Below are 68,248 nucleotides of genomic sequence, written 5' to 3' on the forward strand. Positions count from 1 at the left end.
AATCCTTGGAGGGGGGACAGCAAAGGTGAGAGCCAAAGCTGCGGTCGGTGCAGAGCTCCCCAGCCTCGGTGAGCAGGCCGTCCCCCTCGCCAGGCCCCGAAGCACTTCTCAAAGGTGTTTTGTTGTTGTTGTTATTGTTGTTCAAGACACTTGCATTTAACTGTTTGCTTTGCAAGGACTGTGGATCCAGGAGGTTGCAAATATGCCTCAGAGAATTCCTTGTACCCTCCACGCAGTTCCCCCAGGGGCTGCTTTCTCCATAACCCAGGTTGACGCAGGACTGGTGCTGCGTGCGTAGCTCCCCGTGAGGTGTGTGGGGCCCCACACTGCAGCTGGGGTGCGGCACTGCCATGAGCGCAGGGCCCCCGCCTTCCCAAACCCCCCACCAACGAGCCGTCTTCCAAAGAATGGGAATCATGAGAGAGGGACAAGGGACCAGAAATGGGTTCTCAGGCCAGAGGATGGAGGGGAGAGTTCAACCCAGGGCGGGGGGGTTGGTGTGCAAAGAAGAGCAGGGTCTGTTCCAGGCTGCTCTGGGACACACATACTTGGTTTCAGATCGGCTGTCCTGGGTCACCCAGACCGGGCCGGGGCGACCGAGCTTCCTCCCTTCCCTCTGTGCGGGCATAAGGTTTGGGCAGGTGCTTCGACGTCCCCGGACACCCTGAGTCTGGAACGAAACGGGGGTGCCTGGGGCAGGCCTTGGGCTCAGTGGGCCGAGCTACCACCTAGTGTCCACCTTGCCTGTCCAGCCGCCCGTGCCACGGACTGCGTCAGCCACTTGACACCAGGAGGGCTCCTCTGTTTGTCCTTTCTGCTCTGAGCTGAGGAGTGTCAGGGCAGCCCTCCTGCATGAGCCCCGGGCGGGAGGGGGGGGGGGGGCGCTATGGAAAGGTGAGGCAGGGTCCTGTGATAAGGTGGAGGGACACCTTCCCTGTTCCTGCGAAGTTCTCAATACTATGAGACAGAAAGGCTTAAAGAGACCCAAGTCTGACGGAGGAGACATAAGCTCAGCTCTTTGGGGGCCCAGAGTCTAGGGCAGCGACAAGAGAGAATTGTCCAAAGGGCATGACCAAGGAAAGACACCAGCCGTGTGCTGGGCCCAGAGTGCTGGAGGAGGCAGAGAGGGCTTCCTGCGGAAGGCGGCCCTGGAGCTGGCATAAGAATGATCCTCTAGATGTTCCAAAAAAGATGCCAGTGGAATTGTGCGGGGGGAGAAGTGCCCAGGCACTTCTGTACCCGGTAAGTGCAGGGGGTGCAGGGTGAGGACTGGCGGAGACGCTGAGGCAGACACCAGGGAGGGCAGCCTGCCAGGAAGGGCCGTGGTGGGAAGCCGGGGAGGGGCCCTCAGGTCCCACAGGGAGGAGAGCCGCCAGCCCTGCCCCTCCCCACCACCTGCTGAGGTGGTTAGGGCACCGCCCCACCTGGAGGAGCTCAGCAGGGGGCAGGTTACCTGCTCCCAGCGGCGGGCAGCAGGCAGGGGCGGGGGCAGGGGAGGGGCGGCTGGTCACGTCTCCAGCTCCAGCCGGGTGCAGGCTCCGGTACTCCGCTCCTGCCTGCTGCCTTGCCATGGCCTTGAAGGTAGACAGTAGGCCCGGGGGGCTCCCTGGCAGTGGCTGTGGCCTGGGCCCCGCCCGAGAACACATGCAGGCCGTCACCCGGAACTACATCACCCACCCCCGAGTCAGTGAGTACAGCCCCCGCGGTGGGTGGGGTTGGGTGGGCTGCTGGTGGCTCTGCTTCTCAGGCTCAGGGCACGAGATGATCTGAGACAGAGGAAGATCTGGGGGGGGGTGGTGACTCGATGGACCGCCTGGACAAGGGGCCCCCCTCTGTAGATGGAGGGATGGGGTCCCCACCCAGGCTAGCCCGCGTTCTCAGGATGGGGAAGCCACTGCGAGTGCTGTCAACGGGTCCGTGTCACCTGGGCCTTCTCCGGGCAGGTGTCTGTGTATAAGCCACGTGCCTGGGTCTGCTCACGCTCCCACCCTCACCTGGGTGAGGATATGTGTAAATCTGTGTGGCAGCTTGCATGTGTGTATGATCAGAGTGAGGAAACATGTGACAGTACCTGTGCACGCTTTTACACTCAGGGTGAGTGTGTGTGTCCACGCATGAGCGTGTGGCTCACGGGGAGAACGTGGGTACGCGGCCAGGGGATGTCGTGTGTCTGTGTCCATACAGCTGGGTGACGGAGAGTGTGTGCTGTGGCCTTGGGTGCCGAGGGCTCGGAGGGGGCGATCCCGAGGTGCGCCGGTATCGAGGGCCCAGACACCAGTAGGGCTCTGAGGGCCAGAGGGAGCACCCCCTCATCTCTCCTTGCCAAGGTCACTCTCCAGTTCTCAGGCAGCCCAGCTCACTGGAGTAAACCGGCCTGTCCAGCCCCAGCCAGGCAGGGCCTGAGGCTCCTGACAGGGTGTGTTTGGGGAGAAGCTGGCCTAGCACCCCCGCCCCCCCAGTTACCCAGGCCATAGGGGGAGGGGCCACCTGTCAGGGCAGCCCGAGAGCTGGGTCTGCATTGAATGGGGCTGGCATCCACCCAGAAGGGACCAAGTGCCCAGTGGGCAGGCCCAGGGTGCAGGGAACAGCCTGGGGTGTGGAGGCACCTCCAGAGGCTGGAGGCAGGCACCGGGTGGGGCACATTCCAGCAGAGGAGAAACTGAATGGGACCAGGTCTACCCTGGAGGCCCTGCAGGCCCTGCCCTGTGTAGGAATGGGGGAAGAGGGAAGCCCAGATCCTCCCCCTGGGGCCAAGCAGAGGTCAAGGCGGCCCAGAAATACCCAGCGACTGGCCCCCCCTTGGGTCCGAGCCCAGGCCCGGTGGGGACCTGAGCCCAGTTGTCCAGCCCAGCCCTGCAGGCTCCCCCCATCACTCCTGCAGCGTGCTGTCTGGGGGCCCTGCGGGGTACAACCTCCTCCAAGCCAGTTCTCTCCAGCTGGCACCTTGTTTAGAGTCAACAAGCCCAGGTACAGGGAAACATCCAGGAGTCCTGACCCAGGCTGGATCCCAGGGGTGGCAGCGTCCCCGTGTTTGCTTGTGTGTCACTTCACGTGGCCCTGACCCAGGCAAATGCGTCACAGCCCACGGCTGACCCACAGACAAGCTGCGTGTGGGGGAGCCCCTGCACCCCGACTCTGCTCCCCACCTGTATTAAAGATGTTTCTGCACTGACGAAGGCTCCCGCCTCTGCTTGGGCTGCATACCAGGGTCCCCGCAGGGAACCGGCGCCCCAGCCCCACCAAGAGCCTCCCCCCACCCAGGAGCTGACCAGATTCCTCAGGGTGCTTGGGCCCCTACAGCTTTCTCTGCTTCCCGCCCCCTTCCTCCTCTGGGGCCTGAGGGGTTTTGTCTGTGAGGGGTGAGGATGGGGGTGCAAACCCTAGACTGCTGCCCTGTTTGCTAGAGGCAGGACCCCTGTAGCTCTCCCAGCCGGCCTTCTACCCCAGGACTCTGGGGACCTACCTGCTTGTGAGCAGGAGAACTTTATGTAGAGACAGAAAGAGCCTAGGGCGAGAGCTGGGGGTCCAGAGGGACAGGGATGGGGCAGCTGGCTCCCAGCCCCAGAGCGATTCCAGCAGAAGGCCTCCTGGAGGAGGTGCCCTCAACAGGCCTGAGACCTTAAGGGTGATTTCACTGCAGAGGCAGAGGGAATGGGCCAGAAAGGAGGGAGCAGGGTACAGGGGAGGGAGGGGACGGGGGACTGAATCCCAGCAACATCCTCCCGGAAAGGAGGGACCCGTCTGCCACCCTCAGAGCTAGAGCTCTTTCCCCAGGGGAGGAGGTGGCATGGAGCTTTACCTGTTGTGTGGGGCAGAAGGTGCCAGGCTGGGGCAGGGGCAGCGGGGAGGGGACAGGGCCCAGCACGAGCAAAGGTCGGGCCCACAGGCTGTCAGGCCAGCTAGAGAGGTAGAGCCGGGTCAGGTCACCCAGAGGCTGGGGTGCCAAACCTCGGTTTCCCCCGCTGAGAGGCCGAGGAGGTCACACCTGGCAGGTCTTCTCAGAAGCCTGGGCTTCCAGCCCCTGCCCTCCCTCCCCTAATCCCTCAGAGGGGATCAGGGAGGAGGTGCGGGACCTGCTGCCCCGGGCTTGCCCCCACCGGGCCTCCTCACGCCTGGGCGCCCGGCTGAGCCCTCTCCGGACGTTGCAGGTGTGGCCGGGCAGGCCCTAATTAGTGGGCTGCTGGAGCCCCCGCTGGGCCTTTGACGGGGAAGCCGAGGGGAGTGGGGGCAGGGGGGGTCCGCCTGCGGCCCCAAGTGCAACCCGAAATGTCAGCGAGGACAAAGGAGCAGGGGAGGGGCGGAGCAGAGGGAGGGAGGGTCTGGGAGTCTCCGGAAGGCCTACCGACTGCTGACCGAGAGCCCCTCCAGGTCTTGGGGCCAGCCCCCGCCACCGCTGCCCCGCCTTGCACCTCACCAGGGTGGAAGGGCCGGGCTGAGGCTGCTGGGTGAGCTGGGGGCTTGCAGACCACACTGGGCACCCAGCCCAAGGGCCCTGGCGCCCTCCCACCCCCCTCACCCCTGCTCCCCCCACCTCAGGAGTCCTCCCCAAGGTAGTGCTATGACGGTGAATGGGCACCCAGCTGTGAAGGAAGGGAGGAAGTTGAAAGATTGGACTCTGAAGCAGAATTAGAAAGAGTCCCCCAGGGCTTTGTGGACCTTGGGCCCTACCCACCCCCAGCTCCCCCTCCCCCGCGCCCTAGCCCACCGGCTTGTGTCTTGCTTCTGCCTTCACAGCCCACGACTGGCCTGGTATTTTCTCTATAGGGCCACCCAGAGGCCAGCTCTTCCCAGGGCTGGATCAGCTGTGCCTGGTCCCTTGGGGTGGCCTAGAGAGACGCCCACTTGGAGAGCTCAAGGAGAAGGTGGAAGGTGGGCAAAGGAAGTGAGCAATCAGCCCTACTTGCCAGAAGTTGGGCTGCAAAGGGCAGCAGCCGTGCAAGGACTGGGGCCCAGGGAGTGGTTTTTAAGTTGGGAGATACCAGGATCATCTGGGGGGCTCAGGAATGAGCACCTCCCCTTGGCTCTGGTCCCTATCCCTGATTCCCGGGTCCTGGGATGGAGCCACTGAGTTGTGGTAGCTCAGCAGGGGAGCCTGTTTCTCCCTCTCCTCCACCCCTGCTCCTGTGCTCTCTCTCTCAAATAAATAAAATCTTTTTTTTTTTTTAAAGAAACATAATGGAAAATACCAGAGCTTGCTTAGTGGGAGGGCCACCAGAGATGGGGGCACTGGGCCATTGCCCTCGGGAGCAGCCATCTCTGGGGCCCAGGCCTCGGGGCCAGGGAAGGTTGGCTGAGGAGGGAAGGTTGGCTGCGTCCCCCATGGAACCCGAGGAAGCTGAAGGAGTTCCCCTGCTCCGGGTGCAAGCCCCATAGAGCGGGTCTTCTGTGCCCTCGTTCTTGAGTTTTCCCAGCAGTCCTAAGCTCAGAAGAGCCTTGCAAACATCCCCACGAGGATCACCTTGCCAGTTGGTCTTTCTAGCCCAAGTCCCAGTGAAAGGAGCGTAGATCAGACAAAAATGAGGAGTTTGAGCACGAAGGCCCAGACTGGGGAAGACGTGAGCAGGTGGCGTTTAGTTTCTCTCGGAGAGGGGTGACTGGGCACCAGGCTTGCAGGAGGGCAAGTGGCTGGGAGCCACTGTGTCTGATGGGAAGGAAGCACAGGGCGGGAACCCAGCCCCAGCTCTGCCTCAAGCGCGCTGGGGGACCCTGCGCTAGGTTTTTCACCTCCATTCTCCTCTCCTTTTGAAAAGAGGGTTAGACCACTCTCCCCTCTGATGACCTTCAATCTGTGAGTGACCCAGTGATCCTCCAGGCGCTCTGTCCTCCTGCCTCGTCAGGGTCCCTCATCCCAGCTGTCCCACTGGTGCTTCACAGGGACCCCAGGGAAGAGCTATGTATTCCGGGGTCGTGAGTGGGGGAGAGTCCCAGGGTCTCCCAGCTAGGCCCTAGCAGAACCAAGATAGGCTTCCTGTCGGCCAGTCAGTCCATGGCTTTCCTATTGGGGTCCCTAACTGGAGTTCAGGGCTCCTCAACACTGGGCTCAGAGGCTCCCTGTAAGCTGAGCTCATTTCCTCATTTGTGGATCTCTCCAGCCACAGGGACTGGCACATTCTTCTTCCCCCTTCCTTGTCATTCTTTCCTTCCAGGACCCTCCCTGGCAAGGCCTCACGGCAAAGCAGGGACCCTGGCTGGTTTTCCTCACAGGTGTCTGCACCACCCACCACCTGGTGTGCACTCACATGCGCACAGGTACATAGGCACCCGTGCACACAGGCCCACAGGTGCATGCATGCACCCAGGTGCACAACACACAGGCACACATGCACACAGTTGTACACACACAGGTGCACACAGGCACACAGGCGCACACACAGGCACACAGGTGTACACACACACACAGGTGCACGCACGCACACACACAGGCGGTGCCCAGTCAGTGCCGGATGCTCCCAGACAGACACAGAGGGTAGTTCTCTTCTCATCTCTAGCTGGGGGCCAGAAGCTTTTGGAAAATGTTGTGGGTCAGAGAGGAAGGAGTGGGTAAGATGGGGGCTGAGGCCAGAGGGGAAGCCGGCTCAAGATAAGAAAGACCTCTGCTGGCTGAGGGGGAGGAGAGGACTCTGAGGGGCCTCTGCCCTTGCCCTGGCCCTCCCCCCAGCCTCCTGCAGGTGTCCAAGCCAGCGGGGGGCCCTGCGGGCAGGGGCATGACCCTTACAGCAATGGTGGCTGGCCCTGTCACAGCTAATGACCCTGACAGCCCAGATTGGGAAGAGGGTGGGGGTGGTGCATCCAGGGACGGAAAGCAGAGGATGCCTGTGTGTGTGTGTGTGTGTGTGTGTGTGTGTGTGTGTGTGTGTGTTTCTGGGTGTCTGGGTGTGACACCCTCACCGGCCTGCACTCCTCTCCAGCCTACAGGACTGTGTGCAGCGTCAATGGGCCCCTGGTGGTGCTGGACCAGGTCAAGGTAAGACTCTTCCACCTCTTGCCAGGCCCCAAGGCCAAATCCCAGGACTCTCTAGCCCGCCCTGTAGGATTTCTTCTAAATTGCCCTGTCCCTGGCTGTCCCCCTTGGGCCCGCCTGTCCCTTCTAATTCCCTGTCACCCCTCTCCACCCGCTTCCCCCCTAGCTGTCTCCTCAGCCACCCCCTTCCCCTTCCCGCCTTTTCAGTGCCCACCCCACCCCCTCTGGGCCTTCAGGGACCCACACCTACTGCCCAGGACTGGGGGATTCGGGTGATTGTGCCTCTTTCCTCATCAGTAGAATGGTTGTATTGAGCTTGTTCACAAGCTGGACTCTTCCATCTGCTTCTTTTAAGAGGAAGAGAAGGCCGAAGAACAATGCCACCTAGCTCTTCTCCCCAGCTCAAGGTTCTCAGAGGCTTTCGGAGTACCTCAGCCTGGGAGCCAGCAGCGTGGGTGGTTCACAGAAAGAAGTGGGAAGTGGGCTCCCATGTGTCCCCCGGGGAACTGCAGGACCCCGGCACAGACTGGTAGCATTTTCAATTTGGGGTTGGGGATTCTTAAGGCATAAGGGGCCCTGCAAAGGTACTAGATCACTCTGCTGTCCCTCTTCCACCAAACAGTTCCACCCATCAGGCTCCCACCCCACACAGGAAAACTGGTGCTACCTTTGAGTCATCCCTTCCTGGCCCCAGTCTATCAGTGCCAACGATCCATCTGTCAGCAGTCGCCCACTCCACTGCTCCCTGATTATGGCCATGGCCTCTAGGCCCCCCGCCGGGCGCCCCCTGCAACCTGACCCGTTCACTTCCCTGCTTCAGACTCACCCAGCGTCTTCACTCAGGCTCTACATCCCACAGGTTCCTGCCTACCTTCCCACTCTCCCCTCCCTCCTTGGAAGTCCACCCTGCCCCTGCATGGAGCTGCCATTTGCTGTCTTTGCTCCTATTTTCCCTCCGCCTCTCCTACTACCTTTCCCCCATGCCTTCCTCTGACTCATCCCCAGGGCTAGCTGAGAGGTCACTTCTAGAAGTTTCACCCAGGCCCCTGGGCCATGAGCCTGCCCCTCCTCTCCCTCTTCTGTGCTGCCCCGTTGGCAGCTCCTTTAAGCCATTTGGCCACATGTCCCCTCGCTGTAATATCCCTCCTATTACTCACTGCTCCTGAGTACTCATACCGCACAGCCCCACACCGCACTTTAACTGAACACCCGGTCCATTGTGGGTACTCAGTTAGTCAAAGGAAGGGTGAGTAAATGAATGAGATGTATGAATGAATAAATGTCAGAATGACTAAATCTGACCCTCTCATTCCTGGAAACCAGATCCTGAGTTCATCCCATTTGACCCACTAGCGTTGGGGGGACCCTGGGAGGAAGTGTGATGGAGTGTCTAGGCGGGTATGCACGGGTGTCACGCAGCCTGACTCCGACTCCTCCACCCCATACTTCCTACCAGCTACCCGTCGGTTGGAGATGGGCTGCGTCAGTGCTGCCTGAGAACTTGTTACAGATACGGATCCAGGGGCTCCCACCCAAGACCAACAGAATCAGAAACTTCGGGGGGGGGGGGATGCAGAGAAGTCAGTCTTTATTTTTTTTCTTCTATTTTATTTTTTTGTAAATTTATTTTTTATTGGTGTTCAATTTGCCAACATACAGAATAACACCCAGTGCTCATCCCATCAAGTGCCCCCCTCAGTGCCCATCACCCAGTCACCCCCACCCCCTGCCCTCCTCCCCTTCCACCACCCCTAGTTCATTTCCCAGTTAGGAGTCTCTCATGTTCTGTCTCCCTTTCTGATATTTCCCACTCATGTTTTCTCCTTTCCCCTTTATTCCCTTTCACTATTTTTTATATTCCCCAAATGAATGAGGCCATATAATGTCTGTCCTTCTCCGATTGAGAAGTCAGTCTTTACAAGCCCTCCGGGGGACGTGATGTTCCCTGAAGTTTGAGAAGCATCGATCCAGGCGTGCAAATCCGAGTTTCCTCATCTAGTAAATGACAGGAGCGTTGTGGTGCGGATCAAATCAGAAAAATGTATTTTTATTTTTCTTCCTTGAGAACAGCTAGCACTAGCTCTGCCTGGAATGCAGAAGTGCTAACGTGCCTGAGGGAACAGTCGCTGCCACCTGCTGCCCCGGCTGGGGTTTGGAGGCTCAGTACCTTTCCAGACATCCACTCTCCCAACTATTAAATGGGGCTAGACGACGAGGAAACAAGCCAGACCCCTAGACCTACGGTACCGCGGTGCTTAGTGCTTAGTAGATGCGTCTGTAACTTTCTAAGAGCAGGAAGAATGACAGGGTGTTGGAGAGCCCCAGAGAACCCTGGACTTGCAGAAGGAAGGAAAAGCAGCAGTGGTGTGTAGTCTCCTAAGTTCAGGAGATGGAGAGGACAGCTTATGTACCCGTCGGGGCCCACACCCCCTGCCCTCCTCCTGGGTTACTTGGGCAAGATGCCACAGTTCCCCTTCTCCAGCGCCACCTCCTGCCCAAATCGAATCACACCCGCAATTATGCTTCCGGCTGCCTTCCTCAAATGGAAAAATTGGGGGGGGGGGGGAGAATTTTATGTTGATTGAAAGTCCTGGGATCCCTGGGTGGCGCAGCGGTTTGGTGCCTGCCTTTGGCCCAGGGCGCGATCCTGGAGACAGATATCCCTGGAGACGATCCTGGTATCGAATCCCACGTCGGGCTCCCGGTGCATGGAGCCTGCTTCTCTCTCTGCCTGTGTCTCTGCCTCTCTATCTGTCTCTGTGACTATCATGAGTAAAAAAAAAAAAAAAAAAAAAAAGATTTAGAAAGTCCCTAGCCCAGGGAATAAGGGCCTCGAAATTGTAGCAAACCTCTGATACTGTGTATCCATGTTCCTGCTCTTTTTTCTAGAGGTAATTTCCATGGTTTCCTCTGATTTTTGGAGATCTGGGTGTAGAGTGTAAAAGGCTAAACCCCTGAGTGTAGACTGTAAAACTGACCCCTGTAGACTATTAAACTTCCACACTCTCAGCCCTGATCTCACAAACAGTCACACAGTTTGTGCAAGCATTACAGAGGAGTCCCGTTAGCTGGCAGCCACCTGCCTGGGGTGCTTCGGGGCTCACTAGGGCAGTGGTGTTTAAACTTGAGCACGCGGGAGGATCCCCCGAAGGATTCTTGGGGTCCCCACCCAAAGTTCTGATTCAGGACAAGTTCCCAGGTGCTGCGCTGCGGCTGCGTTGGGGACACATCTGCCAACTGCTGTAGTCTGATGTAGGCCGGTCCTTGCTGAGACTTGGAGAAAGCGCTTGGTTCCCAACGTCTGTGGCTGCTTCCAAACTTTTAAAGGAAAAAGCTTCAGCCCTGAAGACGATTTCCAAAGGGGGGTTCCCAAACCGCCCTGGGCATCGTCAGGAGGGGAGGACTGGGAGGCCGGCGCTTCCTCCAACCAGCCCTGCGGGGCTTGCAGAGAAGTCCCAGCCCTCGGAGCGCGGTGCGGGCTGCAGCTCCCGTCTGCCTGACCCCAGGCTGGCTGCGGACTCGGCTGGCCCCCAGCAGAGGCGGTGGGTGGCACTGACCCCCCCCCCGCAGTCCTCCTAGAGCCCAAGGGTGGGCGTTGGGAGAACCCCGCTCCGAACGGGCTCCTGGGGTCAAGCGCACGGCCGCGGCCTGGGATTCGAGCCTCCGTCCCTCCGCACTGCGCGTTCCGGCGTGAGCGCCCCCGCCCCGTAACCCGGGTACCCCGGGTGCACACGCGCAGGGCCGGACACTGTCCTCCGAGGGGCCCCACTACCGCTCCACGGGGGGGGCGGGCCTCACAGTCCCCCGGCACCTGGCTGGAAGCTGCGCCGCGCACTCGCCTTCCTCCCGCCGCGGCCGCCCCCGCTCCCTCCGCTCCTCCGCCCTCCGTCCTGCGCGGCTGTCGCGGCCTTCTGCCACCCGGTCGTCGCCGGCCCCGCCGCCCGCCTTCTGCAGGGCCCCCCCCGCCGCCCGCCTTCTGCGGGGCCCCTCCGCCGCCCGCCTTCTGTGGGGCCCCTCCGCCGCCCGCCTTCTGCGGGGCCCCCCCGCCGCCCGCCTTCTGCAGGGCCCGCCGCCCGCCTTCTGTGGGGCCCCTCCGCCGCCCGCCTTCTGCAGGGCCGCAGCCCGCCTTCTGTGGGGCCCCTCCGCCGCCCGCCTTCTGCAGGGCCGCAGCCCGCCTTCTGTGGGGCCCCTCCGCCGCCCGCCTTCTGCAGGGCCGCAGCCCGCCTTCTGTGGGGCCCCTCCGCCGCCCGCCTTCTGCGGGGCCCCCCCGCCGCCCGCCTTCTGCAGGGGCCGCCGCCCGCCTTCTGTGGGGCCCCTCCGCCGCCCGCCTTCTGCGGGGCCCCCCCGCCGCCCGCCTTCTGCAGGGCCCGCCGCCCGCCTTCTGTGGGGCCCCTCCGCCGCCTTCTGCGGGCCCCGCCCCGGCCTGCGCTCCGCCGCGCAGCTTCCGGGTTCCCGGCGCCCAGGCCCCCAGGCCAGGCTCCTGAGGCCGCGCAGCCCTCGCTCCCGGGCGCCCTCTCGTGGTCGGCGAGCCCCGCCGCGCGGTCCGCACCCCTGGCCGAGCCCTGCGCCCCCGGCGACCCCGCTGCGGGTGGGGGGGCGAGGAGGTGCGCTCCCGGCGTCCTCGGCGCGGCGCGGGGCGTCCAGGTGGGCCCTGCAGGTGCCCGGGGTGCCGGGGTGCGCCCCGCCCCGCCCCGCCCCGCCGGGAGCTCGAGCCGCGCCTCCGCCGCCCAGGCCCCTAAGGTCACTGTCTTAGGCAGAGGCGGGATTTGATGGAGAAACGACGGTGACAGCCAGTCGCACCCTTGGACATCCCACGTTTTTATTACGTTTTAATCACCAAAAAATTAAAAGCTTGCTCCTTGGAACGAGTGAAACAAGAAAAGGCGCGCGCGTGAGCGTCCGGACGTCCTTGTCCCCGGCCTCGCGCCCAGCCAGGGCTGCGGCCTCCTGGAGCCTGGGGCCTGCGTGTCCCTGCACCGACGCTCCGCGGGCTTCCAGGCTTTGCTAAAATACCCCTTTGCTGCTGGGCCCCTCGCTGCGGGAAGGTGGGTCCCCGAAATGAAGTTGCAGGTTCAAAACCTGCAGACTGGCAGAGGCACTGAGGTGGGCCCAGCCCGGCCAGCCCGCGGCAGCCTGCGTGGGGACCACGACCCAGCACCCCCGCGGGCCTGAGCATCTCTCCCGATGATGAAAACTGTCCTGCCCCGCCTCTCCTTATGCTTCCGTACCCTCTTATGGGTTTGGATTTCACTTTCTGCAGCGTGACATCCTCCTACACCTGGAGGTGCACACTTTGAGCTGTGGGAGCTCTTTGTCCGTTGTTCACATTTGCTTACGGCCTCTGCCATACAGAAATGTCCAACGTTTATACGATCAAACCTCTCTGGTTTTTCCTTGATGGCTTCTGGATTTCTTTTTCTTTTTTTCTTTTTGGCTTCTGGATTTCTCATCTTACTTAAGACATCTCTCTTCTCCAGCTTTTCTAGAAAAGCGGAGGAAACGAAACAAGAAAAGCTCTTCTAGTATTTTTATAAAACCTTTATATTTAAAGGTCATAAATGCCTGGAATGTGTTTGTGTTTACGATGGGGTATCTTCTACGTAGATAGCTGGATAGGTTAGCACCATTTATTCAATAAGTTCTATTTTTCCCCTGTGAAGTAATTTGCCACATTTGTTCTACAACAGTCTCCTAAAATCTGATCTGTCTCTGGACTCCGACCTGCCCCACCGATCCATTTGTCTGCTACGCACCATCACTTAACCATTTGACTTCAGCAGCTTTAGAGCACATTTCAATGTCTGACAAGGCAAGTCCTCCACTCCGATTTTTTCCATAACTATTTCTGGATATTGTCAGACACTTAATATGAATTTTAAGATGATTTTGTTAAGTTCCAGAAGAAACAATAATCCAGTGGGAAGGCATTTAATTTATATGCTTTCGAAAAGGATTTACATTTTTATGACAGTAGGTTGTTCTGGCTTGGAAAATAGTATTGTTCTGCATCTGCTCAGGGCTTGTTTTATGTCCTTCAGTAAGGTTTTATTATTTTCTTGCACCTCTCTTGTCAAAATTATTTCCAGATATTGTATGAGTTTGGGCCTTATTATAAATAGAACATTTTTCTCCATTTCCTTGTCTATTTATGGCTGGAATAGAAAAAAAGAGATTCTTTTTTAGTTTTTTTTTTCATTTTATTTTTACTAAACTATGGTTGACACACAGTAATGCAAGGGATTGATTTTTACATATTTATCTTGTATACAGTTGCCAATCTCTTTTACTAATTGTTTTTTTTTTTTAACTAGAGCCTCTTGAGTTTTTCTATATATACATTATCATCTGCAAACAAAGGGACTTCTGTCTCTTTTTACATCAGCACACTTTAATTTTACTTGTTATTTTGAAACAATTTCAAATTTATGAAAAATTGTAAAAATAAAAATAGTACTAGGAACATCCGTACACCTAGTTGTTAACATTTTACCCCATTTGTTTTATCTTTTGCTTTGCATGTGTAGGCGTATGTGTGCATAACTTTTTCCTAGATCTTTCAAGGGTAAGTTATCCCCCAAAACTTGTATTAATTTTCAAAGAATAAGGATATTCCCTTACATAACAACAATAGTTACCAACTTCTGAAATCTACACTTATATGCTCATCTGGGACCATCCATATTCCAGTTTACCAGCTGCCCTAATAAAGTCTTTTTTTTTATTTTAAATTTAAATTTAAATTTTTTTATATTTTTTATTGCAGTTCAATTTGCCAACATATAGCATAATACCCAGTGCTCACCCCGTCAAGTGCCCCCCTCAGTGCCCATCACCCATCACCCCGACCCCCCTTCCACTACCCCTTGTTTGTTTCCCAGAGTTAGGAGTCTCTCATGTCCTACTAAAGTCTTTTATAGCATTTTCTCCCTCCAGCAGAGGGTCCAGCCTGGAGTCAGGTTCAGCCTCTAGTCGTCGTCATGTCCCTGTAGCCTCCTGTAATCTGGAACATTTCCACATCCTTTCTCTGACATTTCTGAAGAATACAGTCTCCTCTCACTATGTTATATATATATTTTTTATAAAATAAAAAAGATTCTCCATTTACATTTATTAGTATACTTTTAAATTTCTTTTTTTGGTCTTATTGTATAAACTATAATTTCCAAAACAATATTAAGTAACAATACCAATATGGGCATCTCTGTGTTACTGATTTTATTAGAAATAAAAATGGATTTGGCATTTCACCATTTAGAAGCTTGTTGATGTTGGTTTGGTAAATGGTCTAGTTAGTGTTCAAGGAGTTGCCTTCCTTTCCCGTTTTACATAGGATTTTATTAGAAACACTGCTGAGTTTTAGCAAAAGCCTTTTGGGTTTCTATTTACATAATCCTGTGGGGTTTCTCTTTTAATCCGTGTTTACAAAAATAATTCCCTATTATTACAAATTATATTGTCAAATGTTCACAAATTTCTAGAGGTTGATTGATCTAGGCTTATGTTCTTTTAATAAACCCTGTTTAGTCATGCCTGTTTATTTGGTACACTGTTTGATCTGACTGTCTAACAGTCAATATTTATATTGCATCTATATTTATATTTATATTATATATATTTATATTTATATTTATATTGCATCTATATTTATAAGAGAAATTGATCTACTTTTTTTGAGAGAGTTCCATCTTTACTATATTTGGGGTTTAGGAGGTTTTCTTTTTTATAATTTCATTTCCTTCTAGTGTTTCTTTTCTGTTCATCATATTACATTGGCTGGTTCTTCCAATGTAATGCTGAATAGAATGATGGATAGCAGGCCTTGTTTTGTTCCTAATTTTAAAGGGACTGTTTTATACGTTATATCAGTATGATGTTTTCTGTAGTTTGTGAGACTGCTTTTTGGAGTTAAGGAATTTCCCTTTTATTCTCTGTTTTCAAAGGGTAGTTTTGTTTTTTATAATTATGGATATCATGATTCTTTAATCTCAAAGTTTTTGTTTTTAATCGGGGATAGTTTTGGGGTTTTTTTCTTACTTTTTCTGGAATGTTTTCAGATGATCACAGGTTTTTTAATCCTATAATCCATTAATAAGGTAAAGTACATTATCAGATTTCTAATATTAGATTAACCTTGAATTCCTGGAATAATTCCAACTTGGTCTTTTTAATTTGTATTTGTGTGTATTTGTTTTGTTTTTATTTTTTCTTTTTTAAAAAGATTTTATTTATTTATTCATGAAAGACATAGAGAGGCAGAGATACAGACAGAGGGAGAAGCAAGCTCCCTCCCCACTGGGATCCCGCACAACCTGAGCAGACACTCAACCACTGAGCCACCCAGGTGCCCCCTCATGTTTTCTTTTATCATTTGGTTTGTAATTTGATCTTTTTTATACTTTGCTGGTTTTGGTTTGTTAGTATTTCGTGTAGAACTTTTTTTTTTCGTGTAGAACTTTTGCATCTATATTCATAAGTGGGATTGCCTATAATTTTCCCTTAATTATCTTATTTTGTATCAAGGTATTCCTTGCCTCATAAAATCAGTTCAAGACCATTCCTTTTCCATTAGTCTTTTGAAGAGCTCAAGAAAGTTTCAAATAATTTGCTCTTTGTCAGAACTTGTAAAACTATCTGGGACTGATGTTTTCTTTGTGGAAAGATTTTGCACTATATGTACCATCTTAAAGATTGTAGGACTAGGGATCCCTGGGTGGCGCGGTGGTTTGGCGCCTGCCTTTGGCCCAGGGCGCGATCCTGGAGACCCTGGATCGAATCCCACATCGGGCTCCCGGTGCTTGGAGCCTGCTTCTCCCTCTGCCTATGTCTCTGCGCCTCTCTCTCTCTCTCTCTCTCTTTCTCATGAATAAATAAATAAAATCTTAAAAAAAAATTTAAAAGAATTGTAGGACTATTCCAGCTTTCTTTTTTTTTTTAATATTTATTTATTTATTTATTTATTTATTTATTCATGATAGTCACACAGAAAGAGAGAGAGAGAGGCAGAGACACAGGCAGAGGGAGAAGCAGGCTCCATGCAGGGAGCCCGACGTGGGGTTCAATCCTGGGTCTCCAGGATCGTGCCCTGGGCCAAAGGCAGGCACCAAACCGCTGCGCCACCCAGGGATCCCCTATTCCAGCTTTCTATTTGGTTTTTAATCAGTTTTGTTTTGAGTTGTTTTCTTCTAGAACTTTAGTCATTTCACCTAAGGTCTGAACTATATTGCATACAGTTGCTCATAATTCCCTTCTATTACTTTTGAATATTGTTAGTATAGCTTTTGTATAGTTATTAGTACTATTAGTATATTAGTATAGTATCACAGTACTATTAGTATAGTTTTGACTATTTTACCCTAATAATTATTTATGTCTTTGTTCTTTTCTTAATGTTTATCAGTCTATTTTATTAGGCTTTTCAAAGAACCTATTTGGCTTTTAATCTTCTTTGTTATATTTTCTCTGTGTTCATGATTTCTGCCCTTTATTATTTCTTCTACTATATTTTTTTTATGTTTTTCTTTTAAATCCAGTTAACATACAGTGTAACATTACTTCAGATGTACAATATAGTGATTCAACACTTCCATGTGTCACCTGGGGCTCATCATGACAGGTTCACTCCTTAATCTTCATCACATATTTCATCCATCCCCCTCCCCTACTTTACTGGGGGTTTTAATGCTATCATTTTCTTTAACTTTTCATGTTGCATACTCTTAAACTTCCTTAATTTTTTTCTAGCATAAGCATTTAAAGCTTAAATGTGGGGCACCTGGATGGTGCAGTTGGTTAAGGATCTGATCTTGGTTTCAGCTCAAGTCATGATCTCAGGGTTCAGAGATCCAGCCCTGTGTTGGGCTCTGTGCTCCGCATGGAGTCTGCTTGAGATTTTCTCCCTCTCCCTCTTCCCATCCCCCTTGTTTGCTCTCCCTCCCAAATAAATAATCTTTAAAAATTAAGATAAAGTGTAAATGCATATAAGTTGATATGTAGTTTTCATTATTATTTAGTGCTAAATATTTTCTAACTCTACATTCTTCTACATTGGTTTTTAAATTGCCAAATATATGAATGTTTTTATTTCCTTTTTTTTTTAAAAAAAAAGATTTTACTTATTTGAGAGAGAGATCAACAGAGCACAAGCAGGGAAACAGGGGGGATCAGCAGAGGGAGAAGGAGAAATGGGCTCCCCACTGAGCAGGGTGTTTGATGCGGGGCTCCATCCCAGGACCCTGGGAATTATGACCCTAGCCCAAGGCAGATGCTTAACCAAATGAAGCGCTCAGGCACCCCTTGTTTTTTATTTCTAACTTGTTTTGATTATGGTCAAAAAGCACGGTAGAGCCGATTTATTCTATATAGGTCATGGTGCAAGGAGAGGTCCTTTCTTATTCTTTTCCGTTTCATTTATCATTTCAGTTCTGATTTCTTCTAACATCCAAGGAGTAACTTAGAGGAGCACTTTAACTTCTTAGGATTTGAGGAACACTGTGAGGAGGGATGTCATCTTTTTACCATTTATTTTTATTAGATTCTGATTATGACTTATTCCCTGAAGTAACAATTCCCCGGGAAGCAAGGTGAGGGACCCTGAAGGTAGCTACCCACCGTCTCCAGTACCTCCCCTGGAAGAAGGCACAGGTGCAGGGCTTAGGTCTCTTGGGGGTGACAAGAGCTGAAGCCACTGTCAGTGGGGAGGGTCGGCTCTCCCAGCCCAGCTTCCCCGGTCCAGCTTGTAGCCTCTTCTGATTCCGGAGCGTGTGTAGAGCGTAGAGCTGGGGGATTCCCTTGGGGCAGACCTCCTCCTGCCCAACCTACCTGTGGTCCTAGTGGGACACCTAGTTGTTTTTTTATAATTCACATATCATAAACTTCATTCTGTTAAAGCATAGTTCAGTGGTTTTTAGTATTTGCACATAGCTGTGCAACTACACTATCCGATTCCAGAACGCTTTCATCGCCTCCAAAAGAACCCTGTACCTATTAGTTGTCACCCTCAAGCCTCCCTCCTTCCAGACCCCAGCAACCTCTAAACCTTCCTGTCTTATGGATCTCTTTCAGATACTTCGTATCAATAGAATCGTAGAAAGCGTAACCTGTTCTGTCTGGCTTCTTTCGCTACTTAGCATGTTTCTAAGGTTCATCCTTGTAGCATGGATCAGTATTTCATTCCTTTTTAAGGCTGATGATATTCCATGGTGTAGATACATCATCTTTATCCATTCATCATCTGTGCACATTTGGGTTGTTTCCACTTTAGGGCTGTTATGAACACCGATGCTACTTGCATATGAACATTTATATACATTCATACACAAGTTTTTGTGTGGTCACATGTTTTCATTTCTCTTGGGCTTATACCTGGCAGTGGAATTGCTGGGTCATGTGGTATTTCTATGTTTAACCCTTTGAGGAAGGGCCAGAGTTTTCCAAAGTCGCCACACCGTTTTACATTCCCACCAGTAGTGTGTGACAGTTCTGAGTTCTCCACCACCCTCAACCACACTTGTCATTATCTGTCCTCTCACTACAGCCTTATTCATGAGTGTGACATTGTGTCCCCTTGTGGTTTTGATCTGCATTTCTTTGCTGGCGAATGATGCTGAGTATCTTACATGCTTATTGGTCATTTGTATTCTTCTTTGGAGAATATCTTTTTTCAGAATATTCCTGAAACCTATGAGGATGACATGTGAATCAGCCCTAGCCCTATGGCTAGGGAAAGACTGCACTGGTACAGGGGGACACCTGACAGCCCAGGAGGGCACTGTGGTCTGCGGAGGCAGAAACAATGGTGCTGTTCATGGGACCTAAACAGCCATCGTAATTACTACGTCTTATTGAGCTGTTACAGGTCGTGGGCACCAGCTAATGACTTCACATATGTCACTTTCTCACCACAGAAGCCCTATGCAATATGTATTATTATTTATTATCCTCATTTGAAAGACAGGGAAAGTAACACTCAGAAACATTAAGTAATTTCCATAACATCACATAATTTCTAAGCATCAGAGCTTCAGTTCTCACCCTAAAGTCTTCCAACCCTAAGGTCAGTGCTCCTACCGGTCCAGGTGCACTGCGTCCCAAACAGAATTCAAACGCCCCACTTCCAGCCCCTCGAGTTCACTTCTAATAGTGCCTGGTCACAAAAGGGGACATAGAAGCTTGAGACTGGGTCCAGGAGGGATGGTGGGGGAATAGGGACTTCACCTTTGGTCTCATGGTTGCTCTGGCTGCTCTCCCCTCCTGCCAGTTTGCACAGTATGCTGAGATCGTCAACTTCACCCTCCCTGACGGGACTCAGAGAAGTGGACAGGTGCTTGAGGTGTCTGGGACCAAGGCAATTGTTCAGGTAAGCGGTGTCAACGTGATGTTGGCTGGTTGGATGAATGAACAAACCCACAAAGTTCCTGTCTTATAAACCCTCATGGCAGGAAACATCCTATTTTCCCCAAGACATCTTGCCCAGAGCTGGGTACAAAGGGAGCCTAGAATGGAGGGCCACATTCTCCCCAGCAAGACCCTTATTAGAGTACCTAACCTCTTGTCCCACAGGTGTTTGAAGGAACCTCTGGGATCGATGCCCAGAAGACCACCTGTGAATTCACAGGGGACATCCTACGGACTCCAGTGTCAGAAGACATGCTGGGTGAGCGGGTAGTGCTCCTCTGTCCTACCAGCCCAGCTTCCCCGACCACACACTTGGCACACTGCCTTGTCCTTGCCTCTTTGCCTGTCTGCCTCTGCTGTGAGTTCTTGGAGGTCAGAAGTTGTGTCTTCTCTCTTTGACCCCTGGGTCCAGCTCAGAGCCAGACGTACAGCTGATGTTCTGTAAACAAGGAAGACTGGTTCGATGAGCTAGGGGCACAGTAGGTGGTCATCTATTTGGGGTTAGGCTGAAACAGAATGCACGTCCCCTAATTTTCTCCCAAGATCTGCCATACCTGGCCCTCTTTTCAGCCTTAAAACCCTTCATTAGAGTCATTTCATGGGCCAAGGCCTCACCTGTAAAGATTTCCAGGAGAGGAAGTAAGCTCCTCAGGGAGACAGTCACTGTAGCCAGCTCTCTGGGGGTAACTGAGGGCCGAGGGGAGAGGGACATGTGAGGGGCGGTGAGAGCCGGTGGTGGTGTGGAGGGTGGACAGGAGCGAGGGAGACCTAGGGCTGGCCCTGAGCATCCCCCAACAGCCGCCTTCACCCTCAGGTCGGGTCTTCAATGGTTCCGGCAAGCCCATTGACAAGGGGCCAGTGGTCATGGCAGAGGACTTCCTGGATATCAATGGTGAGTGGCCAGCAAGAGGCTCTGGACAGCTTTCGGGACCCACTCACCCTCCCCACCCCCAGCCGGCCTCTGCCGCCTTGCCCTTGCCCTTGGAACTTCTGCCCCAGGGGCAATCAGCCAGGGCTCAGCCACAGGTCAGTCAGACCGCCAGGCAGACTGGGTACATGAGGAGAATTGCAGAGCCTCTCTCTGCCCCCCAATCTGCTGCAGAGCCTGAAATGCTGGCATCAGACTTCCTTCCTGCTCCTCAATGCCACCATCAGGTGCAAAGTTCCAAGGGTGCCCCAAGACCATCACTCTCCTGCCTTCCAATTCCCTGTCCCTGCCTCTCAGAGCCACCTGGGTGGCTTGCGGAGCAGATACAGCCAGTCCCTGTGGGATGCCATCCTGAGTCCTCCAGCCCTGTTAGTTCTGAGGACCAGAGGGGCCCACAGAAGTCGTGGGTGGCCTCAAACCACTTGGGAAGTCAGAGGCAGAGCACAGAATACACATCCAGGGCACCCTCAGTTCCTCTGAGCCCCGGACAACACCTGCTCAGCCTCGGGGGCCTCAGCCGGAGCTGCCCCCTGCCTGCTGCTTCTAACGTGCCAGGCAGCACTGTCCAAGGGAGCCCTGGACCGTGGCTGTTTGAGTACAAATTAATTCAAACGGAATGTACTTTCATTTCAAAACCACATTTCACATGCTCAGCAGCCACACGTGGCTCGGGCTACTGTACTGGGTTGTGTAGTGAGAGCACATTTTCATCATCACTGAAAATTCTGTTAAATAGCGCTGCTTTGGAGTCTGGGGCAGGGCTGGGGGAGGACAGGGATGGACCTGAACTCTTGATCATGGATCCACGCTCGCCACCTGCCAGGCCAGCCCATCAATCCCCATGACCGCATCTACCCCGAGGAGATGATTCAGACGGGCATCTCTCCCATCGACGTCATGAACAGCATTGCCCGTGGTCAGAAGATCCCCATCTTCTCAGCAGCTGGGCTCCCCCACAACGAGGTGAGGCCTGCAGGTCCTGCACACAGGACCAAGAGGGAGGGATGGGGCAGAGGCCAGGGCTGGTGAGCCAGTGAGGAGGGTCTCCTGAGTCCAACAGGCAAGGACCGGCCACGCAGGGGTCATTGCCGTCCAGACTGGCAGCTGTCCTTTGGCAGCTCATGGACTCAGGGCTGCATAAGAGCTCCTTGTGTCCCCAAGTGTCCTCCACCGCGAGGAAAGCAGTAGGATCTGGGGCAGCCCTTTCATCTTTCTGGCCTTGGATCCTTCCCACAAAGGCCTTGGCAGGAGGATGGACTGGAAATTACTCCACCCATCATCCTCAGTGGTGCTCAGTGGTCTGGGCCCGGGGCTCTGGTTCTCATGCCCTTCCCTCCAATCCACTCCACCGCAGATTGCTGCCCAGATCTGCCGCCAGGCTGGGCTGGTGAAGAAGTCCAAGGCTGTGCTGGACTATCATGATGACAACTTTGCCATTGTCTTTGCGGCCATGGGGGTAAGAGGAGCTGGGCAGATTGGCAAGTTCTGAAAGCTGTGGGCAGGCAGCCTTGTCTCTCTTGGATCCTGCTCTGTCTGATATGATGAGGGAGGCATCATCCTTCTCCTTGAGCAGCTGTCAGAGTCCAGGCCTATCTGGTGGGAGAGGCAAGAAGAGCATGACTGAAGTGGAGGGCGGGGGCTGGGGTGGCACTCAGTATAGGACAGTGTGTCCCTCAACGTACTCCAAAGGACACGGTAGCTATAGGATGAGCCCAGGGTGGCCTGGAGGACGGGAAAGCCAAGGGAGCAGGTACTGTGGGGCCCTCAGAGGGCCCAAGAAAGGGTTAGCAGAGAAGCAGCTGCCTAGGTGAGGGGTCGGGATGGCACTGAGCAGAGCTCAACCTGAAGAAATGTGAACTTCTCTTTGGGGGCCTGATGGGCTCCCACCCAGGACTGGGCAGCAAACCCAGCCCCTGCCTTCTCAGGTGCTGGGTCATCCCAGGGACTGTTAGCCAGTCAATAGGCTTTACTGAGAAGAGATGGGATGGGCCAGGGCCCCAGCCCTCAGGCTCCAGCCCTCCCTGCTGTGTGTCCAGGTGAACATGGAGACTGCCAGGTTCTTCAAGTCTGACTTCGAGCAGAACGGTACCATGGGGAATGTCTGCCTCTTCCTGAACTTGGCCAACGACCCCACGTGAGCCAGCCCCTGGTACCCAGACTGTCTTCAGGCAGCCGACCCCATCCCCCCTCAAAACCCAGAGTGCCAGAGCTCACGAGTCTCCCAGAACCACAGCCATGGGCCAGGGTTGGGAAAACAACCCCTTTCTGTGCAGACGGGGAATCTGAGGCTTGGTAAGGGCTAGGGTTAGCCCTCGGAGAGACAGAGGGAACTGGACCTCAACCCCACCTGCCACCTGCAGCCCCTCTGTTCTTCCCAGTATCTGCGTCCAGCCACTGTCCCCAGTCAGGGCTCCTTATCCTTGAGTCACTTCCACAAAGTCACCACTAAAGAGATATTTCCTTAATCCATTTGTTTACAGAAACTGCTGGTTTTCATTTTAATTTTCTTATATGGCTACAGTTGACACAATGTCACATTAGTTTCAGGCCTACTACATAGTGATTCAATTTCTCTATAATTTATGCTGTGCTCACGACAAGTGTACCTGCCACCTGTCACCAAGTAGCATTATGATAATACCATGGACCGTATTCTCTATGTAACTAGAAGCCTGTAACTCCTGCTCCTTCACCCATTTTGCCCAGCTCCCAGCTCCTCCCTCTGCCAACCATCAGTTTATTCTCTGTGTGTATAGGTCGGATTCTGCCTTTTGTTCGTTTATTCATTTGGAAAGACTATTTGTAAAGTTCAGAAAATATGAGTTTACATCCGTGGGTCAGGTGGATGAAAAAAAATGCTAATAAACTGTGCCAGGTACTGAAGTTGCTCCAAACACTAAAGTAACAGAATTCTGGAGGCCCAGGCGACATGACCAGGGAAAAGACCCACTGGCACAGAGCTTGAGGACTGAGAGAGCCTGCAGCCAGAGGAAGGGACTCGGGAGAGCTCAGAGTGGAAAGGGGCTGCCAAGCGGGCAGAGCAAGCAGAGGGACTCTCACACTAAGTGGCTCTGGAGTATGGGAGGAGCCTCACAGAGAGAATCCAGACAGTGCTCCAGCTGAGCCAGGCCGGGAGGGAGCCTGGGGAAGAGACAGCTACAGCCGGAGCCCTGCCCCTGCCTGGCGCTGAAGGCCAGAGCCCCTCACCTTCAGGGCCCCCTGGGACAGGGTGCTGTCATCCTCTCCACACTCTGGGCCCTGCTTGTCCTACTCTCACCCAACTCCCTGCCTGTCCCAGGCTCCCTACCCTTTCCTCCCGTGGACGGTGGAAGGGAGGAATGCCAGATTTGGTGAACTGCCCACCCCCAGGAAGCAGAGCCCTGACTAGGTGCCTGGGAGATGGGGCTCATCCTTCCTACCCACTCCTCTGCTCCTGTGCACTGTGAGATTTCCACTCAGCACTTGCAGCTCGATGGCACACAGGCCTAGGCCTCTGGGCTCTCTAAACACTGGCTGTACCTCCAGGATCGAGCGGATCATCACCCCACGCCTGGCACTGACCACTGCTGAATTCCTCGCCTACCAGTGTGAGAAGCACGTGCTGGTCATACTGACCGACATGAGCTCCTATGCAGAGGCTTTGCGGGAGGTGAGGCAGCTGGTGAAGGGTGTCAGGGCCGTGCCTGCCTCTCCCTGGTCCCTACACCCCGAAACTTGCCCATCCAAGCGTGCCCCCACTGCATTTCTCACAGTTGCTGAACCTCCCACTCAGCCTCTTGCCCCCCTTCTTACCCAGCAACACTGATATTGCAGGTCTCAGCTGCAAGGGAGGAAGTGCCTGGGCGCCGAGGCTTCCCGGGATACATGTACACAGACCTGGCCACCATCTATGAGCGGGCAGGCCGCGTGGAGGGCCGCGGAGGGTCCATCACCCAGATCCCCATCCTCACCATGCCCAATGATGGTGAGTCTCTACTGCAGCCCCTGCCTTCCCTTCCCACTGGGATGCTTCAAAGGCCCGTGGTTTTTTGCATAGGTGCGCAGTGGCTCTGTTCCTTCCTCAAGATGTGCACTGTCTTTTCATTGCCTCCACATACCCCATCACTCCCATGAGAGGAAGAGAACCCACTCGACCTGGGTGGCTGGAGACGTGGGCCCCATCTACAGGGACCGGTGCGTTTCCTTGCAGATATCACCCACCCAATCCCAGACCTGACGGGCTTCATCACAGAGGGACAGATCTACGTGGACAGGCAGCTTCATAACAGACAAGTACGGTCCCCTCCCGACCCACTCAGTGCTCTCCTCACCACCTCCGGGGACACTAACAGGTGTCGCACCACCAGCTGCGCTTCGTTTCTCTGTGAATTAGGAGGGGCCAGGCAAGGCTGACTCCAAAGAGGAGTTGACCCAGGGAGACTGTGGTTCACAGACACTTGTGGTACACATCCAGCCTACCAGACGGGGGCATCTCATCCCTCTGATGCTGGGTTTCCTCCTCTATAAAATGGAAATAATGGCATTTATCACTCGGTGGAGTGCACCGTGGAGGATCAAGTCAGTCGGCATATGGAAAGGATCCCGCACATAGTAGATACTCAGTAAATACCACTTGTTGTTCCTTCCCAGTGATTTGCTTTGGTGAACAAAACAAGGAGTAAGTGACACAAGCAGATGGTGAATAACGTGCCAGCTGCTTAGACAATGTGTCCCCGGCCGAGGTCGAAGGCAACCCGTGTCTTTTCCCTCTTTGCTTAGTAGTTTCCTTCTTTGCAGCTATTAAGCTTCAACCTGGTTTTTGTCCAAATTATCAAAGGTCTTGAAATGCTGACTTTCATTACCTAAGTCAGGTCATGTCTGCCGTCCACCTCCTGTCCAGGAGCACACGAGCCGACAGTGAACACCTAAGCCCTAGAATCTGTGGGGACAGGGGCGCAGGGCATGACCTGCCCAGCTGTGCGGGAGGAGCGAGGGGCAGGCCCTCGAGAAGCCCAGGGGCCCAGGGACAGGAGGCACAAGCAGGGGTAGGGAGGGAAGGGAAGTCTGGACCGCCTTCTGCTCCCCCAGATCTACCCTCCGGTCAACGTGCTCCCTTCCCTGTCTCGGCTAATGAAGTCGGCCATCGGGGAGGGCATGACCAGGAAGGACCACGGAGATGTCTCCAACCAGCTGGTAAGGGGGACACAGCATGGGATACGCTGGCTTCAGAGGAGGCCGGAGCTTTCCGGGGTGGCCTCAGCCCACCTGGGCCCGCCGGGCTCGCGCCCCTGGCCCAGGGGCTTCCATGAGAATCTTCGAAGTTCCTTGGGGGCCTTGCCCAGGGACCTAGGACTGCCCAGGCTTCAAGCTGTTCCCTTACAGGCCTGGACTCCACCTTGCTGTCTTGGTCAGGGCCCCCAAACCTGAGCTGCCTGCCCTTTTCCTGTCAGGGGTCTGCATGGTCCAGTCCTGGGTGGAGAAGGCTGACGCTGTGGGGGCCTGGCTCAGGGCAGGCGTAGGAGCCGGGGCACTCCAGTGCCACCCCCACCCAGGTGGTACCAACCTGGTTGGGGAGGGGCAGCCTTGAGTCCTGTGCTTGGTCCGCGATCCTGAGGTCTAGGCAGGACTTGCAGGGCCGCCATTCCCCCCTGCTCCTCACCCCCCGCCCCCTGCCTGTGCCTGCTTTGCAACCCCTTTGCTTGGGCCACAGTGTCTCTGCATTGCCTGCCTCTTTGCCTTTACCTCTTTTTTCCCTCCACCCCAGCACATGTGGGGTCTTGGCCCCCAGGCTGTGAGCTCCTTGGGGGCAGGCCCTCAATAAATGTGAAGTGCTGCTGCCCCCCCACCCCCAAAAAATTCCACCACATTCCCTCAAGTCACTCAATAAGGAGAGGAAAGACTCGGCTCTGACAACCAAACCAGGCGGCAGTTCTGGGAGAAAGTGGTAGATTCCAACATGGTACCAAAGCAGGACACAAAACCAAGGTGGTCTCGTCTCACCACTAGGGAGGAAGGGGAAGAAAGGAGATTGCAAAAATCACATTTGTGGGATCCCTGGGTGGCGCAGCGGTTTGGCGCCTGCCTTTGGCCCAGGGCGCAATCCTGGAGACCCGGGATCGAATCCCACATCAGGCTCCCGGTGCATGGAGCCTGCTTCTCCCTCCGCCTGTGTCTCTGCCTCTCTCTCTCTCTCTCTCTCTCTCTGTGACTATCATAAATAAATAAAAATTTAAAAAAAAAATCACATTTGTTGGAAAGTATAAACCATACTCGCCCCCGCCCCCCGCCAGTACGCCTGCTACGCCATCGGGAAGGACGTGCAGGCCATGAAGGCCGTGGTGGGGGAGGAGGCGCTCACCTCCGAGGACCTGCTCTACCTGGAGTTCCTGCACAAGTTCGAGAGGAGCTTCATCAACCAGGGTGAGGCGGCTGGGGGCGCCCTGGGCCGGGGGTGGGGGGCGCACGGCCCTGACCCTGCTCCTCCCTAGGCCCCTACGAGAACCGCTCGGTGTTCGAGTCCTTGGACCTGGGCTGGAAGCTGCTGCGCATCTTCCCCAAGGAGATGCTGAAGCGCATCCCGCAGAGCGTGCTCGAGGACTTCTACTCCCGCGAGGCGCCGCCGCAGGCCCCCTCGTCCGACACCGCGCTCTAGCTTGCCCCAGCCCTGGGCCCACGCCTGGGGACCCCCCCTGCCCGGGCCCAGGCCTCTCCCTGCACTCCCCGCCCCAGAGGGAGATGACAAGCCCCTGATTGCACGCAGGGAACCACCTAGAGAGCTTCACGAGGCCCAGGCCCCAAACCAGAGCAGTTAACCTGAATCTGTCTGCGCTTTGGTGTTTTTTCCTCCAGGTGCAGCCAGAGTTGGAACCACTAGTATAGAGACTGCAGGGTAACCCAGGTAAAGATAGTGAGGGAGAACTTGAAGAGGTCCCGGGACACACTCTCCAACCCCACATATACGTAGGGTTTGTTGCCATTCTTAGGATCCTAATAACCTCAGAAGCAACAGCCCACAGAATCTCCCAACTTCCAGGAAATCCTCAAGCTTTGTGTCTGCAAAGCATTGTCACTTTTTTCTTAATTTGGAGCCAGGTGTTAAGGCTTCACCTCGAGCAGATGCCCAGTAGAATTTGCTAGGAATGCTCAGGAGGGGTGCAGACTCCTCAGACCCCTGGGGTTGGGAGGCAACTGGGCTACCAGAGGAAGTTTCCCTGGAATGAGGGAGAGCTGCTTCAGGTGAGCAATCTGCATTTTTGTCCCTCCCTGTAGGTCACTATGGTCTTGGGAGATCCTCCCCTCTCCTTCTTGGATTTCTCTGGGGGAAATACCAGGAATGATGGGACATAGAGGGGAGAAGGTAGTTAGAAGTGGGGGGTGTAGTCTGGTATAGCTAGAGTTGACCCCTGGGGCCTCAGTAAACCTCTCATGAGCTTCGGATCCCTAAGAAGGGATGGAACGTGGATAGTCCAGTGACACTCAACATTGATTGCTTGACTACTATATCCTGTAAAAACTTAAAAGGCGAACTGAGGAAAACACCAACAACAAATATATAAAGGGTTACTGTGTTAATAAGTCTTACAAATCCAATAAGAAATACTTTTTAAATCCTCAGAGAACAATGTGAAGAAACAGATGATTTCCAGAAGAGAAAAACACCAATAATTGTTTGACTTTTGGTAGTCCTCAAATTAGAACATTTCCACTACCAAATTAGCAAATGTTTTTAAAAAATCAGGTTTTAGGGCTGGTGGTAATGGTCTAACTAGTTCCTTTTTTAATAACAGCAAATTCATAGATGGCTGACTCTGTCTCACTGCTTGAATCCCCTCCCTCCTTGTGAAGTAGGTAGTATTACTCCCATTTTGCTGATGCAGAAACTAAGACATAGAGGTCCAATAAGTCACCCAAAGTTACGTGGCTGATGTGCAGGGTACCTGCTGCTTCAGTGCAGGTAGAAGTGTAAAGGAACATAAAACCTTGTTGATGGGCAGCTTGCAAACACTAACAATTTTAAAAATGTTCATTTCCTTTCACCTAGTAATTCTACTTCCAGGAAATCCATCTCAAGAAAATGGCCAAGATGAATCATTTTGTTTTCTGCCGCACATGTGAAATGATGGCACATCCATTATGATGTTGACCCATGGTGGCGTCATAATGTAGTCTCGGATGCGCCATGACAACGGCTGCTAGTTCACAATAAAACGCTAGACGGAAACGAAGTACAGGAAAAGTCTGCATGATATGCGCGAATCGTCATAGACCATGACGTCTGTGGGTGGTGGGACTGTGATTTTAAAAATTTCCTCACCGTCCTTTTCTCTGTTTTTACAATCAGCACTTACTAATTTTATAATCAGAAACAAAACCTAAGTGTCTTCTGGTGTGTGTGCGCGGTGGATGCTGTGCAGGAGGCCCCTGCTGCTGGAGCCGCACCCGTCCCTCCCCCTGTCCCTCTCTCCCCCTCCTCCCCCCTGCCCCTCCCCCCTGCCCCTCCTCCCCCTCCTCCCTCCCTCTCCCTCCCTCCTCCCCCTCCCCCTCCTCCCCCTCCTCTCCCCTGCCCCTCCCCCCTGCTCCTCCTCCCACTCCCCCCTCCCCCCTCCCCCTCCCCCCCTCCACAAGGGGCAGTCGTGGTTACTCCCCCAGGTAGCAGCGCAGGCAGGGGCCCAGAGGAGCCGCCTGCCCACTGAGTTCCCCTGGGTGTGGGTGGGGCGTGGGCGGGGCGTGGGGAGGGTGGGGAGCAGCCCCCCCACACACACACACACAAGCATGGCCATGCAGCCAGCAGAGAAGGTCTCCTCCAGAGTCCCCCTGAGTGACTCAGCGTCCAAGCAGCCCAGGTGGGCTGGGATGAGGTGGCTGGGCTGCAGGGCCTCCCTGGAGCGGGTGGGGGCCCTTGGGTGCGCGAGGAGCCCGGAGAACTGGGCTGGGTGCCCAGGTGCCTGGCTCCCTCGTTGCCCTGTGGACCAGGGAGCCCTGACCTGGCCCCCAGAGCCGCCCTGGGGCTCCATGCCAGCCCTCACCCTCACGCAAGCCCCTTTGCAGGGCGGGCCGCCCAGACCCCGACGCTGCTTGCCGGCCTGCCTCCCCACTCCCCACCCTCCACTCCTGCACCCTCACTCGCCCCGACGACGCGTGGGACCAGAGTGCCATTGGGGGCTACTATGAGTTGTTTGCCGCCGCACTGGGCAACCTGGAATGGTTGCGCTTCTGTCTGAGTCGGGACCATGAGGAAATTCCAGCCGATGACAAGGCAAGGCCCAGGTGCTTGGGGGCAAGCACTGAAGTCCCCTGCATCCACAGAAAGTTCCTCACATAGTGGTTCCCTGGCCAAGGTGTGCCTGTGCGGCATCCATAGATAGCCTTTCTCCGTTAGATAGTCCTAATTTGCCTTGCTCCTGTAGGAGGGCCACTGAGGGGCAGCCAGCAAGGGTGAGCACATGTGAGAGTGGGAAAGGAGTGTGAGCGATTCTTGGGGTACAGGAAAGAGGGACAGGAACCCTAAGAAATTGCTCTGTAGGTTTGGTTGTGGACCCCGGGGGCCCCAATCCTGCTCAGTCTCCTCCTCCCCTCCTCTGGCCCCCACAGGGCTTCACTGCCATCCACTTTGCAGCCCAGAGTGGCAAGCTTGCGTGCCTGCAGGTCTTGGTAGAGGAGTACAATTTTCCTGTGGACCTGCCCACCAACAATGGACAGACACCCCTGCACCTGGTCATCCACGGGGACAACAAGACCATGACCCTCCCCTGCATTCACTATCTGCTTAAGCAAGGGGCGGCCCTCAACACGTGAGTCCAGCCTGTGTCCACAAAGTGTTTTGGAGCCTAGGCAGATAGGGACAAGGACTGGGCCCCACATAACACAGCCAGCGAGCCCACGTGGTGTAGTAAGGAGATGAGGAGAGGGGATCCCTGGGTGGCGCAGCGGTTTGGCGCCTGCCTTTGGCCCAGGGCGCGATCCTGGAGACCCGGGATCGAATCCCATGTCGGGCTCCCGGTGCATGGAGCCTGCTTCTCCCTCTGCCTGTGTCTCTGCCTCTCTCTCTCTCTCTGTGTGACTATCATAAATAAATAAACAAAAAAAATTAAAAAAAAAAAAAAAAAAGGAGATGAGGAGAGGACGACATCGTTCACATCCCAGCTTTGCATCTGCTAGCAAATAGCAAGACCTTGGGCAAGGCACTTAACCCTTAGCCTCAGTACACTGGAGTCCCCGTAGAGCTTCAGAAATACCGAAGTCCCAGTGCCTGTGATCCAATCAAAGGTCGAAATTGGTACGGGGGTGCGGTCTGGGCTTTGGAAGGCCTAGAAGATCCCTAAGGTGTTTCTAATTTGCAGCAAAGTTTGGGTACTCTTTCCTGAGGGTCTTCAACTGAAATGTGGGAAGATGACATGAGACTATTGTGATAACTGAGGAAACGCATGGAAAGTGCACGGATGGCATAGGGGAGACTGCACTTGCCCTGTGTGCTCAGCGCCACGCCTGAGTTGAGGACCCTGCCCTCATGAAGCTGATATCCTGGTGCAGGAGCAGACAGTGAAGTAGCAAACTAATAAGTGAACAAAATGACACTGTAGTAAGCAGTGACACAGGAAATAACAGGGTAACGAGGTGATGAGTAAAAGTGATAGGGTAGAGGATCTATTTTGGAAGGGGAAGTCTCCTCTAAGGAAGGGACATTTAAATTACAGCCTGAAAACTGAGCAAACCAGCCATGCAAGAAACCAGGGAAAAGAGTCCCAGGCAGAGGGAACAACACATGCTAAGATCATACAAAGAGTGGGCAAGGTCAGAAGATGAGGGTGAGGAGGATGCAGCAGGGCCCAGGTCACACAGGCTTTGTGAGCCATGGCTCACACATGGCCAGGCAGGGCAGCGGGGGCAGGAGAGCAAGAGTAAGGGTTAGTGCCCTCTGAGCTCTAGCCAGAGGCAGATCTGAACTGTTGCGTATCCATATAACCAGGCTTCCACCATTCATTTAGTCCAGACCGTCCTACAGTTGAGGAGATTGAAGCTCAGAGAGAAGGGACATGCGTCACCCAGTGGGCCGGTGGCAGAGCAGGCCTGGAAGCCGGTTTGCCCACCTCTTTGATAGGCACATGGCCTTTGTCCTTCCTTTCCTCTTCCCGGCTGGTGTGGCCCTCTACAGTCAGACACGCGATGGCTCTACTCCCCTCCACATGGCAGCCTTCCAAGGCCTGCTGAGCTGTGTGAAGGTGCTGGTGCAAAATGGTGCCGATGTCCATGCCCGAGATGCCACGGGCTGCAAGCCCATCGACTACTGCAAAATATGGAACCACCGCGACTGTGCCCGGTGAGGGTGTGAGAACCACCCACAGCCTGCCACCCCTTCCCTCTTCTTAGCCCTTCCCCTGGGTCCCTCACCTAAGGCTGAGCCTCTACCAGGAGGGGCTGGGCTGGGCTGGGCGATAAGTGTGCGGAGGAGACCCCTGCCCAGGATATTATTCCCAAGGCTTTCCACAGGGCCTCACTCCTCTGGGTTTAGCCCTGCCGTTCCTTGCCCCGAGGCCTTGGATCCCCAGCAGGGTGGTGGTGATCCCACTGTCAGTCTCACCTCACAGGATAGTAGTTAGAGGGGCCTTGGACAGTGGGAAATGGTGTCTCTGGTGGCTCCTCCCACCCTCATCCAGGCTCTCAGCAGCAGCCAGTCTTCCTAGCCCAGGTTGTCACTGGGGGATGACATACCCCCACCCTGGCACCAGGTTCTTGAAGGATGCGATGTGGAGACGGGACAAGAAGGACTTTGCTTGTGAGATGAAGAAACTGAAGAGGCTCAAGGACCAGCTGATCTTCATGGAACAGGACTACCTGACTGAATATCAGGTAAGGGGGGGGGCTGGGAAGGGGCACTGGGCAGCCACTGCTATCCAAGCAGCTGAGCACCAGAGGCCATGACTCATGTGCAGATAGAAGAGTGGCTGGTAGCAGTCCCATCCAGAAAAAGCCTCCTTCTCTCCATCTTCTGAAACTCCACCCTTAAAAGCCATCCTTTAGGTCAAAAACCTTGTTTTGTATTAGAAAGCAAAAGCAGCTTAAGTAAGCAAGAACTATGGCACCCCTCCTAGTGCGTTGCCTCCTGGATTAGGAGGAAAATCGCTGGTGAGACCCATGCCCTCCCTACATTGGGACTCACACTGGTTAAACAGATCCAACCTTTGGGGCATTTGCTGGCTCAATCGGTGGAGCAGGTGACTCTTGATCAAGGTTGGGAGTTCAAGCCCCATGTTGGATGTAGAGATTACTTAAAAATAAAGTCTTTGGGATCCCTGGGTGGCGCAGCGGTTTGGCGCCTGCCTTTGGCCCAGGGCGCGATCCTGGAGACCCAGGATCGAATCCCACGTCAGGCTCCCGGTGCATGGAGCCTGCTTCTCCCTCTGCCTGTGTCTCTGCCTCTCTCTCGCTCTCTGTGTGACTATCATAAATAAATAAATAAAATTAAAAAAAAATAAAGTCTTTTTAAAAAATCCATCCTTTCCAACAGAAACAGAGCACTTACTGTCTGCTAGGCACCTGCTGGACCCTGAGGCTCCAGAGACAAATGAGATGTAGTCCCCTCACTCAAGGAGTTTAGGGTCTAGAATGGGAGATTGGTTATATTCCCACGGAGGAGGAAGGGCCATATGAAGAAGGGAACAGCTGACCAGGCAGCAGGACCAGACAGCCCTGTGGAGGCATCAAGGTGCACGAGGGCGTGGTATCTGCAGAGGAGAAAGTCCGTACAGCTAGGGGAATAGACGTGAGTTGGAGATTGGAGATGGACAGATTTGGCAGGGGCTCACACCTCTGATGGACCTGTGCTGGGGATGTATGGGGGCGTGCCTAAAGGATTTTAAGCAGGTATAATTATATAGGATGCAAGAGCCAGAAACCCCAGAGAAAAGATGCTGGGAATCCTGCGTGGATCCAGAAGTGGGGAGGGCTTCAGGGCTGGCAAAATCCAGTACTCCAGCTTGGTTCCAGCTGTGTTTCTCTCCAGTTTTCTCAGCCCCACCCTCCTGTATTATGTCACCCAGTCCTCAGAGTCCCTTGCATCCAGAGGAGGCAAAGCTCATCCATTCCCATGGCTCAACTTTCCCAGAAGCCCCTTGCACATCTCCCCTGATCTCTTATTGGCCTCAATTGGATCGTATGTCCATTCTCATTCCAATCCCTAGAGCTAAAAAAGCCACGTACTGACTGACCTGGGTCTGGGGCAAGGCTGATGGAAGTATTATGATGGGCTTAGCCTAATCAGAGCCTACCTCCCGAGCTGGGTCAATCTCCATACCACCTGATGGCTTAGCGACAGTCTGGGGAGCGAGGCACTGAAACAAGGGGGTGGAAAAGGGGCAGTTCTGTGACAAGCTGAAGGTTCAATTCTAGTGGAGGCAAAACAGATAGATGGAGTCACGACCACCCAGCCGAGAGTCGGCCAGCTGTATCCCTGAACATACATGGTGCCCCACTTCCAGAAGCCTACCCAGACTGGCCTCCTCCGGTTCCAGGCCTTTCAAACCTTTCTGCTTGCTTCTTCCAGAGTCAAGGATTTGTCTCTCCTCCCCCATCAAACCAGAGATTCTCTCAGGGAAGGGCAGATCTCCACTATCCGAACGGGCACTTCTTTGGGGTGGAGGCTTGTCTTCCCCATGAGACTTGAGGTTTTCCATAGGGTGGAGGTCGTATCAGGTTGGAGGTCTTCCCGATGGGAGAGGTTCTATCTGCCGCATCAGCCCAAGGGCTCCCTTCAGGCAACAGTTATCTCCCTGTCAGAATGACGGCTCCCATAAGGCGGGAGTTTTCTCTCATCGGACTGAGGCCTTCAAGGGCGAGACTGTATCTGGCCAGCGACACCTGAGGTTTCCAAGGGCTACAGCCACAGAGCCCCCTTCCACAGGAGCAGGGAGGAGGGGCAGCCGCCCCTGACTGTCTTGTACCCTCTGATGTTGCAGAAAGAGCACCAAATTCTGAGAGAAGCCGACTTCAAGGAGTGGCTCCGTTGCAAGCAGCCGCTCCGAGGCCAGTCCCTGATCCGCAATGCCAAGCCAGCGCCTGGTGCCCCACCCCAGGCGATCACCGTGTCCAAGACCCCCAAGCACAAGGGGCCCCCCAAGAGCTTCTACCCCTCCCCGGAGGCACGCCTGCGGCAGACACCAGCGCTGCAGCTGCAGCCCGTGGGGACACCCACACCCACGTACACGAAACCCACGGTCAGGCGGCCCAAGTCGTGGAATGTGAGCAACAACCCAGCCAGATCACCCACCGCCCAGATTGGCTACCCACAGGGCATCCGTCTGGGTGTGCACCCAGACCCCAGCCCGGATCACGACTTCCGCAGCTTCCTGGAGGTGAGGCCCGACGGGCACGGTGGGGCACAACTGTGCACGGTGGCCGGCAGCCGGGTGGCACCTGTGCCCCAGCTGCCCTTCGAGGTGATGGTGCAAGAGCTGTACCCTTCAGCGCGGCCGTACAGGATGAGAGCGCCCCAGGGCTTTCGCTCCGTCAGCATGAGGGACGTGCCCCAGAAGCGGCACTTGGGGGACAACTTCTGGACCGACACTCTGGCCATGAACCTGCGCGAGACATTTGATGAAGCCTTCCTGGCAGCTGTGCGAACCCATCAAGGGCTCCCCACTCTGCCCTCCCTCAAAAGCCCCCCATAAACTTACTTTGGTAGGCTCTCAACCTGGGGCAGCCCAAAGACGGCTGATGTGTGGTGATTCGTGTTGTGAATGGACGAGCGGGAGAGAAGTTCTCACAGGCTTTCCACTTCTCACTCCCAAGCTCCAAGATCAGAGCCCCTTCTCTTAACAAAAGCCTAGATCCCAGGTCTCCCTTCTCCACAAAGACATTTATTGGGCTCCCCAGGTTTAAGTTAGGGTAGAGGCCTGACAGTGGGCATCAGTCTCTATCCTGGGCCCGGGCATTGTAAAAGTGACACTTTGGTGTCCCCACCACCTCTCCTCCCCGCCAGCCCACCGGACACAAGCCTTCCAGGAGGAGGGACCCCTGGAAAATTCTGCCTCTTGTTCAGATTAAGTCCTTCGAGGTTTCTGTCGTTGAGAGAGGCACAAGCAGCACATCTCGGGGGCAGGGAGGGAGGACCTGTGGCTCCAATCTGAGACTAAAAAAGCACTTGCACTTCCTCCAGGAAGCTACCCTGGATCCCCTGCTTTCCCCAGCACGCACCACTACAAATCATTCATTAAACAAACATTTATTGAGTGCTTTCTATGTACCAGGCACCAAGCCAGGCATTGTTGATACAAAAACTGAAGGACAGTCCCTGCCCTCAAGGAGCTTACAGTCTAGTGGGGAGATAGACCAGGAAGCAGGTAAGTAAGCCTAGAGCGATCTGTGTGGTGTGCTGCAGGGAGAGGGGACAGAGCTCAGAGGAAGTGAAACTTTAAGTAGAGAAGTGACAGAGAAGGTCCCGAGGTGAGCGAAAGAAAGGGGAATCAAAGTGGCATCGTGGAATACAGGAGGCTGGGACACGGAGTGCAAGGTGGCAAGTGATGAGGCCAGAGAGGCGAGCGGGAACCAGACATCACAAGTCTCGCAAGCCATGCTAAGGGGTCTGGACTTTATCCTGCGGGCAGTAGGGAGCCATGGAAGGTTGTAGGCCAGGAAGTGACTTGATCAACTATACATTTTAGACAACTCTGGCTGTGGAACAGAGGAGAAGGAGGCTGTCACAATAATCCAGGTGTAAATTGACGACTAGTGGGTGTGGCTTGAATCAAGAGATGTTAAGAAGGTAAACTTAACGGTTTTGAGAGATCGGATGGCCGGGGGAGGGGCAGAAAGAGAAAGCAGGGCTAGAAAGCAGGTTTCTGGTCTGGCTCCCAAAGGGTCTTGGGGCCCCGGCAGGTACCCAAAAGAGGCAGGTTTGCAGAGGACAGCAACAAGTGTCCTCTGGGCCATGGGAGCTGTCTGTGCATCCAAAGGCAGCAGAACTATGGTTCAGAAGATCAGGAGGGATGCTGGGGCTGGAGGTGAACTCAATTCCGCTGCAAAGAGTGAGTCCCTGAAGCCATCAGCATGGATGGGCTCCTCCAGGGAGCCCACAGCAGAACCCTGAGAAACCCCACTGTGCATGGGGCAAATGGGGAAGCCTGCTTCACAGGAAACTGAAGGGAAGAGCAGAGGTAGGAGGAAGGCCAGCCACAGGAGCGCCAGGAAAGCACAATTCCAGAAGCTGGGGGTGATGAGCCCTGTTAGATGCTGCAGAGGTCCAGCAGCAGATAGGAAAGGGTCCGCTGGATTTAGCACGAGGAGGCCCCTGGCAACCCCTAGGAGAGAAGACCTAGCTTCAGGGTGAGGAACAAAGTAGACAGCAAGGGAGAGCAGAGCCAGCTGCTAACCCAGCAGGGAGGAGGACGTCGGCCTCCGGCGTCCTCTACCTTGTCTTCCCCCGTCGACACAGGTAAGGAGGCCTGGCCATCTCATTCCCACCAAGAAAAAAACCACAACGAGCTACTCCTCTCAGGGAAAGGGAAAGGCTGGTATTTTTAAGAGAACAGGAAACGCGCCTGTCAAGGAGATGAAGGGCTGCGGTGGGACTTGGGGCAGGATATAGAGAATTTCAAGCACAGGGGCCTCCCTCAGCCTAAATGCACCCCACGCGCACTGGCCATCTACGCCCCTGCCAGCCCCGCTCGGAGGTGCAGGACGTGGCTAGGACCGGCTCTCACGGGGGCTTTGCCCCAGTGTGTACTGCTGGGTACTTGCAAGGCACTGTAGTTGGGGTGCAAAGTCAGCAAGTGCTGGTCTGTGCCAGAATCTGGCCCGAGGGCAGCTCCCCAGGAGCCAAGAGCACACAGAAGGTAGGGCCAGCCCTGTGTGTGCTCAGAGGGACGAAGGACGAACCCTTTCTCCCCTCGATGAGGCTGTAACCCAGGCTGCCTGGAAGCCGATTTCTGTTTTGTTTCTCCTCGGGCCCAAGAAAGAATTCAGCCAGAAAGCACTCCTTTTCCCCAGGGGAGGGCTTACAAATAGGGCACAGCAGATGCTCTGAAAAGCCAACCCAGTCCCAAGCTGTACCTCTCTGCCCCCAGTGTCACCGCCAGGGAGCCTTGGGGAAAGAAAAGATGGAAGGAAAGGGAAGGGCACAAGAAAGGCTGCCCCCGCCCCTAACTCCCCTGACGCGGCTCAGCCCTTGAGCTCTGTCCGCTCCCCATGACGGGCCGTGAGAGTGGTCCCTCCGGGAGGGCAAGACCCAAACCCAGAACAGGAGCCCCTGGAGCCGAAGAGCCAGTCTAGTCCAGGGCAGAAGGTCAACGGGAAGACAGGGAGATGAACTCTCAGGTATTAAGGCAAACAGTGCCACCTAGAATCTTTATTCAATGGCAGTCAGCACTAGGACAGAAATCACAGTTCAACAGCGAAAACTCTTTCTCTTGGAAGTGCCAAGCCACGGCCCCTCCCCACGGCCGTCTGCCCAGGAAACAGCCCTGTCTGCTCTCCAGCTTCACGGCCCCTGCCCTGCCTGCCCCGGCTGGGCCACAACCTCCCGGCCCACCGCGGAGGTGGGCAGGAGGGCCCTAGGGAGCTCAGCTTCCACATAACCAGGTGGACCCCGGCCTCCTGGCCAGGCAGGCTCTGGCATCCTCCCGGGGGCCTGTGGGGTCACAGCCTCTAGCAGCGTCAGATCTGAGCCAAGCTGAGCCCTTCGAGGAAGGCGGGGACGAGGGCTTCAGGGAGAGTCGAGGGAGCAAGGGCCAGGGCTGGGGGCAGGTGCCTTCCAGGCTCACGGCCCCGCCCAGCGCACAGGCCCAGGGCCCGACTCTCCTGTGGGGCTCCACATGCCCTCCCCAAGGGGTTCAGTATATCTTCTGACGACTGGGAAGAATGGCCTCTTTGATGAAGGAGAAGACAACCAGGATCCCTAAGCGTTTGCCCCGCTTGCCTTTGGTGAAGTAATTGGAGACCACGTCATCTGTGGAGACACAGGCAGGGAGATGAGCATGCGCGTCTGGCTGTGAACACGGCTCACCCACCCGGAGCCCAGGCGTGTCCCTCACAGGGCCCAGGCCTTGCCGATGTCACCCCACCTGGGACCCCCACCACGCCTTCTCACCTCCTGGCTGCATGGTGGAGGGCAGGACGTTTTCCCCAGCCGACAGTGACACAAAGAATGCAAACGGGATGATCCACAGACAGAAAGTGAAATAGGCCAGGACCTGGCAACAAGAGACACTGAGAAGAGAGTGCCCCGGAGGTGCTGAGGGTGGGCCCCACGTGGTGGTCCTGCAGCTTACAGACGTGGTGGAGGATGCACAGACGGCCCCACACCTCATCTCTGAAGGAGCCCAGGCCCCCGGAAGCAGACAGGGAGACCTCAGACATGGAGACTGCTCAGTGGGGAAAGGTGGAGACTGAGGGTGACCCAGTGTGAGCACCATCCCCAAATCCCGTTCACTAGGACAAGAACTCATCTGAACTACAGGAAGTTGATTGAGGGCAAAACTAGGACCGACCCATATTCCTCCCAAAAGTGACCTTGTTCTTCCCGGGGCCGGGGGCGGGGGGGGGGGGGGGGTGGCGACCTGGAGCAGCAGGTCCAGGAGAGCCCCTGAGAGGAAAAAGGCTTGGCAGGCTGCTGGGAGGAGCTGGGGCTTCAGGGCTGCAACCTGCCCAGCCCCGTGAGGTCTGCGTCAGACGAGGCCACCCCAGTGCCCTGTCCTGACCTCAGGGTGTTAAGCTGCGGTCCTGGGACAGCCGAAGGACTCCCTGGGGGAGGGCAGTGTCCTCCCCACTGCGGACAAGGAGACCTCTGCTCCTTATGCACGCTGCTTTCTAAACTCCTCTATCTTCTCTAAATGTGCTACCCCTGAATAGACTATTTCAGATCCCAGCTAAGCTCACAAAGCAAATCACGCGAGTCCCCTTGACTTCCTCTGTCCTTGCTGAGTTTGACATACCAAACGCTTCTTACCTCTGAGAAAGGATAATATTCCTCTGCAAAAAACTGAAATGCTAGGTAATGATTCACCACCACTAGCCCTGTTGAGGGAATGAAGAGTCAGTCAGTTTGGGGGGGAATGACATAAAGCTGGACTTTTAACATTCAGGAGGCCCCTGGGAGTTGGGAGCCCCAAGTCTTGGTCCTGATTTCACACCCAACTGACAGTATGGCTACGAGCCATGTACACTACCCTCCAGAATTCAGTTCTCCATCTGTGAAAATGGAGGATTGGCTCCTCCCTGCCCTCCGCAGAAGGCATTTGTCAGCAAAATTAGAAGGCAGGTAAGAAAACTCTGAGTGGTATCACAATGAGCCTTGTTATGTAACCCAAAGGATTGTGACAATTAACCTACTTTTAAGTGGATGTGAGTCCTGAGGGTGCCCTCCCATGGGCAGTGGGTACAGAAGTCATGGGTGTGCAGATGACGTACTCCCAAGAGAGTCCACTCTGCACGGGGCAGCTGGGAGAGGGCCTCAAATAAAGAGGCTCCCACTCCTCAGGAATAAAAAGGTGCAGTCTGCTAGAGGCTTTGGGGCGCAGTTTTAGGATTCCTCCAAATTCTGGGGGAGAAGGTCCTTCCTCATGCTGCCCCAGGGTAGGGCTCCTCACCAGTCTGAACTGGTGTCTCTGGACTGACGCCCACCTCCTTACAGCGCAGCCACATTTATGGAGGAGAGAGACAACTTGCAGATCCTGGAGCTGGGCTGCTCAGACTCGGGCATCCCTGCCTATTCCCACAGTGAGGTGAGGGGCAGGCACCACAACAAAGCAGCCGCACATCCACCTCCCAGCCCGATGCCACGTCTTGTTTCTCCTTCCTAGCACTAGGGGAAACTGGAAGATGCCCACAGATCTTCAGGAAAACTCTCTTAGGCATTTAAAGAGTAGGCTGGGGGATGACAGGAGGGCCTGCTACTGTGGGGTGGGGTGGCGAGGGTTCACCCCCGGTAAGATGCAGAAGGGGTCTGAACTCCCACCTTTTCTCCCTTCTCAAACTCACCTCCCTGGGAAAGCCCTCCCTGTCTGGGTTTTCCAACCCCACCACCCCGTCGTCCCAAATACCAGTCACCGGAGCCAAGGCAGACTCTAGGCCCCTCAAGTGTGACAGCGCCGTATTTCCGATCAGCCTGGCCTCCTGGAGGACCTGACTGGTTTGCCTCTTTTCTGTGTATCCCCACAGTGCCCCGGACTAGCGGGGCACAGGCACGCACTCCAGCTGCCTCCCCACGTGTGCCCCCTCTCACCACACGAAAGGATGAAGTTCGGCGAGGTCAGCATGATGAAAGGGAAGGTCTGGAGGAGGCCAAAGTAGACGAGGTTGGTGAAGAGGCCCACGCCAATCATGAAGGTGGGGAAGCGCTCAAAAACGTAGAGGCCAATCAGCACAGCTGTGGAGAACTGAAACAACCAGAGGTACGGTACAGGGAGCCTCTTCCAGGGCAGCCTTCTTGGTCTCACTACACCCCAGCCCACTCCGGGCAACACTCGGGTCATGCCTCAGGCTCTCCGTGTTTCACAGTCACCAGATCTCACCTCCCCAACTTGTCTCTCCACTCCCACAGGGCAAGCAACATCTTTCAATGCTCAGAAACTTTTGACAGCGACCCCGGAGGCATTTACAGACCCAAGTTCAATTTCAATTCTACTCTTTTCTATCCTGTTTCCTTTGAGAACGCTCATCATGACCCACCGCACTGGTGGCACAACCCAATAAGGACTCCTGTACCTTGAACAAACACTGTTCTGAAGGACCGAGAGCTGTCGGCGCTTAACAAACGGCCGTCAGCAGAACGAAGATCTAACTGCTCTAGCGAAACCCACAGGCCAGGCCTCTGAACGGGGAGCTGAGAGCTCTGGTCTGGTCGCCACTAAACGCCTGTACCCCGAGCCGTGCCCAGTGGCTGCGGACACCAGGGACCTGAGAGGCACTGGACTTCTCCCATCCAGATGGTCTCACCGCCACCTCTTCCTGCCGCTGGCAGGGATCTAGCAGCTTCGACATCGGGGACAAGGGCTGCGTCTTCAGGAACAGAAGCCTCCCACGAGCCGAGGCCAGGGGACGAGGCGCCGGGGGCAGCAGTACTCTCACCCAGCTACTCGGGACCGTCCTCAGGATCCGTAAATGCTCCGCGTGGAGCGAGGGCCAGAGGCCGTGGACAACAGCACGCAAAGGCCAAGCCACGTCCCGCCAACAGAGCGTGGGCTCAGCGCTCAGCAGGTGCACAGCAGCCTAAGGAGCCGAGGCCGGGCCTGCGGGCAGCCCTGCCCCTGGGGAAGCCGCAGCGGGGCCAAGGTCTCCCATCCGCCTCCCCCGAGGCAGGCAACTACGGGGGCCCTGGGGGCCGTGGGGGGCCGCGGGGGGCCGTGGGGATGGGGCCGCCGCTTACCCAGATCATGTACTTTATGATCCTGCTGGTGGCCACCGTGTACTCCTCTATCAGCTCCGCCAGGTAGTAGAGTCCGGCCGCTGAGGGTGGGGAGAGGCGAGCGGGAGGCGCTGGGGGCCGCCCTCCCCCCGCGGCGCGCCCTCCGCCCCGTGGCCGCCCTCCCCGGGCGCGACCCGCTCGTCCCACGTGGCGTCCCCCCGCCTGGGGCAGGGCTGGGTCGGGGCAGCGACGGGTCGGGCGCTCTCCGCTCCCCGGCACCGGGAGGGGCCGAGGGCGCTGGGAGCGGGGCGGGGGGCTCAGCGGGGACCTGAGCGGGCGGTGGCCGGGAGCGAGCGCGGGGACCCGGCGGCGGTTGGCGGCGCGCGGGTCGGGCGGGGCACCCGAGTCGCCGCCGTGACCCCGGCAGGCCCCGAGCTCCCGCGGGAGGCCCTCGGCGGCCCCGGCGCCCCCCGGTGCGGTGCGACCCCCGCCCGCCAGGTGCCGGCCCCCGCCCCGGGTCGCGCGCTCTCACCGACGGCCAAAGTGATGAAGGCCACCTGGACGCAGAGCGACAGCCAGCTCAGCACGTACATGAACCACATGGCGCCCCCGCCCCGCCCCGCGCCGGGACGGCCTGCGCGCTCCGGCCCCGCCGACTCGGAGCCGCCGCCGCCGCCGCCGCCGCCGCCGCGTCCCCGCCCCGCCCCGCGCCGCGCGGACCGCCCCGACCGCCCCGACCGCCGTGCGCCGCCGAGAGGGGCCCGGCTGCAGCCCCGCCCCGGCCCGAGCCCGACGAGCGCCGCCCGCAGGCCCGGAGGACCCGCCGCGAGGTGCGCCCACGGGAGGAGGCGCCCGGGGACCCGCCCCGCCTGCGCCCGCGGGAGGACGCGCCCCGGGGACCCGCCCCGCCTGCACCCGCGGGAGGGGTGCGCGGCGCCCCCGAGACCCGCCCCGACACGGCTGCGCCCTAGGGCGGGCGGCTCCGGGGCTGGGGCTGCGCCGCGCTCTGGCGACCGGGCCGCGGTCAGTCGTCTCGGGGCGGGGGCGCCAGGACCCGGGGGCGCCCGGGGGCGGGGGCGGGACCGCGGGGAGCCCTTCCAGGGGCCGCGCCCGCGTGCGCAGTAGGGGCGCCTACGGGCCGCTCGCCGCTCCCCCGGGGTCCTCGTCACACGCGTGGAAGTGGACACACGACCCTCAAGACGGAGCGGAGAGTCCCCGCAGGCGCAGCCGCCGCAGCCGGCGCAGGTGCAGCCCCGGAACCGAGCCGCGGCAGGTGGCCGGGGAGCCAAATGCGTTCACGCACCCAACGCGGAACCGTCCAACCTTAGAAACGCGCGAAACTACGGCGCGTGACATCAGGATGAACATTCACCACGTGGCAGGTGAGGCAGGCCGGACACCAAGGGCAGACACCGTCGGACTGCACTTGTCTGGGGCATCTAGAGCCCCCAACTCCTAGGCGGGAAGCCGGGAGCCACAGGAGGAGCAGAGTCGTGGGGGTGACTTCATGGCATCAGTCCCAGTGAGGGAGGATGAAAGAGCCTCGGAGGTGGTCGGTGCTGATCACTGCCCGGCGCTGCGAATAGCGCTACCGGACTGCACACTTAAAGCGGATAAAGCGGTCAATTATGTATTATATATATATATGAATATGTATATTTATGTATTATGTATATTTACCACAATAAAAAATACATAAGATTACGACAAAGAAATGAGGCTGAAATACAGATATCAAAATATTTTTTTAGAAAGCCAAATGTGTGATACAGCAATACGTTTCTTTACTAATGCGTAGCCTAACCAGATCTAATGGAAAATCTACTAACTTTCAGTGATGTCATAAGAAATATATATGTTTGGCGTCTGCTCCTATTCCTGACAGGATAAACCTTGTATTTCCCTGAGTAGTGGCGGTGATGGGAGCGTCTCACGCAGGGCTCCTACATCCCTTGGAATTTCCAGGGTGAGAGGAGCATCTTTGATCTAACGAGGGGACTGTGGATGGGCTCCTGGATGGATCAGGATGGGGGCTGGTCACCAGAAAGACCAACCCATGATTAGAAGCTGGGAAATTTCAGTCCCATCCTCCATCCTCCACAGAAGGGAGAGGGACTGGAGATTGAGTTAATAATCAATCATGACCGTGTGATGAAATCTCCATAGAAATCCATAAACTCTAGGGTTCAGAGGTTGGGAATGCATCCACATGCTTGGAGGGTGGCACACCCCAGCTCCACAGGGACAGAAGCTCCTGAGCTCGAGGCGCTTCCAGACCCCTCCCTTCTGTGCCTTTAAAACTGCGCCTTTATGATATCCTTCGTAATAAACTGATAAGTGTAAGTATTCCCAAGTTTTGTCAGCCAATTCTTTTTGAGTTATTTCCAAGTTTTATCTAGCAAATTATCCAACCTGAGGAGCCCCCAACCTTGGGAACCTCCCACTTTGTAGCCAAGTGGGACGGAAGCATAGGCACCCTGGTGACCCATGACCATAACAGCATCTGAAATGAGGGCAGTCTTGTGGAACTGAGCCCTTAAACCTGGGGAGTCTCACACTAACTCCAGGTAGTTAGTATCAAAATGGAATAAAATTACGGAACACCACACTGATGTACAGAGTGCTGGATAACTGGTTGATGTGAGGGGGAAAGCGCACAGATTTCGTGTCAGAAGGATTGTGAGTAGAGAAACGTTTTCCTTTCCTACTACAATGGCAAATTATGAATGAGTGTAAATGATATTTCTTTTTTAATTCACGAGAGACACAGAGACAGGCAGAGACACAGGCAGGGGAGAAGCAGGCTCCCTGCCGGGAGCCCCATGCGGCATTGGATCCCAGGATCCCGGGATCACACCTTGAGCCAAAGGCAGATGCTCAACCGCTGAACCACCCAGGTGTCCCAATATTTCAAAATACCATCAACCATGTGAGAGAGTTCCAGATATTGCTAACAAGTGCTATCAGTTTGTTGCCTCTACTCACAATGGAGGGAAATGTTCAGCTTCAGTTAGAGGTTTGGGTACATAAAGATGGAAAATATTTTTCCTTCTAGTTTTCCAGGATTCTGGAGTTTATCTCCCTGAATTCTATGTCTGCTGACTCCAAAGGGATCCTAAACCCCAGCTTAAGAATTCCTGAGGAATATGTGTAAGGAGCAGCGGGAGTTTCAAGGCCTGAGTGCTTATCTACAAGCCTTTTCATTGCAAGCCCTGGGAGACATTGAAAACAACCTAAACGTTTACTAATAGACTAATAGGAAACTCGATAAGTGCCTTTTGGTACATCATAGAGCGGGGCCGTAAAAACAAATGACAGAATAAGTCGTGGGGATAAGAGGTACAGCACAGGGAATATAGTCAATGATACTGTAATAGCGTGTGGTGACAGATGGCAGCTACACTTGTGGTGAGCACAGCATAACATATAGACTGGCTGAATCACCGTGTTGCACACCTGAAACTGATGTAGCATTGTGTCGACCCTACTGTATTTTTATTTTTTAAAAAAGATTTTATTAATTTATTCATTAGAGACAGAGAGAGAGAGAGAGAGGCACAGACACAGGGGGAGGGAGAAGCAGGCTCCACGCAGGGAGCCCGACGCGGGACTCAATCCTGGGACTCCAGGATCACGCCCTGGGCCGAAGGCGGCACTAAACCGCTGAGCCACCTGGGCTGCCCAACGCTACTTTAATTTTTAAAAAGAATAAAAACAAACACACAAAAGTGAGGATGTTCTTTATGTACCCCAAAGGATCCCTCTTTTGAAAAAAAAAAAGTAAAAGGCTGGGGAGAAAGAACTAGGTATTCTTTATAGAGGTATTTTTTATATAGAATATCTCCGGAAGGATACATTATAAAATGGTCACGTTGTTTGCTTCCTAGGAAGTGAGGGTGAGGTTCAAGAGTAAGAGAGAGCCTTTCCACTGTATGCCTTTTATTATTTATAACACAATGAACTATGTAAATATATGTAAACATATTACCCATTCATAAATTAAGTTTAAAATTAAAATGGTCATAGTATGCTGGATTTGCTGGAATGGATCAAATTTCTTGTTATTACCTCATCCCTTTGTGAGAAAAGCCACTGTGTAGGGCCTTACAGGTAAGTTGGCTAACCTCGGATCTTGCGACCTGGTCACCCAGGAGTTTGTATTTGAGACACAGATGCATCAGTGAATAGAGGCACAGGAAAATCTCAATTGTTCTTATTTTTTTCCTAAACATTGTCCTCCCAGGGAGGGAGAAGAATAGGAAAGTATTCCCCCATTCCTCCCAGAACTGTAGATAAGAGAAACTTGAAGGCCAAAAAAGGTTAAGTGCATTGAGATGACCCGATGCAGGGTTACTGCTGCAGGGCTGGGCACTTTCACTTCCCTACTGTCTTAGGGCGAAAGCCGGCCCAGGAACCAAGGCCGAGCACTGGCATTTCCTCCCACAGCATGCAGGAGAAGCCATGGTTTCCTGAGAGCAACGGGAAGCAGGCCGGAGACACTGGCTCCCATCTGCTCCAGCTGACCCAACAGGGCTGGACAGGGCTCAGGGAAGCTCTTTGGGACCCGTGCTGAGGCAGGGCTGTCGCAGGAGAGAGCAAACCTAGGCTCCCTGGAAGGAGGGTTGGAGCGAGCAGGAGGACTCTCCACCCTCAATCCAAGGGGCTCAAGAGCGAAAGGGCTTGTAGATTCAGAAGTTGGTTGGTTTACATATTGACAGTAAGTATATACACTTATTTCCACGTTACACATAATCCTTTGACTTTTACTCATTCACACACTCATGTGTTACCACATGATGCTGGCACGTGTGGGGCCCAATTCCTGTACGTGTCATGAGGATGTTCTAGGAGAAGCTAGCTCTTTCACCGTCATATGGATCTCTCCCTCAAGTGTTCTGAGTCTGTGCCAGATGCTGTTGTATGTGATTTGTACGTATAAACTCATAATGGGGATCCCTGGGTGGCGCAGCGGTTTGGCGCCTGCCTTTGGCCCAGGGCGCGATCCTGGAGACCCGGATCGAATCCCACGTCGGGCTCCCGGTGCATGGAGCCTGCTTCTCCCTTGCCTATGTCTCTGCCTCTCTCTCTCTCTCTCTCTCTCTCTCTCTCTGTGTGTGTGACTATCATAAATAAATAAAAATTTTAAAAAAGAACTCTTAAAAAAAATAAACTCATAATGTTCGTACCTGGCACAGAAGACAGGGCCATTATTAGGCCCACTTCACAGGTAAGAAATTGAGCCCTTGGAAAAGCCTGGGTTGATTCTGGGCAGTCTGGCTCCAGAGCCACGTGGTTTCTCCCGGTCTCTGAAAAGCCACCTGCCTTTGTAGTGAGAGGGGTTCTCCCCGGAAGCCTCTGGCTCTTCCTCTTCTCCCTCCACCTTTATGCTGATGGAGCTAAGGAACACACACCTAGGATTCAGGTCACCTCTGGTCCCCGCCTGCATTTGCACTAATTGCCCTTCTCACACTCTCATAGATTTACACCTTCAGGAAGCCCGAGGCCAGGGACAGGAATTTAACTGGTTCTGTGGTCCCAGCAGCTGGGGCCTGCACACCCCCGGGGTGGGAAGGGCAGAGGGCTGGGGAGTGCACGGGTCAACTCCTGGGGCGGGGTGGGGGGCGCTGCTACACTGTAGTGGCGGCCAGCGGCGCTGCAGAACACCAAAGCCACTCAGAGGCCTCTTGCAGGGGAGGCCAGGCCAGTGTGGGCGGGGAGGGCAGGTGGGAGAGCTGGGGGGGGGGGCGAGGGGGCGTGCACACACACACTACAAACTCAGGGAGACTAAGTCCTTATCGGTGGCATCTGTCTGCTGCCCCCGGCTGGCTTGGCTATAAATAGAGATGGTTGTGTGAGAGATCTGGGGAAGTCAGAGACAGAGGCAGGCCCCAGACCCAGGTCCCTCCTCCCTCTTCATCCTCTCCTCCCCACCCCTCGGAGCTCTTGCCTCTTTCGATGACCTCCCCTGGCCCCAAAGAAGCACAGCTATGCCCCACCCCACTCTACCCTGACACATCTGATGTCACCACATGACCACCCCTCTGTAGGGCGCCCACATCCCAGTGAAATTTCTCCTACCATGATCCGTGTAGCCCGCAGTGTTATTGTTGGGCATCTCACCTCTCTGGTCTCGGCTTTGCTGCAGCTTAGCCAGAGCAATATTTGGTAAAAGACAAACCACAGACAATGAAAAACAATGACCACTACTATGTTCACATCATCTATTTGTCCCCATAGCCTAGGCCTCCTGACCTTGTTTCTCTGCTCTGCCTTTGCCTCCCACAGCCCAAGCAGCTGCCCCAGTGCTCCTGGCACCCCTGTCACATGCCTGGGGCCCCAACTCAAGTGGCAGAGTTAAAGAGCTTTCTAATGACAATTCCTCAAAGGACTCTATTAATTGCCTCGCATTAAGCTACTGAGTCTGTGAGGGCCATAGGGGGTGGAGGTGCGGGTGGGTGGGGAGGAGGGGGAGGAGGTTGGGGAATAACAGGAACAAAGTGGGGGAAGGGTAGCAATCTGGGACTTTGCACACATCACATGAGACACTTGCTGACCTCGCTGTCTCTGTCTCTGTCTCTGTGTGTGTCTCTCTCTCTCACACACGCACACAGCAGAGCCCCTGAGCAGGGTTGTGGGGAAGCAGCCTGCTAATGGAAGTCCAGCCAGGGCTGGGAGCTCCCTTCCAAGGAGAGGAGGCAGCCCCAGCAGCCAGGACACCCATTCATGTTTGCTTCTGGCTTTAGCATAACACAGATCATTAGATTCGTGGCTGGGATGTCTCTCTGTCTTTATTCAAGCAGCTCTGAGTTGTCTCCCGTGACAGGAATTGCTGATCAGACAAAAAGAGACTGCTCTCTCTGACAGACTAGTTCCCCTCCTGGGGGGCAATGGGGGGAAAAAGAGAAAGAGATTAATTTATCATCAGACTAAGATATTTCAGGACCAGGAGGTGGCTAGTTCTACCACCCACTTCGCAAAGCAGGGGAAATATTAGCCTCTGTTAATGCTGTTGAACATGTCTCTGTGCCAGGCACTGGTCCTTCACATGAACTTTCTTGTTTAACCGTCACAAAAATTCTATAAAGTAGGTATTATTTTTAGACCCATCTTACAGGGGAGGAAACTGAGGCACAGAAAAATTAATTAATAAATTGATCAAGTTCACACTGCTGGTAAGCCGCAGGCTGTGTGACCAACCCTGCTCGTATACCCCGGACATGGGATTTTCAGTGCTAACCAGGAAAGTCCTCGGCAAACTGGGATGAGTTGGTAACCCCACTCCCTAGTCTTCCTGACTCTAGCCACCCACATGCTTAACCACTGGGATACTATCTAACAGAATACCATGTGCGGCTAACCAGTGCCAGGGGAGCACTCCAACCATGTGGACGATATAGCCAAGATCATCACAATGCCAGCCACCAGGACCGGAAATCTAAATACTGCCTACTTCTCACTGCATCTTGGTGTTGGAATCACCAAGGAAGACACAATACAGTCAAGCTCTGGATAGAACAATGCTTTACTCCCATAAGAAGGGACAGAAGATCAGCTTCTGCAGTGGGCATCAGCCCCTGGTGGCTGGCGGGGGCCAACAATGGGTGCAGCCAGCTGGGCATTTGGCCTCTGCGCACCGGTCTTGGACCGCAGCAGAAGGTCCCAACTGGACCATGGACTCTGGAATAGAGAGAGCTGGGGGTGTGCCTGAGGGCCAGCCATGTCCTGCTTGTGCAGAACAGAGGCAGTTCTGGAGCCTGAGCCTGGGAAAGACATTCCCACAGGGCTCCATAAGCCCAGCACAGCTGTGTGGGCTCTTGGGCTCTTGGTGAGGTCTGGGCCTGAGCACAGGAGAATGCCTCTTGGTGTTCTCAGGCCCGCACAGGAGAACGCCTTTCCCAACAGATGCTTGGCCTCAGAATACCCGCTTTTCAGGTACTACACACACACACACACACACACACACACACACACACACACACTCCCTGTGTGAGAGGCACGGCCTCTCCTTCCTGCTGGACTCACGTGGAACACTCTCTTCTGCTTTTATAAACTTTTCATCACCTCTCCTGTGCCCCTGCGGTAGTCTGATTTGGGTGCTTTTAATAAAAAGCTGGTCATGTGTATGCCAGCTAAAGGACTGCTGGTGGACCTCCTCCTACCACAACCTCTGTTTTGTTTAGGGCAGCAATGGTCTCCTGCTTTACAATCCCCCCACCCCCAGCTCTCTGTTATCAGCCTCAGGAGTGGGGCAAGGGAGGAGGAAGAGGTGAGATGCATATCAAATCCAGTAACAGCAAGAGTACTGCCCCTCCAGATAGCCCTCCCTGACTCCTGGCTCACACAGGTGAGAGAGAGAGAGAGAGAGAGAGAAGAGAAGAGAAGAGAAGAGAAGAGAAGAGAAGAGAAGAGAAGAGAAGAGAAGAGAAGAGAAGAGAAGAGAAGAGAAGAGAAGACATAGAGTTTCCTTCTCTTTCTGTGGTTTCTTGCCTCAGATGCAGACTCCAGCCTTGCCCATTATACCCTGCCCCACCTCTCCAACCTGCATTCTTCAAGATCCAGCTTAAATATTTCCTGAGAAGGCCGTGAGAATATCTCCAGCACCCGACGCGGGTCTAGCACAACGAGGGGCTTATAGTGGGGGAAAGCAGCCCACCTATGGCCATATTTCTGCTGGGTGATACTGCACCCCTTGGAGAGGTAGAGCCTTGATCCAAGCTAGCCAAACTGATTCTTTTTACCTAAGCTGGCCTCACACATTCTCTTTCCCAGAACTGGAAAGGTGCCTGAGAGAGAGCTGGATGAGCCTGTGTGTAGTATGTGGGCCTTGGCCATGAAGATGTCCCCTTGCAAGCCTACAGCATGCAGGTGACAGCAAAGGAAGTCAGGCTATGGTGAGAAGGCCCAGGCTTACGTGGGAGCAGGGTACAGTCAGTGGACTGTGGCCTAGGCCTCTTCCCAATCCCAGTTCCAGGCCCCTCCCTTCCCAGTTACCTTTCTCCCCTTGGGTTCTTTCTGCATGGCACCGCTGAGTTTCCTGCAACTCAAGAGTCCTAAGTGCTCCAGAGGAGGAGTGTCTCCCCCCGTTTGGGCCCCTTCTGTCCCAGTGCCAGCTGCATTGGCCCTTCCCCCTTGTTGTCCAACACTGAGTCAAATGGTTCTTGGTCCTGGCCACACACTATAATGACTTCAGCCTGATGGAACCAGATTCGGGCAGGGACCTGGGTGGCAGCAGTTTTTCAAGTCTCCTGTTTGCACAGGGTGCCCTCAGGGCAGCCAGGTTGGGAACTTCTGCTGTGGGGAAGGAAAAGCACAGGAAACCATGGGGTGGCTGGAGTCCTGAGTACTCATACCCACCTCCTCTTCTCAGCTAGAGCTGCCTTGCCCAGCCTGTCCTTCTTCCTCCTCCCCTTCCTTCCAGCTCCTCCCCAGCAAAGGTCAGTCTCCTGGAGCATTCCTGGTCCTCTCCCCCAACTCCCACACAAGATACTCTGAGCCATAGCTCTGGAACCCTGAAGAATCCTGCTCATCCTGGCCCCTGCCCTGCACAGACTCCCCTACCCCTCCTCCTCCTTCACTCACAGTGCTCTTCCTGACCCTTCTCTCTGCCTATCCCCTCAGTTCCTATCAGGCTTTCAAGACGCAGGCAGCACCCCTCCTCCAGGAAGCCTTCCTGAGGGCTCCAGCCCATCCTAACCCCTTTCTTCTCTGATCTCCTATTTGTACTGAGTCCACGGTCCTCATCAGATTCATCTGCTGCTCCTCGTGACTCCTGGGCTTCCTTGTTGAACTTTCCAGGAGCTTGTCTGTCCAGCCAGTCTGTGAGACCTATGTCTGCCCACCTGCAGCTTGGCCCAACCCTGAGCCCGGCACGTGGAGATGCTCAGAAGTGGTGTATTGGTTGCCCCTGGAGCCCCTTTCCCTCACCTCTGCACCTCAGATTTTTAGGGACGGGCCCACCCTTGGGAGAGTCCTAAGGGGCTGGGTCATATGGGTGCAGGCTCCCTCCCACATGGAGACACTACTGTGGCTGATAAAATGAATAAGTTGGGGGAGGAGATGACATTACCTCTTAATTTCCTCTCAGTCTGAAATCTCTGAGCCCAACATACCAGATGAACTGCTGCCCCAGCCAGCCTGCCTGCCTTTCCTCGCCCCCAGCCTCCACCTCTTCCAGGGAGGCAGTGGCCAGGATGAGGGCCTGAAGCCACAGCCAGAGGTCAGTAAGAGGCCAGAATCAGCATGGGACTGGTTTTAGGGCCACTGGTCTGGCTAGCTGTGTAGCAGTAGGGGTGGGGGTGGGGTAGGTGGTGACACGTGGATGAAGCAAGTGCAGATCTTTGCCAGCCAACAGCAGCAGCATCACATCTCCCAAGAACTGTGAGTCCCCCTGCCACCCTCTCTATGGCCTTGATGAGAGCAGAGCAGGCATCGTCTCCCCAGAGCCTCAGGGCCAGGCCAGGCTAAGGAACAGCGTGATACAGAACTCAGAGGCTGACAGGTGACAAACCTTAAGACACCTCACCCACTCATGCCCAGAAAGGCACACATGCAGAGAGGCGCCCACACAGCTGGCAACTGCAAGGGCCACAGGCAGACTTACAGGCACAGCGGCACGGGACTCACAGACACGTGAACAATCAGGAAGGTACCAGTCTGACCTAGATATCAAACATACTCATGTACAAGTAGACCCACAGATGCAGTTCTCATCCTCTGTCGATGTCATCCTGACACCCAAGTCAGTCTTCCACACTGGAAGGAAGCCTTTGCCTGGTTTGTCAAGGCAATAATAGTGTGTTTCCCACCCACTTACCTCCCTTTCCTTTCGCCTTCCCTCTCCTGGAGGCCTCCCGAGGGGCGTGCAGCTCAGCTTCCCCTCCTGAGCCAGTGAGGCACTCTGTCCCAGGGCTGTGGGGTTAAGGAAATGGAAAGCAAAGTCTGGAGCCGGCTTTTGGTCTCTTTGCTGGAGGCTAGAGCCTGCCTTGTTTGTGGAGAGGGTTGGGCAAGGCAGCAAAGGCTGGGGAGGCTTCCAGTTTCCCCAGTTCCCAGTCCTGGTTTCTGTGCCATGCCAGGCCTCTTAAGGGAAAATCTGGGCTGGCGCAGCTGGAGCTGGATCCCCGGTGTCCCTCTCCAGCCTCTCAGCCATCGCTTCACGCCATCAACCAGCAGGTCTTAGGCATCAGGGCATCCAAAGGCAGCTTTGCCTCTGGCCACTAGGATTCCATTTCGAGGCCAGTTTCAGGCTCTGGTTTCAGGGTTGAGTCTGGCTAGAAGAGTCCCGTTCTCCCTTCATGGGCAGTGGCCTCTCCTGTGGCTGGTACCGTGTGGATACAATTGGGCTGGGAGAGCTGAGGGTGCCCCCTGCGGGTGGTCAGGACCTGCGCAAGCAGAGAGGCCTCTGTGTGCTGGACCCAGAGACTGAATGTGGGGAAGGGTCAGAACTGCCCCTCAGGGCTGTGCCGGGCAAGCAGATTCTTACTGAGGGTTGTCCCACTGCCTGGACCACCGGAGGTCTCCTCAGCTGTGGAATCCTCCTTTTCCTCCCGGCCACAACATACATACCAGCAGCATGTTTGCATCCCAATTCCTCTCCGCCTGGCCCTGCTCTGTGGCCTCCATCTGCAGCCCTCCTCCTCCTGACATGCAGCAGGCTGCCTCCTTGTCATTTAGGTCAAGGTCACCTCCACAGAGGAGCCCTCCCTGATTGTGTTCTAAGATAGCTCCCCCTCCCCATTTCCTGTTTTACCTTTCCTCTGGCGCTGACCACTACGCGTCCCTGTGGATGTTTGTTTCTTTTCTGTCTCCGCCACTAGAATGGAAGCCCCACGAGGGCAGAGACCTGGCGTGTTTAGTCCCAGAATTTCCAAGCGCACACACAAAGTAGGCATGAAGTACACACACAGAGTATGCTAAGGGAGCGTGAGCAGGCACGCACACACCCAGGGACACACACGTCCTACCTCGTGAACGTGCACACAAGCACTCCCAGCACGCGCGTGGGCACAGGCCCAGGCGGAGGCAGGCATCCTCACGCATTGCACTTGGCCCAGCTCCCCAGAGCCCAGGGGGAGGTGTTATCACCCACGTTCCCCCATCCAGGCAGCCTCCAGCAGGACTCCACTCAGCCCTCCTGGTGCTAACTCGGCCTGACACGCTGGTTGCACGTGGGGCTTCCTGTGGAAGCTGTAGCCAGCCCACTGTCGTTGTGGGGGCTCTGCTAATTGGCTCTGTGTTGGGCCTTGGGTCACCGCTCGGTCAGCCATGGCTGATACCTTCTTCCCACTTGTCCCAGGAAAGGCACTGCCGTCCCCTCTGCTTAGACCTCAGCTGGCTACTGAACCGCACATGCCTGGCCACGTGGGACTGGCTGGGCCAGCGAACCCCTTGATGGGGGCCCCCACCCCACTCACTCCCAAAGCGGGAGCAGAGATAGCTCGGCGAACAGGGGCTGTGGTGTGATAAGGAGGGTATGAGGAAGACCCGGACCCAAATTATCTCTGTTATGGTGCCTGAAATGCCACCATCTGCAATTTGGTTCCTCTAGGTCACTCCTTGCTTTCCCACAGGACTTCTGTTAACACACACAGCCCCTAGTGTATGTGGGGCAAGTCCTGAAAGGTGGAAAGAGAAAACCCTCCTAACTCGAATATTGTAATCGATCCTGGCTTGTATCCATCTGTCAGGGCTCTAAGCTTGATGCTGTTATGCTCTCAACACCCCATTTCCAGGGATTTTCAGTGGGTTGTTTTTAGAGTAGAAGCGGCTGCCTAGCTTAATGCCGCCACACCCCATATCTGAGGTACTGGAGTGTGGATGAAGGCAAAGTGGCTTTTCCTCAGCCATGTCTGGGATCCTCAGTGGGTGTTAGTTTCTCCGACTTTCTTCCCCAGTGGGGCTTGAGGGGGGAGAATGGGGCAGTGCCTGGGCCTTGAGAAAGCTCAAGACCTGGCTTCCCATATAGAGATGCCCACCTTGCTCCCACGTTTCATTCTTCCAGAGCCTAACTCATATCCTTTCACAGGGCCCAAGATTTCTCCCAGTTTGGGACTAGAATATCTCTCACTCTGTAAGCCATCCTCAAGTGCTGCCTCCTCCAGGGAGTCCCCCTCTACTGCGACTCTGGCCTGGTTTGACAACCAGTGGCTATCTCCTTGCCCCATCTGCCCCACTCAGGGGATTACAGAGCTCAGGGACCATTTGGACTGTACCATGCCTCTCCTGCCTTTCTTCCCCCAGTGCCCCAGCAGAGGGTTCATGACTGCACAAAACCCCGTCTGCTCAAGAGCTTCAGCGGCCTCCTGTGAGGCCCTCACTCACCCTCACTCAGGGAGAGGCAGTGTGCTAGGGAACACCCACAAGAGGCTTTGGGGCCTCCTGGGCCAGCTCGGACCCCTGCTCTGACCATGGGCAGGCCACAGTCTTCCCTGACCCAGAATCCAGAAGAGAATGCTGAGCTGCCCCAGGAAAGGAGGAGTGAGGGGTGCCAGCTCTGTCCTCCCACCCCGCAGGGCATGGTCGGAGAATGACCTGAGGCTGCTGGCCGTTCCAGCCCAGAGGGAAGCACAGCCCAAGCCTGAGGCCTTGGGATGAAGCCCCTGGAACAGCTGAAAAGTCCAGCATTTAAAAGCCAGTGGAGGGATGCCTGGGTGGCTCAGTCAGTTCAGCGTCTGCCTGTGGCTCAGGTCATGATCTGGGAGTCCCTGAATAGAGCCACCCATCGGGTTCCCTGCTCCGAGGGGAGCCTGCTTCTCCCTCTGCCGCTCCCCCTGCTTGTGCGCTCTCTCTGACAAAAAGGTAAATAAAATCTTTAAGAAAAGTAAAAAAAAAAAAAAAAAAAAAAAAAAAAGCCAGTGAATTAGGGCACCTAGCTGGCTCTGTCAGTACAGCATACGACTCTTGATCTCAGGGTTGTGGGGTCAAGCCCCACATTGGGTGTAGAGAGTAGTTAAAATAAAATAAATAATAAATAATAATAAATAATAAAAATAAAATCCAGTGGATTATTAAAGCAAAAAAAAAAAAAAAAAAGAGGGAAATTTTGGATTGAACAAGAACGGAAATTGCACTTCCCGCAGGGTTATCCTTAAAGTCTGCCCATGAGATTATTGAATTGGTACCGGCTCTCGGGAGCCATAAAGTGGGTGATTCTATAGATCTGTGTTCTTTTCCAGGGTTTTCCATGGAATCACGAGAAAATCTGTGTGTTGGGTGAGAGAGTGTGCAGGCGAGTAAAGAGAATGCGCCCACTGTGCAAATAACCTTGTTTATTGAGCCATTAAACAGGATGAAGCAGGTTTTTCTCTCCCTTGGGGCTTTTTGGAGCTTTAATGTACTGATGGGCTGCAGGACTCTCTGAGGTAAGGGTGCAGCAGGTGGATGGATGGTAGAGGACTCGGTGTTCCCAAGGGTCAAAGGAATTCTTTGTTCTGCATTTACCGGTTAACATCTCCTAAGGAAACAGCATTTGGGAAACAGTGCTGAACTGCTCTGTGGGTAATACTTCATGTGGGTTATTAAGCATCACATGTAAGTCCTGCTTTCCTAAATTATTGGAAAACAGTTCTAAAGAACTAAAAACAGAACATTTCTCCTCCTAAGAAACACTTGAGTCATATAATCTGTCATGGATCATTGGGATGACCTCCTCAGACTTGCTCTAGGACTGTCCTCTAGTAGGGATTTGTTTTTTAAGGGTGACCAACTCAACCCATTTTTACAACTGGAAGTCCCACATCCCAGAAACTCCCTCAGTCCTCAGCAAACTAGGTCACCATCTCACTGCTTCTTCACAAGTATTTATTTCAACAGCAGGGGTTGAAAGGAGCTCAACGAGGAGCTCTCTGAGCCCCATAGGGCACCTTGTAAGGGGGGTCGTTTTAATGGATTAGGCTACTGACCAGCCTTTCCCTTCCTTCTGGCTAGATTCCCACCCTGTGGGTCACACTACCTAGGCCTGCTGGGCCGGTGGAGAAGGGGAGGAAGGTTGCCTGACTCTCAAAAGACACTGAGTCATAGTTCTGGAACCCTGAAGAATCCTGCTCATCCTGGCCCCTGCCCTGCACAGACTCCCCTACCCCTCCTCCTCCTTCACTCACAGTGCTCTTCCTGACCCTTCTCTCTGCCTATCCCCTCAGTTCCTATCAGGCTTTCAGGACGCAGGCAGCACCCCTCCTCCAGGAAGCCTTCCTGAGGGCTCCAGCCCATCCTAACCCCTTTCTTCTCTGATCTCCTATTTGTTTTTTTTTTTTTTTTTTTTTTTTTTTTTTTTTTTTATGACAGTCATACAGAGAGAGAGAGAGGCAGAGACACAGGCAGAGGGAGAAGCAGGCTCCATGCACCGGGAGCCCGACGTGGGATTCGATCCCGGGTCTCCAGGATCGCGCCCTGGGCCAAAGGCAGGCGCCAAACCGCTGCGCCACCCAGGGATCCCCTGATCTCCTATTTGTACTGAGTCCACGGTCCTCATCAGATTCATCTGCTGCTCCTCGTGACTCCTGGGCTTCCTTGTTGAACTTTCCAGGAGCTTGTCTGTCCAGCCAGTCTGTGAGACCTATGTCTGCCCACCTGCAGCTGGCCCAACCCTGAGCCCGGCACGTGGAGATGCTCAGAAGTGGTGTATTGGTTGCCCCTGGAGCCTCTTTCCCTCACCTCTGCACCTCAGATTTTTAGGGACGGGCCCACCCTTGGGAGAGTCCTAAGGGGCTGGGTCATATGAGTGCAGGCTCCCTCCTACATGGAGACAACTCTGGCCTGGCCTATGGGAAGGATAATTGGGGAAGGGGTTGCAAACCCTCAGGATTCTGGGAGGAGGGAACTTGAGCTGCACTGGGGTGGGGAGTGGACAAGTCTTTTGGGCACCTGGTACCGTCTGGACAGCTGCCTGCCCTGGAGCAAGTTTCTCAGCCTCTGTTTTCCTCACTTTGCTCCATCTACCTGACTCCAGGGACCTTCCCTTCTCTCACATGGGCTCTTCCTGGAGGCTGTGACCCCGTCCAAGGCTTGGGCTGCTTACCATATGCCCAGTGCCTGCTAAGGAGGTCCTAGCCAGGTTCACTTCCAGAAGACAAAGCCCCAGAGGTATCTGTCCTGAACTCCCATCTCTTTCCAGGAGCCCTGCTGGCAGAGGCCTGTCTGAGCCTGTCAAAGGAAATGCACTGTACTTAACTCTGAAACAAGTGTTCCTTGAATACAGTTTTCAACTACCCTCTCACATAAGGGAGTTTGAACCTATCTCAACAGTAGGTGTGGAAGTGCAGTGAAAATGTGATAGACTTAACTCTAAGAATCAAGCGATCCTTGACTGCACTATCACAGATGAACAATCTGAAGGGCCGATGAGACAGACCAGTCCCAAGTTCAGCAACCCCCTGCACCCAAGCCGTGCACCTGAGCCTCATGCTAAGCCTTGCCCTCCACTCAGCCCTGCCGGGAGGTCTGCCCAATGCCTACAGATTGGAGTGTCTGAGCTCCTGGTCAGTAACCCTAACCCTAGATTGTGTTCTGTCCTGACCTAGGCCCCGAGCCTAGCTCCAAATTCCAAGGCATTGAGGACACATGAGTGACAGCAGAAAGCTCGCCCATGCACCCAGATGAAATTGTGCGATTTAGAATTCTGGCAGATGATTCCAGCTTGAAAAATCAGAAGGGCCTCTTAAGCCCAGTCAGCACCTTCCATGGCCCCCTTTACATCGGCTATGAGCCCGAGCCTCATGCTGAGCCTTGCCCTCAACTGAGCGTCCTGGGAGGTCTCCACCCTGGTAGATAGGACCAACAGAGCTCTAGGGCCCTAACCCTAACCCTAATTTGGGTTCCGCACCGTCCTCACCGTCCTCACCGCCTGGCTCCTACGAAGGGTGGGGGACTAGTGAGCCACACCATAAAGGTCACCTGATCACCCAGGTGGAAATTGTGCCATTTGGATGAGGGGCAGAGAGGAGGAGCCTGAGATCCACACCTGGAAGGGGGACGTCAAAGTGTCCCTATTTGCTGAAGACGCGGTACCAGAAACAGGAAACCTGAGAGACTCCACCAAAAACTGTTAGAACTAATGAGTGAATTCAGTAAAGTCATGGACACAAAATGAACCTATAGAGATCAGTAGCCTTGCTGTGTCCCGACAATGAGCACTGAGGAAGGAAATTAAGGAAATGACTCCCTTCTCAGGAGCCTCAAAAAGAACAAAATAATTAGACTAAACCAAGGAAGTGCAAGACTCGTGCACTGAGACCTACAAGAATTTGGGAGGCCGTCCTGGGCTCGTGGGGTGGGAGCCTCAGCTTGTGAAAATGTCCGCAGTTCTGAAGCCACTCTCCAGTTTCAGTGTCATTCCTATCAAAATCATGGGGCAGATCTTAGAAATAGAAAAAAACAAAACCCTAACATCCGTCTGCCCCACGAATGACCCGGACAGCAAGTCAGTATTGGAGAAGCAGGACAGAGCGGGCCGCAGCACTTTCCTATTTCAATCGATGTCACAGAGTCGCAGGATGAACCAGTGCAGTTCTCGGCCAGGCTGGCTCCGGCGGTGAAACACCTGACTCCTGACCTCGCCCCCGGTCCTGATCTGGGGTCGTGAGTTCTATCCTGGGCTGGGCCGTGGACGAGGCGTGGCGCCTACTTAAACAAACCAGACCCACGGGGGGGTGGGGGGGGGGGGGGGGGGGGGGGGGGGGGGGGTGGTCCCGGCATCAGCTGAAGGAGCAGAACAGAGAGCCTGGAAGGAAATGTGCCCGATACAGTCAACTGATTTTCTTAAAAACTTAATTTTAAATCCAATTAATTAATGTAGAGTGTGTTATTAGTTTCAGAGCTGGAATTCAGGGATTCACCAGTTGGAGAGAACAGCAGTGCTATGACATCCCGGCCCTCCGTCATGCCCCGCCCCGTGACCCCGCCCCTCCCCTCCCCTCCAGCGACCCGCAGTGTTTCCTCGATTAAGAGTCTCTTTTTCCTCCGTCTGTTTCCGTCTTACTTGTCTTCCCTTCCCTTCCCTTCACTGATGTCCATCTGCTTTGCCTCTTTAGTTCCACCTGTGGAGGAACCACACGGCCATTCTCTTTCCCGACTGACCTATTTCACTTAACACGACCCTCCAGTTCTGTCCGCGTCCCTGCAAACGGCGCGATGTCCTTCTCTTGGACAGCTGAGTGACACCCCAGCTCTCTGTCGCAACCACCCGCCCCATCCCTCTTTGTCCATCCTCTGCCCGAGGGCACCGGGCTCCGCCCGCAGCGTGGCTGCCGTGGACCCGGCTGCCGTGCACATCGGGGCGCAGGTGTCCGGCGTCTCCCGGCGTCTCCCCGCGTCTCCCCGCGTCTCTATCTCCCAGCGAGCTCAGGCCGCGCACCTGCCGGTCCAGGGCGGCTCCGCGGGAACTCCCCGAACAGCCTCCGCGCAGTCTCCAGGGCGGCCGCACCGGCCCGCGGCCCCGCCCGCAGGGAGGACGGTGCAGTGGGTTTTGCGGGACGGGGCGAGTTTGGTCCACAGGTCACGTCGCGACCCTGGGCTCCAGGTCACCGCCCGTCAGTCTCCTGGGGAGGCCGGGGTTGGGCTCCGCGTCGGGGACACGTTTCCGCCGCTCACAGGCCTCGGCCGGAGCCTGGACGAGGCGGAGCGACCCTGGGCGCGGGGACGCCGCCTCCCGCACGGCCTGCAGCGCCTGCGCGTCCCGCAGGGGGCGCCCGAGCCCAGGCCCCGCCCGGGGGCGCGTGCGCAGTAGCTTCGTCCGCCTGCTGACGGGAGCCTGGGTGCGCTGGGGAGGCTCGGGGAGGCCGTGGGGCCGCGTCCACGCTGACAGGGCCCGGCCTCCTCAGGACCGCGGGGAGGCCGTGGGGCCGCGTCCACGCTGACAGGGCCCGGCTCCTCAGGACCCGCGGGGAGGCTCGGGGAGGCCGTGGGGCCGCGTCCACGCTGACAGGGCCTGGCTCCTCAGGACCCGCGGGGAGGCTCGGGGAGGCCGTGGGGTCGCGTCCACGCTGACAGGGGCCCCGCCTACTTAGGACCCGTGGGAAGGCTTCAGGAAGACTTAGGATTAGGGTTAGGGTTAGTGGTGGGGTTAGGGGTTAGGGTTAGGGTTAGTGGTGGGGTTAGGGGTTAGGGTTAGGGGTTAGGTGTGAGAGTTAGGATTAGGGGTTCGGGGTTTGGGTCAGGGTTAGGGTCAGGGGTTAGGGATTACGGTTTGGGGTTAGGTGTTAGGGATAGGGGTTAGGGTTGGGGTGTTAGGGTTTTTAGGGTTAACTTTACAGTTATACTTGGAATCAGGGTTAGGTATATGGATTATGGACTAGGGGTTAGTGTTTGGTTTCGGTTACTGACGGGTCTGGTGTTAGGCTAGGTTAGGGTTAGGTTTAAGATTAGGGTTAGGGTTTTTGTCTGTAAACAGTAGAGATTGGATCTGGTCATGGGCTTGGCACTGGACTCCCAGTAGCTTCAGTGGTTAGTTTTAAGTGTTCTAGTTATGTTTTGGGTTAGGAATGTGCTTGGCATCCATCCATTCAGAAGCCTCTCCAGAGGATCAAACTCCAGGCCTCTGTTGAGGTGACAATAGCTATGGCAGGCGTCTCCTGAGCTAAGGAGGGGATTTGCAGCTCTAAGTACTCTTTATTTGGATTTTCAATTTCCTTTCTGGTTTTTTTTTAAATTTTTATTTATTTATGATAGTCACAGAGAGAGAGAGAGAGAGAGAGAGGCAGAGACACAGGCAGAGGGAGAAGCAGGCTCCATGTGGGGAGCCCGATGTGGGACCTGATCCCGGGTCTCCAGGATCATGCCCCGGGCTGAAGGTGGCGCTAAACCGCTGAGCCCCCCCCCCCCCCCCCCCCCCCCCCCGGCAGCCCATCTTCCATGGTTCCATACAAATTTTAGGATCATTTGTTCCAGTTCTGTGAAAAATACCATTGCTATGTTGATGGGGATCGCATTAAATGTGTAGATTGCTTTGAGCATAATTGAGAAGAACGGATATTAACTCTTCTTTAGATGTCCCGTGGAATTGCTGCGGGAAGGCCATCTGGTCCTGGACTTTGTTTGTTGGAGATTTTTGATTGCTGATTCAATTTCTTTGCTGGTTATCTGTCTGTTCCAGTTTCTTATTTCTTCCTTTTTCATTTTGCTGTGTTCTCTATTTCTTTGAGTAGTATATAGCCTTTTAAACAACAGGGCAGGATCCTGGGTGGCGCAGCAGTTTGGCGCCTGCCTTTGGCCCAGGGCGCGATCCTGGAGACCCGGGATCGAATCCCACGTCGGGCTCCCGGTGCATGGAGCCTGCTTCTCCCTCTGCCTATGTCTCTGCCTCTCTCTATCTCTCTCTCTCTGTGTGACTATCATAAATTTAAAAAAAATTTAAAAAATAAATAAAAATAAACAACAGGGCAGCCCGGTGGCTCAGCGGTTTAGCGCCGCCTTTGGCCCAGGCCTGATCCTGGAGACCCGGGGTCAAGTCCCACGTCGGGCTCCCTGCATGGAGAGCTGCTTCTCCTTCTGCCTGTGTCTCTACCTCTCTGTTTCTCATGAATAAATAAATAAAATCTTTTAAAAATATATAAACAATAGTTTTTCTTCCAATCCATGAGCATGAAATGCCTTTCTATTGGTTTGTGTCATCTTCAATTTCTTTCATCAGTGTTTTATAGGATTTACAGTGCAGGGCATTCACTTCTTTGGTTAGGCTTAATCCAACGTATCTTATTGTTTTTGGTGCTAGTCTACATGGGAGTGAATCCTCAATTTCTCTTCCTGCCGCCTCATTATTGGTGCATAGAAATGCAACAGATTTCTGCAAGTTCACTTTGTGTCTTTTACTGAATTTATCAGTTTTAGCAGTTTTTGATGGAGATTTTTGGGTTTTCTATACAGAAAATCATTCATCATCAAATAGTGAAAGCTTGACATCTTCCTAGCTGATTTGGATGCCTTTTATTTCTTTTTGTTGTCTGATTGCTGTGGCTAGGACTTCTGGGCTGTGTTGAATCAGAGTGATGAGGGCGGACATCCCTGTCTTGGCCCTGGCTGTAGAGGAAACGTTCTTGGTGTTTCCCTGTTGAGGATGATATTCTGGGTTTCTCATCTAAGGTTTTCATTATGTTTAGGTACAAACATTCCCTCTAAACTTAATCTGTTGAGGGTTTTCACCATGACTGGAGGTTGTGTTTTGTCAGTGCTTTTTTTTTTTTTTTTAAGATTTTACTTATTTATTCATGAGAGAGAGAGAGAAAGGCAGAGACACAGGCAGAGGGAGAAGCAGGCTCCACGCAGGGAGTCTGATGCAGGACTCGATCCCGGGACTCCAGGATCATGCCCTGGGCCGAAGGCAGGCACTAAACCGCTGAGCACCCAGGCATCCCCTGTCAGTGCTTTTTCTGCATTTGTTGAAATGGTCACTTGGTTCTTATCCTTTTTTTTTTTTTTTTTAATAATGTGGTATATCGCAGTGATTGATTTGTTAATATTGAACCATCTTGGCAACCCAGGAATAACTCCCACTTGATCATGGTGAATAATTTTTTAATGTATTGTTGGCACAGTGATGTGCTAGTTTTTTATTGAGAGTTTTTTATCTCTGTTAATCAGGAATATTGGCCTTTAGTTCTCTCTCTCTCTCTCTGTCTCTCTTTGTAGTGGGGTCTTTTTCTGGTTTTGGTATCAGGGTTATGCTGGCCTCATAGAATGAATTTGACTTTTCCTTCCTTTTCTTTTTTTTAGGGGGGCATAATTTGAGAAGAGTGGATATTAACTCTTCTTTAGATGTCCGGTGGAATTGCCCCGGGAAGGCCATCTGGTCCTGGACTTTGTTTTTTGGGAGATTTTTGATTGCTGATTCAATTTCTTTGCTGGTTATCTGTCTGTTCCAGTTTCTTATTTCTTCCTTTTTCATTTCTGCTATGTTATCCATTTCTGGGAACTGATCTATTTCTTCCAGGTTCTAAGTTGTTGGCATATAATTTTTCATAATGTTCTCTTATAATCGTTGGTATTTCTGTTTTGTTTGTTGTTATTTCTCTTCTCTCATTTGTGATTTTATTTGGGTCCTGTCTCATCTTTCCTTTTTTTAAAAAAGATTTTATTTATTTTTTCATGCAAGACACACAGAGAGAGGCAGAGACACAGGCAGAGAGAAAATCAGGCTCCATGCAGGGAGCCTGATGTGGGACTCAATCCCCCAGGACCCCAGGATCCTGACTGGAGCCAAAGCAGATGCTCAACCACCGAGGCACCCAGGTGCCTTGCTGATTCAATTCCTTTGCTAGTTATGGGTCTGTTCACATTTTCTATTTCTTCCTATTTCAGTTTTGCTCATTTGCACATTTCTAGGGATTTGTCTGCTCATTTGCACATTTCTAGGGATTTGTCCATTTCTTCCAGGTCTCCCAGTTTGTTAGCGTATAATCTTTCACAGTATTCCCTTATAATTGTCTTATTTTTCTGGTGTTGATTGTGATCTCTCCTCTCTCATTTGTGATTTTATTTAGAGAAGGTCTCTTCTCTTTTCTTATTGATGAGGCTGGCTAGGGCTTGATCCATTTTATTAAGTATTTTGAAGAACCGGCTCTTAGTTTCGCTATTCCATTCTACTGTTTTGTTTTTTCTGTATTGTCTATTTCTGCTCTCATCTTTATTATTTCCCTTCTGCTGCAGGCTTTAGGCTTTGTTGCTGTCCTTTTTCAGCTCAAAGTACAATGAAAGTAAACAAAAATAAGTAATATATAAGGTATATACATAAAAATTAAAATCAAGCAATTAATAAAAAAGAATCAAAGAAAAGTAATGAAAATAAAGCAAGCCCAAAGTACAGAGGAAGCTCGACCCCGCTCTCCCCGCGAGCTGGAGCTCTGCAGTCGGTCCACCTGGTGGCAGCGAGGGGTCGGGGGCGGGGTCTTGGGGCGGGGCCGCGGCGCTGACATCAGGTGCGCACCTGCCTCCGGGGCTATGCACTTGCCTGGGGGCGATGCACCTGCCTCGGGGGAGATGCACCTGCGGGTCAGAGGCAGGGTCTGGCCTCCCGCGGGCAGCGCTGTGCTGCCCCTGAGCCTCGGTGCTGAGGGCGGGATGCGGGCGGGGGCGCCGGGCCCCCTGGGCCTGGGGCTGAGCATCCCGCCGCCCCCTCCCCCCCCCCCCCCCCCGTCTGCAGGGGCCTCCGCAGAGGAGCCCCCCGGCCCCGAGCCTCCGCCGCTTCTACAGACCCTGTGTTCACCCTGCCTGCGTCCCAGCTTCTGTTTGTTTTTTGATCTCGGACAAGGGACTGAGTTTCAAACCTCCAAGTTTTAGGGGCTGCCCTGGGGGAGACCTGCGCTCCTCCCGCCCGGGAGGGTCTCCTCCCACTTCTGGCCTTTGCTGGCCCGGCCCAGGGACGCGGCCCCGTAACTGCACAGGGGTTTGCAGTTTGTGGCCACACAGGGCAGACAGCTGGCCCTAGTCCCGCGGCCCTCGGCGGGGGTCCCCGCTCCTGGGCCTGGGAACCGTTGGCGCCACCGTCCTTGGGACCCCGGGGACCCTGAGCCCACCCTGTCGCTCCAGGGGCCGCCCCCCACTTCGCCTCCCGAGCACCGTCGAGGCCGGCGTGTCCCCCCCTCTAGCAGACTTCTGGAAGTTCTGACTTTGTGCTCTGCTGCTTCTAATAGTGTGCGTAGACCCGTCAGCTGGCTCCCTGCCCCTGTGGGATCCGGGGCTGTGTCTCCCCCAGACCGACTGACTCATTTTCTTTTTAAGATTTTTTTTTTCTGTCATCTCTACACCCACATGGGGCTTGAACTCTCCGCCCCAAGAACAAGAGTCGCGTGTTCTTACGAACCACCCCGAGCGGCCAGGCTCCCTTTGATTGATTGACAGGTAGTAACTGAAGCCGATGTGCTGCCCCCCATGTCAGGGCAGAAACTGAGCCCCCGCGTCGAGGTGCGGTGGAGTCATTGGGACCTTGGTCGATGTTAAAGAAAGCGGAGCCTCCCCGGGAGCCCAGGGAGCGGGGGCCCACACACGTGACAAGTTGGCCGTTTCCTTGACCAGGAGTCATTGGGCTGGCTGCCGTTTTTTTGAGTTGCTATTCGACGGCGAAGGTCGTTCTAGGATGGGGACACAGCGAGAACGTTCCGGGTTCTTGCGGGTTCGGAGGTAGCTAAAGCTCCCCCATCATGGACTCGATGTCCCAGTTGGGTGCAGAGATAGGCGAGCCAGCAAAGAGATGAGAAACATGGCCCTGGGGTGCCTGGCCGGCCTGGTCGGGGGACCTTGATCTCAAGACTGTGAGTTGGAACTCCATGTTGGGTGTAGACAGGACATAAAAGTAAAATCTTTAACAAATAATAAATGGGTGAACTAATACAGCGTGACGTGGAAGGGGAGTGCTCGCTTCAGGACAAACCTCAAAGCAGACTATGTCTAACCTGCGACCTGTTCTTGATGGCCCCACTCGCACTCCCGGGCCCAGATGACGTCCTCCACGAGGGACGGTCCCACCCGAGTGGGAGTGGGCCTCCTTCCCTGTAAGGCCCGTGCCTCCCCTCATTCTGCAGGACAGAAGAGCCGGGAAGGCACGAGCTCGGGGGGATCAGCATAAACCTCGGCGATGGTCCTTCCCGATCCCGGGAGCCAGAGCTCGGCCTCCTTTTGGGACCCGACGTCGTAAAGAAGCCCGTGTGGTCAGTGGGTCGGATGCAGGGCGGAGGCCGACGGAGAATCAGGAAGAGCAAAATAGGGGGGAAACCAGAAGCTGAAGGAGAGGAGGACAGCTGTCAGCATCGGGAGCCTTCGCGGGGACCCGGCGTCCTTTCCCAGGAGGGGACCCCCTCTGTAGGGTGCTTCCCGCCGCCCCGCGCTCCCCGTGGGCACCCGCAGGCACATCCCCGGGCCTCCAGCGCCTCTGCAGCCGTGGTCTGGAGCGTCCTCCGTGTGTCCTACCGGGGACCCCAGCGTCACGTCTGTAACCATCCGGCTGCTGTCTGACAACAGTCGGGGGATTCCGACGTTTGTTGGGTTTGGGGTGTGTGCCTGTCTGTCGCCGTGCCGCGGTCTGATCCTCGGGCCGCGTTGTCCTGACACTGAAACAGTTGAAACACCATCATTTCTGGTGCTGGCACTGGGCGGCTAGCTGGGTTCTCCTGGCCGACCCGGGCCCCCTTGTGCCATCCCGTGCCGTCCCGTCCCGCCGGGGGGTCAGCTGAGCTGGAAGGTCCGGCTCGGCCACATTCCCGTGGGTGGCAGCGGGTCCCCGCCGAGCGCCGGCCGCTTCTCTTCTCCCCGATTCCTCTCCAGCGGGGAGCCAGACCTCTGGGCCGCCCTGGGGGGAGCTCCTGAGGAGCTGGCTGCCCGTGGGGGGAGCCCTGGGACTGCCTGTGTGTGGGAGTCGGGGTAGGGATGGGGCCGGGGTCCCTTGGTCCCCTGCGCTGCCTGCCCCCAGGCCGAGCCCCACGCTCACCCAGCCCCTACTCTCCAGGGCGTGCAGGGTGCCCTCCACACTCTGGTGCGAGAGATCCAGCAGCACCGGGTGTGCACGCTGAGCCCGCCCGGTGAGGGTGGCCCAGGTGTGAGAGCTGCAAGGGCCTGCTGTCCTGACGTCCCCTCCGGGGCCACGCTGACCGCCCCGCGGGCCCTCTGTGCCCCAGGCGCACAGGCCCGGGGCAGGGAGGGGAGGAAGCGCCCCGGAGCCCGGGCAGCCCAGGCCCCATAGACAGAGGGGGCACAGACCTCCCAGGGCGCTTAGCACAGACCCTGGTGACCTGAGGCTCCCCGGCTGTCACTCTGTCCCAGGCCCGTCCTGGCCGCGGGCGCAGGCTGAGTCGCAGTAGAGTCTGCGGGGTCCTGACCCTGGCGTCTGGCAGCCCCGGGAAGGCACGTGGGGACGTCAGCTGTGTGTGCCTGGCGGCGCCCCCGCAGGGGCTGGTCAGGGCCTGGGCGGCGCCCCCTCCTCCTCTCTGGGGGTGTCTCCGCACCCCGTGCACAGAGCTCTGGGAGACGCAGAAATGAGCCGGCCGTGCCCTCTCACACAACAACACTTTATTGAACTTGCAACAGCAAACAGGGGCTCAGAGCCGAGGGTGCGCGCCTTCCCCTGGGAGACCTTCCTGTCCTTAGAGGAAAGCGGGAATCCCACAGGGGTGCAGGTGCTGAAGTCCCCCACCTGGGAGCCTGTGCGGACTCGACTCTGGGTGGGGGCACGTGTCCTGAGGTTGGGGCGTTGAAAGGCGGTTCTGGGGGCGGCAGGGCTGACGTGGACCTGCGGCCCATGGGCTCCTGCGCTGGGTCCCCGCAGGGCAGCTGGACCCCGGCCTCGGGCCCCCTGGGGCCGGGTGACTGACTGCTGGAGCCCCAGCACGTGGAGGAGCCTGCCTCCTGGTGTGGGTGTGGGTGTGGGTGTGGCCCACGGGCCTGTCCCCGCTGCCCTGCCCTGGGGTGTCCCGGGATCCCCAGGGCTGCCCTAGGTCAGCGACCTGGATCTGTGGGGCACGCCCAGGGCCCAGGAGGCCACATCCTGCTGTGAGAGGGCTCGCTCAGCCCGGGGCCAGAACGCAGGCCTGGCCAGGGCCCCGGGGCGCTGGATCCCATTAGCGCTGGGCCTGGGGCAGGCGCTCGAGTCGCCCCTGCCCCCACAGACCCCGGGGCCAGGCCAGCCCAGGTCCCGCTGGGTCAGGGGCGGGTGTCCTGTGCGGGGGGGGGGGGGGGGGGT

At 54.9% G+C, this 68,248-nt stretch overlaps 3 protein-coding genes across 4 annotated transcripts; 2 read left to right on the top strand and 1 right to left on the bottom strand.

The window, feature by feature from the left end:
• Window positions 1-1,428: 1,428 nt before the first annotated feature.
• On the top strand, window positions 1,429-28,486 carry ATP6V1B1 (ATPase H+ transporting V1 subunit B1). The gene is made up of 14 exons (XM_026017829.2): window positions 1,429-1,687; window positions 6,909-6,964; window positions 19,218-19,316; window positions 19,520-19,613; window positions 20,169-20,246; window positions 21,106-21,245; window positions 21,637-21,738; window positions 22,319-22,416; window positions 23,808-23,931; window positions 24,096-24,246; window positions 24,472-24,554; window positions 25,350-25,454; window positions 26,552-26,681; window positions 26,750-28,486. Exons 1-14 carry the CDS (start codon window positions 1,570-1,572, stop codon window positions 26,911-26,913), a joined length of 1,542 nt encoding a protein of 513 aa, XP_025873614.1. The 5' UTR covers window positions 1,429-1,569; the 3' UTR covers window positions 26,914-28,486.
• Window positions 28,487-28,529: 43 nt separating this feature from the next.
• On the top strand, window positions 28,530-34,962 carry ANKRD53 (ankyrin repeat domain 53). The gene is made up of 6 exons (XM_072746173.1): window positions 28,530-28,538; window positions 29,281-29,517; window positions 29,853-30,052; window positions 31,414-31,578; window positions 31,988-32,108; window positions 34,214-34,962. Exons 1-6 carry the CDS (start codon window positions 28,530-28,532, stop codon window positions 34,922-34,924), a joined length of 1,443 nt encoding a protein of 480 aa, XP_072602274.1. The 3' UTR covers window positions 34,925-34,962.
• A 500-nt stretch (window positions 34,963-35,462) lies between these two features.
• On the bottom strand, window positions 35,463-42,295 carry TEX261 (testis expressed 261). 2 transcript variants are annotated; one of them, XM_072746146.1, is made up of 6 exons: window positions 42,128-42,295; window positions 41,617-41,696; window positions 40,474-40,627; window positions 39,199-39,266; window positions 38,341-38,443; window positions 35,463-38,199 (listed from the first exon to the last, which is right to left on the bottom strand). In XM_072746146.1, exons 1-6 carry the CDS (start codon window positions 42,195-42,197, stop codon window positions 38,084-38,086), a joined length of 591 nt encoding a protein of 196 aa, XP_072602247.1. In that variant the 5' UTR covers window positions 42,198-42,295; the 3' UTR covers window positions 35,463-38,083. The 2 variants fall into 2 exon arrangements, with proteins under 2 accessions (XP_072602247.1, XP_072602248.1); XM_072746147.1 differs by having other exon boundaries at window positions 41,187-41,696; window positions 42,128-42,206.
• Window positions 42,296-68,248: the final 25,953 nt, after the last annotated feature.

Source organism: Vulpes vulpes, unplaced genomic scaffold (assembly GCF_048418805.1).
Source record: "Vulpes vulpes isolate BD-2025 unplaced genomic scaffold, VulVul3 u000000657, whole genome shotgun sequence".
Taxonomy (NCBI): domain Eukaryota; kingdom Metazoa; phylum Chordata; class Mammalia; order Carnivora; family Canidae; genus Vulpes; species Vulpes vulpes.

What these genes read in the sequence shown, in the direction of transcription:
- ATP6V1B1 (XM_026017829.2), top strand. Translation starts at nt 1,570, where the DNA reads ATGGCCTTGAAGGTAGACAGTAGGCCCGGGGGGCTCCCTGGCAGTGGC. An exon ending in AGTGTCAGAAGACATGCTGG is followed by an intron (nt 19,614 to 20,168) that starts GTGAGCGGGTAG and finishes CTTCACCCTCAG; the next exon opens with GTCGGGTCTTCAATGGTTCC. An exon ending in GAGGAGCTTCATCAACCAGG is followed by an intron (nt 26,682 to 26,749) that starts GTGAGGCGGCTG and finishes GCTCCTCCCTAG; the next exon opens with GCCCCTACGAGAACCGCTCG.
- ANKRD53 (XM_072746173.1), top strand. An exon ending in AAATTCCAGCCGATGACAAG is followed by an intron (nt 29,518 to 29,852) that starts GCAAGGCCCAGG and finishes TGGCCCCCACAG; the next exon opens with GGCTTCACTGCCATCCACTT. An exon ending in AACCACCGCGACTGTGCCCG is followed by an intron (nt 31,579 to 31,987) that starts GTGAGGGTGTGA and finishes CCCTGGCACCAG; the next exon opens with GTTCTTGAAGGATGCGATGT.
- TEX261 (XM_072746146.1), bottom strand. Translation starts at nt 42,197, where the DNA reads ATGTGGTTCATGTACGTGCTGAGCTGGCTGTCGCTCTGCGTCCAGGTG. An exon ending in CTTCATCACTTTGGCCGTCG is followed by an intron (nt 41,697 to 42,127) that starts GTGAGAGCGCGC and finishes CCCCACCCTCAG; the next exon opens with CGGCCGGACTCTACTACCTG. An exon ending in CTCCACCATGCAGCCAGGAG is followed by an intron (nt 38,200 to 38,340) that starts GTGAGAAGGCGT and finishes GTGTCTCCACAG; the next exon opens with ATGACGTGGTCTCCAATTAC.